General features: G+C 43.3%; 3 protein-coding genes across 8 annotated transcripts; 2 read left to right on the forward strand and 1 right to left on the reverse strand.

Moving 5' to 3' along the window:
• Positions 1-1,482: 1,482 nt before the first annotated feature.
• ARHGEF40 (Rho guanine nucleotide exchange factor 40) lies at positions 1,483-25,492 on the forward strand. Of its 5 annotated transcripts, none has more exons than XM_074294152.1 (24): positions 1,483-1,676; positions 5,486-5,683; positions 6,236-7,475; positions 7,583-7,747; positions 7,924-8,044; positions 8,432-8,528; positions 8,606-8,686; positions 8,796-8,915; positions 10,011-10,106; positions 10,263-10,378; positions 10,574-10,700; positions 15,561-15,683; positions 15,847-15,990; positions 18,263-18,873; positions 19,047-19,281; positions 19,742-19,828; positions 20,584-20,799; positions 21,861-22,031; positions 22,694-22,871; positions 23,033-23,137; positions 23,375-23,518; positions 24,041-24,183; positions 24,750-24,806; positions 24,938-25,492. In XM_074294152.1, the coding sequence occupies exons 1-23, from the start codon at positions 1,674-1,676 to the stop codon at positions 24,789-24,791; spliced, it is 4,563 nt and encodes a 1,520-aa protein (XP_074150253.1). In that variant the 5' UTR covers positions 1,483-1,673; the 3' UTR covers positions 24,792-24,806; positions 24,938-25,492. The 5 variants fall into 5 exon arrangements, with proteins under 5 accessions (XP_074150253.1, XP_074150256.1, XP_074150252.1 ...); XM_074294151.1 differs by having other exon boundaries at positions 1,484-1,676; positions 24,933-25,492; XM_074294153.1 differs by having other exon boundaries at positions 1,484-1,676; positions 24,053-24,183; positions 24,933-25,492.
• A 617-nt stretch (positions 25,493-26,109) lies between these two features.
• ZNF219 (zinc finger protein 219) lies at positions 26,110-34,077 on the reverse strand. The gene is given in 9 exon segments (XM_074294156.1): positions 26,110-27,170; positions 27,435-27,566; positions 27,767-28,166; positions 28,168-28,698; positions 28,700-28,744; positions 28,746-29,163; positions 29,165-29,202; positions 29,473-29,558; positions 33,877-34,077. Coding segments are annotated over 8 exon segments (2,184 nt in total). The 5' UTR covers positions 29,479-29,558; positions 33,877-34,077; the 3' UTR covers positions 26,110-26,556.
• TMEM253 (transmembrane protein 253) lies at positions 28,633-39,494 on the forward strand. Of its 2 annotated transcripts, XM_074294157.1 has the most exons (8): positions 28,633-28,722; positions 36,301-36,455; positions 36,676-36,797; positions 37,490-37,600; positions 37,690-37,746; positions 37,992-38,102; positions 38,233-38,379; positions 38,731-39,494. In XM_074294157.1, the coding sequence occupies exons 3-8, from the start codon at positions 36,690-36,692 to the stop codon at positions 38,800-38,802; spliced, it is 606 nt and encodes a 201-aa protein (XP_074150258.1). In that variant the 5' UTR covers positions 28,633-28,722; positions 36,301-36,455; positions 36,676-36,689; the 3' UTR covers positions 38,803-39,494. The 2 variants fall into 2 exon arrangements, 1 of the variants encoding a protein (XP_074150258.1); XR_012486911.1 differs by lacking the exons at positions 36,301-36,455; positions 36,676-36,797; positions 37,490-37,600; ... (2 more) ...; positions 38,233-38,379; positions 38,731-39,494 and adding an exon at positions 30,282-33,675.
• The last annotated feature ends 31,758 nt before the right edge of the window (positions 39,495-71,252 follow it).

Raw genomic sequence — 71,252 nt, forward strand, 5'->3', positions numbered from 1 at the left:
ACAGCTGGAGGAAGAGATCCAGGGAGTAAACAAAGGGAAGGAATCTAGAACTGGTTTCTTAGATCAGAAGAGCAGCATAACTTCCAGTCTTGGGTCTCAGTGGAGGTGGACAGTTCTCTTCCCCCAGGGAAGCCTTAAGTCTCCTTCTTCTCCCATGTCCCTCCTCCCTAAAACTTGGAACCCAGCAGAAGAATTATTCCCAGAGATCTATTCTCTTCCTAAATAAAGAAGAGGATGGTATGATCAATATTTCTCTAAATGTTTCCATCAGGCTTTCTCACCCCACCCCCACATCCTGTCCCTTACCTTATAAAGAGAATAACTGGCTGAAAGGACCAAAGGATGGTGTGGGACAGATGGGTTGGTGTCAAAACATGCTTTAGGTTTGTCCTTCCTCTGCCCCCCAAAACAAATCTGGACTACCCTTATGGATATCAGATATCTTCTGAATCCCTGATTTCCCTCCTCTCCCCCCCCCCAACACCATAAAACATTTCGTCTGGAGGAGGCCCTTCAGCCCAAGACTGAAAATCAGAAAGATGTCTAAATGAGGGGAAAATTTGGACCGCAGTAGAATTTCAAGATAGAATGTTTCCTACTTCCTGTCTTCTCTTGAAGGAAGCAAGAAGTGTTCGAGCCCTAAGAGTTCTCTGCCAGCTCCTTCTTCCCTAACATTTATTCAGTCCTAACTGGTGGCCCTTCTGGGCAAAGGACCAAAGTGGGGTGGAAGAAAGTAAGATGAAAAATGGATAGAGACAGCCATAGAAAAATTAGAAGTGACTACAGAAGAAACCTTGAACTAGAATCCGCAGCCCCCCTCAACCACAGCCCTCTATTCCAACTCTTTGGCCCTCCCTTCTTCTCCATCCACACCCACGCACCTCGTCATTCTGGGACACAGGAACCTCATTGTCCGAGCAGAGCTTCCAGAGGCCCGAGTATAGTGGGCGGGAAAGAAGGGGGGTGGAGAAGATGGAATTGTACCGACAGTGGCTGTCGAGTCCCCTGATTGCCCTCAGTCCATCACCACGAGATATTTAGTTGATGAGAAGAAGACCCTCAGACCAAATCTGGACATCAGAAATCGAGATTCAAAGGAGGGGAAAACATGGCCCAGCGTAGGGTTTCGAGATAAGTGGTCCCCAGCCCCGAGCCTTCCAGGAGGGGATATTGGGAAAGATTCACCCCAAGTCCCACAGATTCGTTTGGGGTCGGATCCCAGACAGATCCCGAGGGACCAGTCAGCGGGCAAAAGGGGAATACCTGGGAGAGTCTGGCTGTCCGATGGGTTAAGGTCCTGAGTAAATTAATTGGGATCTGGGATGCATGAGAATCTAGAATACGTGTGTAACTGTTCTGGGTAGATGGGCGGGGTGAGATTGAGGTGTCCCAGGGAGTTGTACATCTCCCGTTAGATCAAGTCACAGAGAAGGGAGTCTGGGGAACTGGGGGAGGTTAGGGGGGTGTGCTTAGGGGCGGGGCGGCCGTCTCGGTCCCCCTTGGTGGAGCCCCGCGGCCTGGGAGCTGGAGCCCGGGCTTAGCTTCTGCTACTGCCGCCGGGGCCGGAGCTGTCCCCCCCAGCCAGACCAAGTGAGAGCCGCCGGAGGAAGGGAAGCGGTACGCCCCGGCCCCGCCTGGATTCAGCCGCGAGCTGGGGCCCGGCGCCCCGAGCCATGGTGAGTCCTACACTTCAGCCTAAACCCTTCCTCGGTCCCAGCTCTCTGCTTCTGTCCCCCACCCTCTCCTCTGGGCCTCTGGATCCCAAGTCCCAACCCCAGTCCCGCTGCCTCCCCTGCCTGTCCTTGATCTCGCTTTTACTTTGATTCTAGTTCTCCACCTCGGAAAAAAACCGAACGCTCTTTCCTTCCTCCCTCCCTTTCTGTCTCCTTGTCTCTGGGTCTAGAGCTGCCTGGCTCTCCCAGTTGGTTTCTTTCCCTCCATTTAACCCCCTCACTTCTTCTCTTATTCTTTATTCTCTTATTCCTTTATCTGGACTTTGCCACCCCACCCCCATTCTTTCTTTTACGCTCAATTTTGTGCTTTCCATATCCCTTGCCTTCTCCTCTGCCTTTTCTTACTCTCGGATCTCCTTGCTTCTGATTTACTCTAACTGTACAGCGCCCTTTCCCTTTCCAGTTCCTCCTCCCTCCCCCCTCTCCCTTATCCCACCCTGGGCCCCTGGGAGCAGGTCCTGGCAATGACCCTGGAAAGGGTCGGCCAGGCCATGAGAACGGACCTGCCTGCAATCACCATTTTCCATCTCAGTCCCCGGTCCTGTGAGGGGAGGCCCACCCATCCGGTCCCAAGAGGACCAGTCACCGCTGTAGCTGGCGTAGGGGCACGGAAAAGTAAACAGGATAGGAGAAAAGGTGCAGAGGAGCTGAGACTGCGGAGAGTACTAGCCCAGGCGGCATAGTGGAGAGGGGAAGGAAAGCATCACCTGGGGAAGCTTACACAGCCCTTTGTTCCACACGTAAATGCTCTTATCATCTAATATTGTATATTTTAGTTCTCTGTGGTTATGTAAGTTTTCTCTCCAAAACTGGAAACTTCTAGAGGAGGGATTATATTTTATTTAAACTTTTTATGATTCGTAATACGTTGCGTGTGGACCTGAGCACGCTGGAGGTGATTGACAGGCTTTGGCGAGTTGAATGGCACCGGGAAGACAGCTTCGCCGCCAAAGGAGCGCACACTGCAGTGAGGAGGGTGACACTGCCCTAAGAGAAGCTGCAAGGGCTCACACTGCGGGGAGGATGAGGATATTTGGAGGACTGAGGCTGATGCGCACTACGGGGAAGCGAGGGGCTCCTAACGGACACTGCCACCTGGAGAATTCGCTGCAGACTACTTTCAGGAAATCTCACTGCTGAAAGAAAGAAGGCACTGCCAGGGGGAGCGCCTGCTGCAGGAATGGGGGAGGGGTGCTGCCAGAAGGAGAGTGGACTTCAGGGAAGAAGGGGGTACCGCCGCTAGGAAAAGTCACACTTCAGAAAGGGCATAATCTGTCAGGGAGGAAAGAGGGAGGAGTGCCAGGGGTTAGACCCAGTCCCTTAGTCTTCTCTCTCGTCCCAGCCCTGTCACTTCCCTCCCAAACCCTCCCAAACTCTCCATTCCCAGTCCCCCTCTCTTCAGACTGCTCCTCCCCCCTCCCTCTGCTGCTGCTTCCTGTGGCTGGGACTCTCACACAGCCATGAGCTCACCGCCCCTAATGGGTTGCAGCTGCCTCCTGGCTGGGCTTCAGCTCCCCCCTCCCCTCCTGGCCTCTGAGCCTATCGCCCACTTGGCCCCACCCCCACCCCATTCTCAAGTACCACCACTCCTTCCCATACACATACCTATTCATTCTGCTGGACTCTGGGGTCAGCTCTTCCACAAGCCTTCGCGTCCAAGTCTATCTAGGTGCCCCCCTTTGTCAGGTCTAGTTATTCTCCATCTGTTCCTAATCCATTTGTCAGTATGTAAATGACAAAAATCTGTGGTGCTCTATGGCTATAGGTCCCTCCGTAGATTAGGGTTATTTAAGGGTTGGAGGGGCATTTCAATCACACTGTAAACTCTTACACACACACACTCACACTCTCACACACACTCACACACACATTCACACACTCTTACTCACACACTCACACTCACACACACACTCACACACACTCTCACTCACACACTCACTCACTCACACACACTCTCACACTCACACACACTCTCACACACACATTCACACTCTCACACACTCTCACACTCACACACACATTCACACACACTCTCACTCACTCACTCACACACACTCTCACACTCACACACTCACACACACACTCTCACACACACATTCACACTCTCACACTCACACACACACTCACACACACTCTCACTCACACACACATTCACACTCACACTCTCACACACACACTCACACACTCACACACACACTCACACACACTCTCACTCACACACTCACTCACACACACTCTCACACTCACACACTCACACACACACTCTCACTCACACACACATTCACACTCACACACACTCTCACACACACACACTCACACACACACTCTCACTCACACACACATTCACACTCACACACTCTCACTCACACACACACTCACACTCTCACACACTCACACACTCACTCACACACTCACACACACTCACACTCACACACACTCACACACTCACACACACACTCTCACACTCACACACACTCTCACACTCACACACACACTCACACACACACACTCTCACTCACACACACACACACACTCACACTCACACACACACTCACACTCTCACACACACACACTCACACACTCACTCACACACTCACACACACTCACACACACATTCACGCACACTCTCACACTCACACACACACTCACACTCACACACACACTCACACTCACACACACACACAATTAAACCAACTTACTTGGAACATCAAGGAAGGGAAAGGGGACATAGTGCATATGGGAAGGATCTTGATGATGGAGATGTGAAGAGCTACTTCTGGGGTACCTGGAATCGATGTCACCGATGTGTGGGCAGAAGAGGTCGAAAAGGGGGGATGGTTCAGAGAATGAACTGTGGCTAGAAGGAGAAAGGGTTTAGCCAGCTGATGCTAAAAAGTATCCAGGCTCAACTCAGAAGTGTCCTACACACACTCATTGGAGGGAAAGTCCTTCCCTGATTTTCTTTCTCTTATCACCTTTTTGTGATCCATTCTCCCTCCAAGAAGCCCCTAAAATGTTCATTTGAATTTAATTTCACCTACCTAAAAAAATGTTTCATTTGTGGAGATAGAGAACAAAGCATAATTTGTCCTAGTTCTCAACCCTTTACTCATTATAGGTGTGTGTATGTATATTTAAGCAGAAGACACCCCAACAATATTAGGGTCCCAGGTGGGTGTCACGGGTATGGTGAAAGAATTTGAAGACTCAATTTGTCTCCAAGTTAAGAAGCAAAGATTTATTATGCTGCTGACAGTGGGCTAAGTTCCCAGGGAATTTAGCAAAGAATCTGGAGCAAGAAGGTAATTTTATAGAAATAAGAAAAAAAAAAAAAATCCAAGTTCTCCAAATGACTGATATGCTAATTTTATGGTTTAGAGGTAAATTTCAAGAGTGGTTGCACCCATTATTGAATTCTATGGCTGAGGTAGAATTGAGGAGTGGTCTTAGAGATGGAGTGGAGGAGTATTGGATTCTCAAAAACTTTATTACTGACCAACAGATTGTTATCTGACAGCAGCTCCTAAGGCCAGATAGTCATAGAGTTATTGCCACATCTCCCCCGGAGCTACACCACTTCATGTCTCTGTTTCTGTCCCCTGGCCAGCCAGAGCCAGACCAATTAATCCTTGTTCTGACCAGACCAGTCTGCTCCAGGAGAGAGACCTGTGGACAGACTGTCCACCTCCCCCTGAACCTTCTGATCTCTGGAGCTCTCCCTCTGCTGTCTTCTCTGATTTCCCTTCTCCCAGGAGCCCGAGCCAGTAGAAGACTGTGTACAGAGCACCCTGGCTGCACTGTATCCACCTTTTGAGGCAACTGCACCCACACTGCTGGGCCAGGTGTTCCAGGTGGTAGAGCGCACCTACCGAGAAGATGCACTGCGCTATGCTTTGGATTTTTTGGTGCCCGCTAAACATCTTCTAGCCCGAGTCCAACAGGAGGCCTGTGTGAGTTACTGCCTGCATGCATGTCTGCTCCCTGGGCTCTAAACCTCCTGCTTCCTTACCTCATCCCAGGGACCAGCTCTCACAAAATGAACTCCCAGAGACAGATATGCCCCAGAAAAACTGACCTCCCTTCAGAGACCGACTCCCCAGAGAGAGAACCAGCTGTCTTTCTTTGGCTATATAACCAAGAGGTTGGGCTGTCTGGTCTCGGATTCCCTCCAGGGCTAACATTCTATGATTATTATATTAGCCATTTCTGTGAACCCTCAGTACTGAGCTTACCTCTGCTTGTAATGGGACTTTCCTGATCACTGAACGGTACTCTTGCCACAGTAAGGCTCAGTCTGTATTTTTCAAAAAAAAAATTCAAAAATTTTCAAATTTTCAGTCAATTTTTCAAACCATTTTTCAAATGGCTCAAATACCAAGGACAGAACTGCCCCTATTCCACCCGTCCTTACTCTATCTGCCCCTATTCTCATGCACTTTGCCTCCACAGCCTGCTGACCAGCCTTGGGGCCCCTTGACCTCCAGCTCCCCCTCTCTCTCCAGGCCCAGTACAGCGGCTTCCTCTTTCTTCATGAGGGCTGGCCACTCTGTCTGCATGAGCAGGTGGTGGTACAGCTGGCTGCACTGCCCTGGCAGCTGCTTCGACCGGGAGACTTCTACCTGCAAGTCGTGCCCTCCGTGGCTCAAGCCCCTCACCTGGCACTCAAGTGCTTAGCTCCAGGGGGTGGACGGGTGCAGGAACTTCCAGTCCCTGCAGAAGCCTGTGCCTACCTTTTCACCCCTGAGTGGCTGCAAGGTATCAACAAAGACCGCCCTGCTGGACGCCTCACCACATGCCTCCTGGCATCACCTACTGGGGTCCAGCGGCTGCCGTGGGCTGAGCTCATCTGCCCACGCTTTGTGCACAAAGGCAGCCTCATGGTAGGACAGCGCCCGGTCTCTCTGCCCCCAGAGATTCCCCCAGCACCCCCGGGTCTCTCCAGCCCCCCACTGCCCGAGGAGGAGGCCCTGGGCACAAGAAGCCCCGGGGATGGGCATAATGCCCCTGCAGAAGCCCCCGAGGGCGAGTATGTGGAGCTGTTAGAAGTGACCCTACCATCCCGAGGGTGTCCAGGGGATGCAACAAGCTCCCCTGGCCTCTCCAGGACTCAAACTGTACCTGCCAGGAAAGGTGCAGGAGGGAAGGGACGGCACAGACGACACCGAGCGTGGCTGCACCAGAAGGGGACAGTGCCCCGGGGTCAAGATGGGGCTCGGCCTCCTGGAGAAGGGAGCAGCACTGGAGTCAATACTAGCTCTCCCCCTCGAGCTGAATCTCCTCAAGAAGAAGGAACACTCGATGCTCCCGAGCTCCCCGCGGAGGCACTGGGAGAGGAGCCTGGTCCTTTCCCTCTGAGACCAAATGAGGGTGGGGATGGGCCAGGCCAGGGGGATGAGGGACTGGCTGGGACACCCCGGAAATTAGGCAAAGGAAACAGAAGGAAGAAGCGTGGGGGAGGCAGAGGAACTGCTGGGCAGGGGGCAGAAAATGTACTGTCAAGCCCTAGGACCAAAGAAGAGATCGATCATCTGGAGGCCCTCACTCCAAATGAGAAGGCACTTTCAGGAGTCAGCCTGGTACAAGAAGAAGAACCTGAATGTGCAGGAAAGAGTAAGTCAGAGCCGGACCCTGAGCCAGAGGAAGTAAAGGAAAAAGAGCCCATTGCCTCTTCTGCCTGTGAGTCTGCAGAAGACAGAAGAGGGGAAGCTGAGCCCACCCCCCAGAGCACGGCTGCTGCAGAAGGTGAGACTGCGGTCAGTGGGGAGCAGAGGCAGGTAGAGAAAGGAACATGGTCCCGGGGAGCAGCCTCTACTCCAGAATTCAGCCCAACTCCCTTCCTATCCCTTTAGGATCTACCCACCCAGAGGAGCCCCCATCTAGCCCCCTCATGCCGCCATCTCAGGCTGGGAAGGACAAGGAAGGCAGGAGCCCCGAAGGAAATGTCCCAACTTTGGCTGGTGATGACTCCAATATGACATGGGACCTGATGGCATCTGGATTTTTTATGCTGACTGGTGAGTACTTTGAGTGAAGGAATAGGAGAAGATAACAGAAAATGGGAGGAGGGAACCAGTGAGGGGAAAGGAGGCCATGTTGTGGGGAGAGCCAAGGGATGTAAAGACTGATTGCACCTTCACGGAAATCAGCCTGTCATCTCTGACCCCTTTTCATAGCCACCTCCTGTCCACAGGTGGGGTGGACCAGAATGGCCGGGCCCTGTTGACCATCACTCCACCATGCCCTCCGATTGAGCCTCCACCCACACAAGCAGAGATGAGCATCGTTCTTTGTTACCTCTATTCGCTGCTCAGGTAAATAGGGGCCAGGTGCTGACCTCCCTGAGTCCTTAGGATGATGACTTCATGGCTTCGAGAGCAATGACAAAAATCACACACACACACCCCCCACCCATCCTCAGCCCACTGACTTTTAGCTCAATGATCCTTCTGAATTCTGAGGACCCTGGTATTATATACAGGACACTCATTAAATTTTCCATACCCTGACTCCTTCACTATAGGTACAATGAACACTGATCTCTCCAGAGCTTCAAGAAACTTAACTCCATGATTTTGAAGACATTCCCTCCTAGAGGCAAAATTTTTACCCCAGACACCGGTTATTTACATTTTGTCTCTCTGATTTTTTTCCCATGGACTAAAACCTCTATGGTGCCCTAACCTTCCCTTCCCACACAGATCTGATCTGAAGACGTTGGGGTTGTCTGTCCTTCTGGACCTTCGGTGTGCTCCCTTGCTTCCACCAGGACTTATTCCTGTTCTAAGTGACCTCCAGGTATCCAGTCTAGATCTGTAATTCCCTCCTAGATTCCCTAACTCCCAGGGTTTGACCTGTTCCACCTCTTCTCTTAGGATTCCAAAAAGCATCCTGTGATACAGCGATTGATGATTCTAACTGAGAATGAGCCCCCCACTGAGCTTAGTGATCTTCAGGTATGGTTTATTAGGACCCTACTTTGAGGGATGGCTGGGTCCCACACTGGTTTACCTTGTTGGCCATATATCTAGATCCAGAATGCACCTGATCCCAGCATTTCCACAGAGTGCTGAGTTGCTGTCAGAGAGTGACCTACTAACTGTGGCCAAGCCCGAAGAGCTACAGAAAGATCTAGGAGGTCACAGGGATGACCCTTCTCCACAGCGCTGGACAGAAACACATCAGGTAAGATTGTCTTTCCTCCTACCTCAGCCAAAGAAAGGTACTATAGGCATGAGCCCATGGCCAGGACATCCACACTGGGTACAGCCTAGAGCAGAGGGCTACATCAAAGCCACAAGACTGAATTCAATTTAACATTACTTACTGACCATTTAGCTAAGATATTTCAAGGATATCAAAAAAAAAGGGGGGGTATCAAAAGATCTTGATAAGATCCAGTATGATATAGTAGGAGAAGTGGACTTGGAGTCAGATAACCTGGATTCCGGGCTTGGTTGGAACACCACCAAGCTGAATACCCCTAAGCAAGTTACTTGATCTCCTGAAACATCCATCTTTCAACTGTAAAATTTGTATGACCTACTTTACAAATTTGTTGTGGTGAAACTGCTTTGTAAACCCTTAATGGCTACATCAGTGTATGCTGTTATCACTCAAAAAGATTGTAATATTGGGGAGAATGAGATATATGAACCTAAAACAAATAGAGAATAATGCAAGATAGTACAAAAAAGTCCAGTGTCAAGTATCAAGTTCCCAAAAAGACAAAGAATAGGAGGCAGTATGAGAGAGTACAAGGAGACTGAGTGGCTTCTAATCTCTAGGTGTCTCTAAGATGCTTCCCATGATCTAATATTTCTATAACTCAGTGGCTCTGAGTGATGCAAATGGTTAAGGAGTGACCTTTACTAACAGTTAAAAAGTGGAGTGAATCCTGCAGTTCTTGGGGAGGACCCTCCCATGGCAGCTGGAGGGTTTGATCTGTGCCTTGAAAGATGGGCGGTGAAGAGGAAGAGCATTCAGGGGAGGGACCCTGTAAGCAATGCCCTGGCCTGAGGATGTTTGGGTTTGAAACCTGATTCTGACACTAACTGGCGGTGTGACTTTGGGTAAATTATTTCACCTCTCTGAGCCTCGTTTTCCCTATATGTAAGAACAAATCTGACTAAGATTCTACAAGTTTCCCTCCAGTTCTGATATGGTGGGGACATCTCTTAGGGTTGGGCTACCCTGCCTTAGTGTCTGGGTTCTTCATCACAAGTAGCACCTGTCTGCAATGTCTCTGTCCCTTCTCTGGTGCGTGTGTGTGTTTTCCAGGAAGTAGCAAGACTGTGCCAGCTGTGCCACGATGTGCTTCGCTCCGTTCGGGAGGCCATTGAGGAGCTTGAAGGGGCCGTGGAGCCTGAGGGAGAGGTACCGAGGGAGAGGGAGGGTGAAAAGAGGAGGGGGGGGCAGGTAGGAATCCCAGGGCAGAAGAATGGAGGAACCTCAACATAGGGGAAACTTGTGGGACTGGGGTGGAAAAAAGGGGGTTGGGCTGGTGTTCTTTCAGGGGTCCTCTCTCTGCAGGTGAAAGTGGGAAGTCCAGAGCCCTTGCGGAAGGTGCTAGCAGATCCCCGGCTGGCAGAACTGCAGAGGGATGGAGGAGCCATTCTCATGAGGCTGCGCATGGCCCACAGCAGCAGGTGAGAGCGGTGGACTGAGCAGGACAAGGAGGAGGCCAGGGAGCGAAACGCAGGTTTACAAGAGGGAGAAGATGAGGAAGACAGAGGGGCTACCCCAAGGGGTCCTGAATGAATGGGCTAAGGACACAGGTCTGAGGCAGAGGTAGAGTCCTGCCAAAGACAGTCTCTTCCTCACATCCCCACTTTTACTCTCAGGTTAGAGGGCCCAGGCCCTGCCATTCTGTACCAGGAAGTGGATGAAGCCATTCACCAGCTTGTGCGACTGTCCAATCTCTACCTGCAGCGACAGGAGGACCAGCGACGTCAGCACAGGCTCCTCCAGGTGAGCCAGAGTCCTCTCTTTCCAACCATTCCTAGTTCTTGTCACTGATATAAAACATTCTGCTGATTGAAGGGTTTGCTTTTGACAAGTCCCCTGCCCGCCCCCAGGACTTTCACTTTTCCTCCTAAATCTCCTTGACAGCTGAACCTCAGCTCAAGGTGCTGAGCCTCTTGGGGCCTTAAGTGAACTTGGTTTCCTAAGCTCTGAGATCTGCCTTGCCAAAACTCTACTTTGCTCCTCTTCTTCTATTACTAACCCTGCTTGAAGACTCCTGATTCTTTCAATCAATTAGCAAAGATCATTTTTTAAAATTTTAATAGTTTTTATTTACAAGATATATGCATGGGTAATTTTACAACATTGACAATTGCCAAACTTTTTGTTCTAATTTTTCCCTTCCTTCCCCCTCCCCCAGATGGCAGGTTGACTAATACATGTCAAATATGTTAAAGTTTAAATTAAGTACAATATATGTATACATGTCCAAACAGTTGTTTTACTGTACAAAAAGAGTAGGACTTTGAAATAATGTACAATTAGCCTGTGAAGGAAATCCAAAATGTAGGCAGACAAAAATACAGGGATTAGGAATTCTAAGTAGTGGTTCGTAGTCATCTCCCAGAGTTAACAAAGATCACTTTAAGAACCTATTATGTGCCAGACATGGAGGACAGCCAGGTATTCTGGGGTTATAAAAACAAAAACGACAGCACCCCTGCCCCCGAGGAATTTACATTATAGGAGGCAACATTTATAAAAGGGAACTAGACTAGATGGTAGCTGGAGGTCCCTTCCAGTTCCAGACCTGTAATCCCATGTAGATGTAAAACTCATATGAAATGAAGACAAGGTAAACACAAAGAAATTTCCATAAGGAAGCACTAACACCCTGGAGAATCAGAAAAGACCAAATGCTCTAAGAGGTAGCCCTTGAACTGAGCTATGAACAAGTTAAGTTTGCTCAGAAGTGAAGGGGAAGGAGTACATGAAAAGCATAGGCAATTACCCATGGAAAAGCAAGCAGACTGGGGATGTGATATATTATTAGAGTCAGCAAATAGAACAATTTGAATCGACTACAGAGTACACAAAGAGGAGTCATATGTAATAAGATTGGAAAAGTAGGTTGAGATCAGATTGTGAAAGGCATTCAATGATGAACAGAAGACTTTATAATTGAACCTAAGTGGAGGTTCTTAATCTGGGATCCACTGGCTCCATACCCACCACTTAGGAAAAGTCTGACATTTAATCAAGTTAGATTAGGCATTTAAAAATTGTTGAGTAAAACGGATCCATAAAACATAAAACAGATCTGGTAGCAAATCCCAAAGTCAAAAATGGAGGTGGTTCTGGGATAGAAGGTAACATTGCCACTTAGAATCATGAAGGATCTGGCTGCCATGTCATGGGTCTTCCAGACAAAGAGGAACATGGCCTCCCTTGCTACCTGGACTCCAGGAAGACCTAAATTCAAATCTGTCCTCAGAAACTTAACTAGATGTGTGCCCCTGCCCAAGTAATTTAACCTAAGTCTCCTCATGTATAAAGGGAGGATAATAATACTTCTGAGGATTGTTGTGATGACAAAATGAGTGCTGGCACATAGTAAGTACTACATAAATTTGGCCATTTTTATGTTCTGTCCTTATTATGAAATCATGACATCTTAGATTTCAAGGTGGAAAAGGCCTGAGAGGTCATTTCAGATTACCTCAAAGAAAGAAACTGAGACCCATAAAGGACCTGAGACAAAATGTAATTATTTAGCCAGTGATTCCCTTCCCTTCACCCATAGTAAACACAACTACTATATAGACTTTTCTGATCACATCTTACATTAGAAATAATTCAGCCAGAGGCATGTCAGAGCTACCTCAGATCAGCCTGAGAATTTTTAAATTTTCAGTGTGAGCATTTATATCTCAGTAAATGATACAAAACGGAGTTCAATTTGTTTCATTAATTGTTTAGACTTAAGGCAGTAATGGAGAAATGTTTACAATTCATTTTAAATGTAAAAATGTATCCTGTGAACATTTTTTGAGATCTAGTTGTTAAACACTAACCAGCACACCACTGGAGTCATATCAATAAATGAAACAATCCCAGAATTTACAAAAAGACAAAAGAAGTGACATATAATGGCAAGAATGTCAGGTTTGGAAATGGGAAGATATAGATTCAAAATCAGCCACAAATATTTATTAGTTATGAGATTCCTGGCTAGTCACTTATTCTCTTTGAGCATCAGTTTCTTCCTCTTTAAAATGAGGGAGTTGGACTCATTCTGAGTTCCCTCCAAATTGAAATCTATGGTATCCTTTTCCTTAATAAGTAAATCTGAGGCATCTTTTCTGGAGTTCCCATGATATCCCCTCCTATACCCTAACCAGATTGTCCCTAAACTGCTCCCCCAGGCTACCCTTTCATTTCTGCATTCTAGCAGCCAACTCACAAGCCTAATCATTACTTCCCTTCCATATGGAGAAAGCTTCTCCTCCCCTGATATTGGCAGATTTTTTTCAATATTGACTTGCCTTCCAATCCCAAAGGGCTATTTTAAAAACTCCCTCTTCATCCTCTATAGGCTTCTTGGAATTAAGCTTTCTTTGAGGAATCAAGTCTTCTCTCCCTAATGTTAAATGGGAATATTAGTCCCATCACTCTCCCCTCCCACCTTTTTTCCATCTGGCTTGAATCTGAGATCTTTGAAGATCCTACGATAATAATGCTAACAGTCAGCTCATTTGTAGGCTTCTTTATTATTGACAAAGTGCCTTTCTCACAACGCTGTAGTGTGATTTTTATTATCTATATATTATTCAAGAAATATTCATGTGGAAATTAGATGATTTGTTCACAGTTCCACAGCTAGGAGAAATGGAAGAGCCAGGAATCCAATGTGACTCAAATTAAGCTCCAGTGACTATCCACTCTATCAAACTATCTTATGTGATTTGGGAGTCAGACATCCTAATAGATTTAGTAGATCTGAGAGACCCCATGTATCTTACTTATGCTGATGCCTGAAACTTCCCAGCTACCACCTTCTTCTACCCAATGTCAGCTTTAAACCTAGAAGCCATAAAAAATCGTAATACCTAAAACCCCAAAGGAAGAAAGCACAATCCAGGAGGGAAAAAGATCTTGAAAAATATTAATCCCCATTTTAAAAGGGCCACTCAGTAATGCTTTCTTCCTTCTCTGGCCATTAATCTTCTAAGGCCAAGAGCCCTGAAGAGAACTCTAGCTATTCTACGTAAGTACACCATGACTCTTAGACTTGCTTTTCATTCCATAGTCTCAGGCTCAATGACTGAATTGGCTAGACTTAACATAGGAATAACTCTCTCCAGATTAGGGAAAATCAGGGTGCTGAGGTATTTTTCATAGCTAATACCAAGAAAGTGACCCTGTGCTCCCTATGTGCCAACGTTGAAATCTAAACAGCACTTACTAACTTGGTGACATTGAGCAAATCATCTCCCATTTTCTTATTTGAAAATAATAAAAAAGAAAATAAGAATCCTCGTACTGCCAGAGTTGTCTGGTTCAAATGAGATAATTTAGGCAAAGCATTTTGTAACCATGAAGTGTTTATTATATGAATGTCAGATGTAATAAAAAATAATACATTTATATAGCACTTTAATATTTACAAGTATTTCCCTTTGCAACAATCTTATGAGATAAGAAACCTATTTTACAGAGGAGATTAAGTAACTTGCACAGGTTCTCATAATTAAGTGGATCTTGAAGCTCTATTCTCTGTCTCCAAGTCCAAAACTTATTCCATTATACTGTGCTGATATTAGATATTCTAATTTTTATTATTTAATTATATGTTTATTGTCTTCCTTACACACAGGATCCAGAGGATGATGCCGCCAAACTAGTCAAGCATCCTTCTGAGAAAGAGCCTGACAAGTGTCCATACATATATATTTTTTACGTTAAAAACACCCAAAATCCAAACTTCATTAGTCTTTTTTTATAAAACAAAGTTTTCATTGGAGCAACTAGGTAGCACAGTGGGTAGAGTCAGGCTGGAAGTCAGGAAGACCTGAATTCAAGTTTGGTTTTAGACTCTTGCTAGCTGTGTGACTCTGGGCAAGTCACTTAACCAATTTGTCTCAGTTTCCTTATTCATGAAATGAGGATAAATAATAGCATCTATCTCCAAAGTTGTTTTGAGGTTTAAATAAAATAACAATTGTAAAGCACTTGACTCAGTACTTCATATATAGTAGGTACTATATGCACATAAGCTATCAGACCTTTTTGGTCAACCTCAGCTTCTCTATATTCTTAGGATAACAATACTCAAACTACTCCTGTGCATGCTTTAACAGTGCTATCTTCCACCTTTCCTCCACCTCCCCTCATGCTCTCTTCAATTATTGAGGAATCAACTCAGTCAAGCCCCAACACCACCTTTTACATTGCTTTCTCCTGGATCATGGTACTCTAAAGATTTTCCTTCTGGTTCCCCTTATCCCCCTACCCCAACAACTACTCAGCCTGCCTCCAGATCCCAGCGGGATTCCCTTCTCTTTTTCCTATTGTCTCTCTTTGATCAATACCAAGCTTTTCTCAGCTCAGTTATGTATCCTGCCTACCCCAGGTCTTCTAAATAACCCGGAATTTTGTGTAATACTTTTCAAAATGTCCATTTGATTTTTACAGTTTCTTAAATATTCCCATTTTGCAGATGAGGAAACTTAGTGTTAGGGATCTGTCCAGAATCTCACGGCACAGTTAGAATAAATCAGAATCCAATTCTTCTGGATTCAGTATTCTTTCCATAATGTTACTCTGTTTCTTTGTGCTTTCTCTTCCCAATCTGTTTGCTCTCAGGTGTTACAGTGGCTTTCTGGTCCAGGAGAAGAGCAGCTGATGAGCTTTACTGAGCTTGGAGATTCCCTCCCTGCCCTGCAGGAGACAGAGACTCGTTTCCAAGCCTTCAGTTCTGAAGCCCAGGTAAGTAATGGAGGACCAATTGAAGCACCTAAAAATAAGGAGTGACAGAGAAGAGATCTGATGGGGAAGGAAAGAAGAAAAGATCTTAAAAAGATCAGGGCAGAGACCGTGTGCAGTGGATTCTTCCTTCCCCCCCCCCCCCGCCCCGCCCCACTTTCTCCAGGAACAGCTGTCCCGGGCTCGGGAAGCCCTGACCCAGGAGGAGGACCCTACCACCCAGCAGCCTCTGGATGACTTTGAGCAGCGACTGGAACAAGTAGAAAGTAGCCTCCATCGGGCCCTCCGGCTACACCGTTTCTTTCAACAGGTGACCTTAATCCTCTCCCTTCTTTGTTTATCTCCTCATTGTCTTTCTTCTCTTCCCATAACCCTCTCTGGAAGAAAGAGAGCTGAATTAGGGGAGTAGGTAACCTAGGTTCAGAGTAAATGTGCGGGACTTCACAATGCAGATATAAGGATAAATATTCCACAGTTCCTGCCCTCGAGGAGTTATGTTCTATAGAGAGAAAACAACATCATATACATAGATAAGTCAATACAAAATACACACCAAGAAAGAACAAAGTTAATTTCAGGAGGAGGCTTTGGGAGAGCACTAGCAACTGAAGTATCACAAAAGGCCCCTTATAGGAGATGACACTTGAGCTGAATCTTGAAAAGAAATAAAGAATCCACAAACCCAGTGTAAAGCGGCTGTGTATTATAGGCTAGAAGATAGAGACAAGAAATAGAATGTCACTCAAAAATGAATAATAGGCCAACTTGACTGAATATGATTCAGTGTTAGCAAGCATTTATTAAACACCTACTGTGTGGCAGGCACTATGAATTGGAGAGGAAAGAGACGAGAGCTGGAAGACCAATTTGAAATTACTACAATAGTTAAGAAAAGAAGCAATAAGAGCCAGGACTAGGGTAGGGGCATTTAAGTAGAGAGAAAGCAGATGGGAGAAATGTGGAGAGAGAATCAACAAAACTTGACAATTGATTGGGTATGGATGGCAGAGAAAGAATGGAGAATCTGGGATGACTTCAAGATTATGACGCTGGATAACTAGAAGGATAGTGGTGATCTCAGCAGAAAAGAGGGAAGCTTGGAAGGTGAAAGTAGCTTTGGACAGAAAAATAATGTATTTCATCTTGAGCACATTGAGTTTAAAATATCTATGGGACATCCATTCAGAGATGTTCAGTAGGGTACTTCATGATTCTACACATTAAAGCCTAGCAGAGAGATAAGGTCTGCATGTAAATATGGGAATCATCTGCACAGAGACAGTAATTTAAGTCATGGGAGCTGATGAAGTTGCCAACAGAGATCATGTAGAGAAAGAAAAGAAAGTCCAGAGTTAGAGAGGAGCAGGAGACATGGTCAGATTGGTAGGAGATCAACAATACCAAACAACTTCAAGAAGAATGAGGTCTAAGAAAAGGTCACTGGGATTTAGAAATTAGAAGATTTTTATCAAATTTGAAGAAAGTTTTAGTTGAATGATGAGATCAAAGGACAGATTGAAGGAGTTTGAGAAGGACAGCTAGGTGATGCGATAGAGCCCCAACCCCCAGGAAGACCTTAATTCAAATGCAGCCTCAGACATTTCATAGCAGAATGACTCCAGGAAAACCATTGATTGCCTAAAGAGAGAAGGGGGTGGGAGAGGAGGGGGAAGGAGAAAGGGAGAGACTGAGGTGAGAGAGAAAGTGAGGATTAATACTTATAGAGTTTTACAATTTTGACTAGTAAAGAAAGATGTAGGATGGTTGGATTGTAGGATGTAGGATGGTTGGGTGAGAAGACTTGAGTGAGTTTATAAGTAAAGAAAGATCCAAAAGGAACAGCTGAAGACTAGAGAGAAAACTGTTCATCTCCTGTCTCTGACACTCACCAGTTATATATAATGTGGAAGAGTGTCATCTCATTTAAGAAGAGATGGAGATAATAATCTTTGCATCCTTACCCTATTACTGACTGGATCAACTAAGAGAATTTTCACTCCCAATTTTATGGAGTTTTAGGGTTTGCAAAGTACTTTTCTCTGAAGCAATTAGTGTTTCCCCCACTCCCCGCCTTTCAAAACAAAAAACAAAAAACAAAAACAAAAACAAAAAACCTGAAACACAGAAAATTAAGAGATTTGCCACTGATCACTCAGATTGTCAGTGGCAGAGCAAAGATTTAAACCCAGGTCTACTAATGCCAAGACCATTGTACCCTATTTTCTTTCCACTGTCCCTACTGTGTCTCTGAAATAATTTATTCAAATCAGATGATGTAAAAACATTTTGTAAAGCCCACAATTCTAAGTCTAAATTATTAATTTTCCTTATGTTTGGTGGCCCTTACCTCAGAGGCATGAAAGAAAATCAGTGTCCTCTGATTGGCACTCTGGAACAGAGAATTCTCGGGGCATGCTTTACCTTGAGTAATATTCTTGCAAAAGCTATGGGTGGAGGTGGATGGAGGTGGATGGGCGTTAGCAAAGAAATCTACTTAAGATCCAGAGCCTAATCTCTCATCCCTGTTTTCTCTGCTTTCCATTGGTTCCTCCTCTCCCATGTGTCTTCCATTGTCCTTACAGGCCCATGAATGGGTGGATGAAGGAACAGCAAAATTAGCAGGAGCAGGACCAGGTCAGGAGGCTGTATTAGCGGCCCTGGCCCCAGTGCCTAGTGCCGGCACCTTCCAAGAAATGAGGGCTCTGGCCCTGGAACTGGGCAGCCCAGCAGCGCTCCGAGAGTGGGCCCGCTGCCATGCCCGCTGTCTGGAGCTAGAACGGAGGGTTCAGGAGTTTGTGGGGGATGAAACAAGTCCGCAAGGCCGCTGCCGGCGTCGGGCAGACAGTGCCAGCAGTGGCAAAGGCAGACAGGACCCACTCAGCCCCTCTCGAAGCCTCAGCTTGTTGCTCCTCCCCAGTAGCCCTGGCCCCCGATCAGCTCCTTCCCACTCTTCCCTGGCACCCTGTGGGGAAGACAGTGAGGAAGAAACAGCAGAACTTGCTCCTGAGGCCGCAGGGAAGCCCCGGCCTGGGACCACTCGAGCTGTCCTGATCCGAGGCCTAGAGGTCAGCAGCACTGAGGTGGTGGACAGGACCTGCTCGCCCAGGGAGCATGTCCTGCTGGGTCGAGCTGGAGTTCCCGATGGGCCCTGGGGGGTTGGCACCCCTCGGATGGAGCGCAAGAGAAGCATCAGGTGAGTCTGAGATCACCTTGGACACTGATGATCCCACCCCTGCCCACCTGTGCTCCCTTGCAGCCCCAGGATGAGGAGAGAAGGGGAGGCGCTCCCCCTGGCACCCTCTCCATACCCCTGCCCCCCTCCAGGCTCTGGGATGACACCCCTTGACCTGGGTTCTGTGTTTCCAGCGCCCAGCAGCGGTTGGTGTCAGAGTTGATCTCCTGTGAGCAAGAGTACGTAACGGTACTGGGTGAGCCGGTGCCACCGACAGGCTCCGAGCTGACAGGAGAGCTTCGGGCTGACTGGACGGCAGTCCTGGCTGCTCGGGAGCGACTCCGAAACTTCCATCGGGTGCATTTCCTTCGGGAGCTGCAAGGCTGTGCTGCCCACCCTCTTCGAGTTGGGGCTTGTTTCCTGAGGCATGTAAGTAGTCAACTAGGGTCTTTTACTTCCCTGAATGCTTTCCCCATGGCCTCTGCTTCTGAAAGCCTCCTTCCCCCTAATTTTATTTTCTCCCAAGCCCTATCCTCCTGAGCTATTTGCATAATGCCTGTTCTCTAAAATGCTCTATTCCCAAGTGCTTCTAAAGATCTCTCTCGGGTCTCCCTCAAGCTATTTCTCCATCCATTTCTGAACTACTATGTAAATGGCGTCATCTCCAGTATTAATTTACTGTATTTATATTCTGTGGGGAGTCTCTCCATAAAGTTGGTCCCTTTCTTTTGCCCAAATGTCTCTTGATGTTCCCCATTTTCCTTTTGGGGCAGCAGGAGTAAAAAGCATCTTTTCCTGCATCACCCAGTTCTTCATGGGCTACTGTTAACACCTTCCTCCTGATGCAAGGAGACCAGTTCAATCATCACTTACTTTCTTCCTAATTCAGAGGGACCAGTTCAATCTGTATGCTCAGTATTTGAAACATCGGCACAAACTAGAAGCTGGCCTGGCTGCGCTCAACACCCCAAATAAAGTAAGTTCTCCTTTTAGATCCACAACAGCAACGGGACTGAGAGAAACAGAACATACCCACCATCCCTACCTTCTATCTATGCATATGTCCCATAGTGGGAGAAAAAAATAGATTCTTTCTAGCGGCACATAGATGTGTAGGGTGTTTGTACCTTGTCTGAGTGTAGTGGAAAGGGCACTGGAACTGGGCAGCCTGGCCCCGTTTCATGGGCCCGCTGCCATGCCAGATGTCTGAAGCTAAAGAGAAAGGCTCAAGACTTTCTGAGGAATGAAACAAGTCCATAAGGTTAGTGCTAGCATTAGGCAGAGAGAAGTGAAGAAACCTGTATTCTAGCCCCACTTCTACCGCATAATTAGTTGACTATGTAAACATAAACCAGCTACTTCTCTTAGTCTGTTTCCTCATCCCAGTAAATAGGGGGGATTCCTATATTACTTATCTCATAGGACTGTAACCAAGATCAGATAAAATCATAGATGTGAAAGTACAAATGCTATAGAAATATAGTAGGTGATTATTTAATTCATTCCATTCCTCATCAGATTATGGAGGGCAAAATAATCTTCTAAATATCCTCTCTCCCTAACCTTTCTCTGAGACATTAAAAGGAGAAACCCACTCCTTAGAGGGATGGAGGGTCCTCTGGTTCTTCAGGTGGCACTCCTTGCCTCTCCAGAATACAACTGCCACAACTCATTGAATGAATGCCTCAAAACCTTCACCATGAACTTCTTTTGTCTCCTCCCCCACACAAGGGTTCCACAGAAAGCGGCCCCTACCTGTCCAGATTTGTACAGCAACCCCTGGAACAGTTAGCTCGATATGGGAAACTCTTGGAGGAGTTGCTGAAAGAGACGGGGACTGAGCTGAGCTCTGAACGTCAGGCTCTGGCAGCTGCCCTGCAGCTGCTGAGGGACCAAGAGGACAGAGGCCGGGACCTGCTGGCTGTGGAGGCTATTCGTGGCTGTGAGGTAATAGCAGCCACCAACATCCACTTGGCTCTGAGACAGATAATGGGTTCTAGTTTCAGTCCTGCTTGCTAGTTTGTTATTTGACTTTAGCCACGTCACCTCCTTAGTTCTAAGTTTCTTCAACTATAAAATGAAAGAATTAAACTTAAATCATTTTTCAGGCCTTTTCTAGCTCAAAATCCTGTGATTCTATGACTCCTTTCCTTTTCCTTCCACTTGACTTTCCAGTTCCATGCCTTTTTCCCCACCTACCTTACTAGTTAGATCCATCTCAATGCCCATTCAATTTTCCTTTTCCTTTTTCTCTTTTCTTCACCCTGAGATCAAGTTCCACCAAATTTCAACACTGCCCTCTCTTTTTGGAACAGATCCTTCTAATTCTTTATCCTCTTTCTCATAAGAACAGCTATTTAGAGTGCTAGGGTTCTCAGAATGCAATGGCATTTTTCAGCAACTATGAATTGTAGTTTGCCATGTGCCATGCCTTCCTCTACCCAAGGCTGGGATGGAGCACTGCCTGTAGAAATACAAAATGTTTGACTTTTTCAAAGCAATCTTAAATTCTAGTTGCTCTGACTTTAAGATTCCCAGTTAAAAGCTTCACTACTTCCTAGGCTCTATCTAAAGAACCCAACACTATCCACCCCCCCCAAAAAAAGTCTCCCTCAGATTCTAGTTACTCCTGTTGCTATTTCCTGGATTTTTTTTTTTGAGGCTGGGGTTCAGTGACTTGCCCAGGGTCACACAGCTAGCAAGTGTTAAGTGTCTGAGACCAGATTTGAACTTGGGTCCTCCTGAATTCAAGGCTGGTGCTCTATCCACTGCACCACCTAGCTGCCCCTCCTGTTGCTATTTCCTACAAATTGAATGTCCCTGCTTCCACCTGCAAGGTCATCTAATTTTTATCTCCAGATAGAGAAAAAGAAAAAGGAAGAGACAGATAGAATGGGCATTTGGGAAGAAACTAAGTAAAAATCAAATAGAAGGAAGGAGCCATGAAGTCATAAGATTTTAAGCTAGGACTAAGGATAGGCTAATCTTTCTCCTTTGTCTTTCATCAGTTGGATCTGAAGGAGCAGGGGCAGCTGCTACACCGAGATCCCTTCACTGTCTTCTGTGGGAGGAGGAAATGCCTGCGCCATGTCTTCCTCTTTGAGCATCTCCTTCTCTTCAGCAAACTCAAGAGCCCAGAAGGTGGACCTGAGGTTTTTGTTTACAAGCAGGCCTTTAAGGTACATCTCCATAGGAGCATACTTCTTTCCTTGGATATTTAGAGTGCTCCAGAACTTTACCCTATTCCAGAGATTTGGATAATCTAGAAATAGATCTTTTCCTGGAGTCAACCAATGACTGGTCAGGATTTCAAATGCTGAACCAAGCTCAGGAGAGCAGTACCTACCGCCAGTAAATTCAGGTATAAAATGAGAATAATAGTTTGTGATCTAGAACCTTGGGGTCAAACTCAAATGGAAAAGTATCTCTGTAAGCCACATAGTGATAAGCCACATAGTGACTTAGAAAATCACAAATCAACATTATTTATCAAACATTTCCCAATTGCATTTTAACTAGCTGCACTCAGGAGTTTTGCCAGGGGTAAGTTTGATACCTCTGATCTAGAATATACAGGCACTGCGAATACTGCTTGACCAGAGGGAATACCAAGGGAATGATGCAAAATACTCCCCTAGGTACCAGGTGCTACAGGACTACAATTTTCCACAGTCTATGGTTTTGCTCAAGACCTGGATCAATAGAATTAGAATCATTTTCTGTGCCGGCAGTTTTTATTCTAAGCTACATTCAGGCTCTGGTTTGTATGAGATGCCCCACGGGCTCAGCTGTTCACTCTGCACGCCTGCTCATTTATTCCTCTCCACTTCTCTTGTTTCAGACGGCGGACATGGGGCTGACAGAGAACATTGGGGACAGTGGGCTCTGCTTTGAGCTGTGGTTCCGAAGGCGGCGCTCCAGGGAAGCATACACCCTTCAGGCCACCTCGTCTGAGATTAAACACAAGTGGACAAGCTCCATTGCCCAGCTCCTTTGGAGACAGGCAGCCCACAACAAGGGTACCAGAAGAGAGCCTGGGAGCTCAAGCAGACTGAAGGAAGGGTGGTGGTAGAGAAGGAGCAAAAGGGGGGGGGGGGCGAGGAGGAGACAAGAGGCTGGTGGTCAAGCAGGAGCAGAGGTGAGAAGGGAGGGAGAAGTGACAGTGTCCCTGTTTTCCCAGAGCTTCGAGTGCAGCAGATGGTCTCCATGGGCATTGGAAACAAACCCTTTTTGGACATCAAAGCCCTTGGGGAGAGGACCCTGAGTGCCTTGCTCACAGGGAGAGGTGAGGGTCATGATGTGTGAAGTTTTCCTCCCTCCCTCCCTCCCTCCCTCCTTGCCCAAGAAGCTCTCAGAACCTTGAAGATGAGGAACGATCCGATGCTGGGGGTTGGTGGGTAAGAGATAAAGAGGCAAAACCTTTCTAGGAATTGTGGGACTAAGGGACATTCCATGGGACCAAGGAGCATTATGGGGAGACAACACCCAGCCCCTCCCTCCCACACACCCCCCCTTTCTGCAGCTGCTCGAACCCGGGCCTCCGTGGCTGTGTCTTCTTTCGAGCATGTCGGCCCCTCCCTACCCTGCCTCTCCCCGGGAGCCTGCTCCCTGCCGGCCCGCGTCGAGGAGGAGGCCTGGGACCTGGACATCAAGCAGATCTCCCTGGGTGAGGCACCATGAGCAGCAGTGGCCCTGCCCCCGGCGATGGCTTAACTGGATGCTCCTAACAGCTAGTTCACCTCGGCAGTGCTTAGGGTGTGCCTGTAATTGGGAGATTTTTCTTGCCTTAGCCTTGTTGCCGTGATGGGTTCGTACACCTTCCCAATCCTGAAGCACTTTCTACCTCATTGCTAGGGCGATGCTTACAGCGGACTGTTTTTTCAGGAGCGTTTCCTCTACACCCCTCTCTCTAGCTCTCCCTTGGTCGCTATGGAAACTGCCTCAGCTTCCTGTTGTGACCTCCTGATTCACCATGGCAATACTTACAGCTTCCTGTCGCTTCTTCCCTGGTTACTCTAATGATGCAGCTGACAATTTCCTGCCTTTTACTGGGGAGGAGGGTTCCCCTGCAACCGGGTTGCTATGGTGACTCACAGCTTCCTGTTGCTAGGGAGTTTTTCCTCTATGCTTCTACAGCCTGGTTGCTTAAGGTAATCTGGAGGGGTTCTATACACTGCTCTCATCCCAGCTTCCCCTCCAGCACCTGAATCACCTGACTCTTCTGGAGAAGTGTCCCCGAGAGCAAGAAGCAGCCCCAGCCTACAGCCCTCCAATCTTGGGAGCAGCACCCCTCTTCTGCCTGGCGGAGGGATCTCGGGGTTTGCCCGTCCGGTGAGTTCCTACAATGGGGCCAGGTCTGAGAATGATCTCTTTATATGTGATTTCTCCCATTCATAGTCTGTTAATCAGGAACGTCGCCCTTCACAATTTAAATCAAAATATTCCTGGATAAGGGAGAGAACTTCATGAGCAATAGAATGGCAGGGTGGAAGAAAAAAAGCAGATGATACCTAGGGTAGGGCTTAAGCTAAACTAACAAAATCCAAAAATATAGGAAGACCCCTTTGGTGCAGTAGTACAATACCAGATTCTAGTTCCAAGAACTAGTCCAGGCTAGCTTTCAGTGATGATTTGGCCTGCCTTTTGCTAGCTGTGTAACCTCAGGCAACACTTAATGCTCCTAGACTCCCATTTTCTTAATCTATAAAATGAAGCTGATAACATCTAGCTTCTTCAGCGACATTAAGAGGATCAATTGAGGTCATATATACAAAGGGTTTATGGCTATAAAGAACTACATTAAATCTCAGTTAATATTATTATAAAAAGGTACAGGTTGGTGGGGGAACAGCTAAAAAGTTATCTTTCTAGCTCACGTTAAGTTTCTCTTTTCTTAGAGCCATACTCGAGCCCCAAGTGATCCCACCACTCCTCTGTGACCCTGGAGCTCTGGGGTGAGTCATAAGATCCTTTTCCCCACCCAGCACTCCCCTCCATGTAGATGTTCTCAGCTACCCTTCCCCACTCCCCAAGTGTCAATTCTTCCTCTACTCAAATCCTTTCACTCTTCTTTCTTGCAGAGTAGGTCCAGAATGCAACAGGAGCACCACCTTTGAAGGACATGATGGATTGGGGTGGAGGCATAATATAGGCATGGAGAATGTCATGCTTCTTCCTTTCATTTTTATTTTCTGGGAAAGAGGGGTCAAGGGACCAGTGCATTATTATACTGCTCCCCCCACCCCTTGCTCTTCCTAACTTGGTGCCTTTGCCTGCAGGACCCAAGGTGACTACATCTGCTCACCACTGAAACCCTGCAATAGGAGAAATTATTCCTCTTTCCTTTCTTCCTCAATCCTAACCCATCCTCTAGAAAATATATCACTGCACATGCCCAGTACTCCTCTACCCACAACTTTTATTTCTCTTCCATCCCTTACTCCTCCCTAAAGGAAATCATCTCTTCGGGGCAAACTGGAGTATTATGGGAAATGGATCACCACAGGAGACAGAACTATGCAAACTGTTGTGGGAGGAAGGGGTTGGGGAACATGAAAGTATCTTCTATGTAATTATGTTATTATAATTACTATTGCCATATTAAATGTATTTACTGGAGTCATCTCCTGGAAACAGGAAATCTTCTTAGTCTCTTGGAATGAATGAGACAACACTTTAATTTGAACACTTCCCCAGAATTATTCCCATGGCCAGAATGGATAAAAATGAATTTTAAGTAAAAAGGCCTTTTATGTGACTTTGGACTTCTAATCTGAAAAATGCTTGACCTACAAGACCTCTACAGTCTATGACCAAAGTTTTGACCCTATAACTAACAGGCCATACAAATAAGGCCAGATAAATACAGGGAGGTTTATCACAAGAAGACTATGAGGTAACGATTTATTTTGGGGGGCAGGGTCACTGAAACTCATGAAGTACCTACTTACTAAAGCATGGAAATTATTACAATCTCCCTCTGAAGATAGTATCCACAAGGATGAAATCATAACTCTTCTGAATTATTTAAGTAAGCCAGGTGCCATCCACACTCCCATCACAAATCAAAAGCTCTTGGTGCAAGAAACCTGACTCTGAAATTTATCATAGACTGGCAGTGAGACCACCAGGACTAAGACACTGCCTCTTAAGTCCTCTTTTACCCCCCCCCCCACCTCTGTTGGTAGTCCTGGCTGCTTCCTGGGAACTGACTGACAAACAGTAGGACATAGGCCGACAGAAGGACACAGTGCCTAGTGCCTTAAGACACCTGTTTATTGGGGAAAACCGGGTCTGTGGGGATCGTACCAAAAATAGCAACGTCTACAGGACCCCTGCTAGGGACAGGAGGAGGGTGGGACGGTCCCCCTCGTACAAAAATAAACTCTCACGGCTATGGACCAGCAAGGACTGGTGGGGTGGCCCTCTCTACCGGGTCCCCTTTCCCGCCCTCGGAATCTGCTCTCTGCCCCCCACCTCCGCCACTCTAAGGCACTGTGACTCTCCCCAGGACAGGGTGGACACCGCCCTCCAACCCACACATCCCAGGCTGACTTCTCCCGGCTCTGCCCAGATGTGCCTGAGGACTGGATGTGGGTTCCGAGCTGCCCCCTGCTGGCTGCCCTACCCAACTACCTCTAGTGATTTCCCGCTCCCTCAAGGTGAGCGCTCTCTCTCTATACTACCTGCCCCTAAATGGGCTCCCTATCGTTCCTGCCCTCCCACCCCAGCCCCTGCAGCCTCCCCCTGTCGGGACAGCCCAGGGCTCCCATTCCCATCCTGTGGAGGGCTGGGGGTCAACTCCCCTGACAGGACACAAGCTGAGGAGGGAGGGGAGGGAGCAGACTGGGGTGGCCTGCGACCCCGAGCCCTGCGGCTGTGATGCACTTGCAGATGCAAAGCCATGAGCTCGGGAGCTCCAGTGGCAAAAGGGCAGAAGAGGCAGCGGTGCAGGGAGCCCCCGGCCCCGGCCTCACCTCCGGTCCCCGCCCGCAGGGACAGGTCCAGAGGCTCGGCTTCGCCACCTCGCCCATTGCGCAGGGTCCTCCCGGGGCTCACAGGTTTTCGACGGGAGGGGGCAGTGGCGCTGGAAGGGAGGCGGGAGCCCATGGCACCCTCCGCCCAGGTTGGGGGCACGGGATTAGGTTTGGCCCCTTGGGATGGAGCGGAGCCCCGCTGAGGTGGGGGTGGAGGCTCCGGAGGCGGCCCCGGCCCAGCCCCACTCCTTTGCTCTCGATGGTGGCGCTGCAGGTGATACTTGAGAGAGCCCGACTGGGTTCCGGCGTAATCGCAGTGGGGACACTTGTAGGGGCGCTCCCCTGCAGAGAGCAGAAAATTCAGTTGAGAAGAGCTGTGCTCACCAGAGCCCCTTCTCTTTGTCTTTCATAGACTTGCAGGGTGGTCCCCTCCTCAGAGCTGTAAGGCTAAAAGGATTCAGGACCGACCCCCACCCATTTCTGCAGGTCCCCCCACAATTGTGACTCCCTCATAAAATGTCTGCCTCAGGCTCCCAAAATCAAGTGCTATGCTCTTCCTTCTCAAAGCCTGCATAACTTCCAGGGCCCAAATGAGCCTCATCTCACCTGTGTGAACCCGCAGATGCACCTTGAGGTGGTGGGCAGAACGGAAGGATTTTCCACAGAAGGGACAGTCCTTGCCCGAGGCTCCCCGGCCCCCTTCCGACCGTGTTCCTCCTACTAACAGCCCGTTCTCTTCTGCAATACATGTTAAAGAGTCGAGTTAAGACTAACAAAATGCGTGCTGGGGCTCCGTAAGACGGGGAAAGGAGCATCAGGGAATGAGAGGCAGAAGTGTAGGAACAGACAGCCAGGAAATATTGGGGCAGTAAAGGGCCTGAAGTGCAGAGAGAGAGGATGCTGCACGGGGTCACACAGACCGGTTATGTATTACGTACCCTGGGAGGCAGCAGACCGGGGCTGGCCCCCCGCAGTAGGACCAGGATGGCCCGAGCCTTCCCCTGGCCGCCTATGAAGAGAAGCCAGCGCTCCAAGGGCCCTGCTCCGAGTCCAGCTGTCGTCCTCCGCTTCCACCACCACCTCCTCTTCCTCTTCATCCTGCTCCTCCAGGCGGGGACGGCGCTCCCGAGCCGGGAGTGGGCGGAACCCCCCGAAGCCCCGGCCAACCCCTGGCTCCGTGCCCTCCCCGTTAGGCCTGGCTTTTCCAGCTCTCAAGCTCAGGTAACCCAGCAGGCCCGGGGGCTCGCCTCGATCGCCCTGTGGCGGGGCCGGGGCTAACAGCAGCGCCGGGCCCAGGGGCTCGTAAGCCAATAAGCCCAGGTCAGGAGGGGGCGGGGCCCCGGGGAGGCCCCGAGCCGGGCCCCGGCGCGCGCAGTGCTCCCAGCTTGCTGGCGTGCACCTTCATGTGGTTTTTGAGGAACCAGGGCTCCTTGAAGCAGCGGCCGCAGACCGGGCACGCGTGGTCGAAGGAGGCTTTATGCTTGCGCATGTGGCCTTTGAGGAACCAGGACTGGGTGAAGCTCTGGCCGCAGACTTGACAACGGAACTCTGGGGGCGCCGGAGGTTCCTCGGGGGCGGTGGCTGGAGCCGGGGCAGGCTCCGGCTCCGCCTCCGGCTCGGGTTCGAGCTCCGGGGCCGACTCGGATTCTGGCTGGGGCAGGGACAGGGGCAGGGGAAGAGGCAGGGGGAGGGATTGAGGCCCAGCCGAGGCGGCCGCCAGGGGGCGCTCGGGAGCGCCATGAGCCGTCAGGCTGTGGCGCAGCAGCTCCTCCTCCTGGCTGGACCCGAAGCTGCACAGGTTGCATTTCCAAGGCCGGTGGAGGATGTGCAGGTGGCGTTCACGTTCCGCGGCCGTGCGGAACTTGCCCTTTGCAGAAGGGACAACGGAAGGCAGGTAGAGTTGGGACCGGGGGCCGGGGCCGGAGCCGGAGCGGGCAGCTCTGCGGAGGGCGTAGACTGCAGGAGCGCCCCGGGCGCGCTGCCCAGCCGGGCCTCCCGCAACAGGGCGCGCTCCTCCAGCTCCAACAGCAAGCGCGCGGCGGGGCTGCGCGGGCGCTCCGGCTGGTGCGTGCGCAAGTGCAAGCGCAGCAGGGCCCTCTGCGCCGTGCGGTGGCCGCAGTGCGGGCACTGGAAGGGCTGGGCGCCCGGGTGGGCCCGCAGATGCAGCGCCAGAATCGAATTGAAGCGAAAGCGCTTCCCGCACACGGGGCACGGGAAGCGCCGGCCGCCCCCTCGGCTTTCGGGCCAGCCAGCGGCTCCCATTCCTGCCGGCCCCCCGCTCACGCCCGGCCCGTTGGAGTAACGCTGGAGGTCCAGCTCGCCGTCGAAGGCTGGCAGGGCAAGGGGGGCCGCCCGGGGAGCGAGGACGTGAGCCCTGCCAAGACAGGAGCGGAGGAGTCGGGTCAAGAGAGGATACAAGGAAGAGGGAAGTGGGGAACCGGAAGATAAGAACTATGGGGGCGGGAAAAAGGGAGGATCAAGGGACAGCAGAGCCCCAAGGGGAAAAGAGAGAGCTAGGAATCAGAGAAGCCAAGTAACATTCCTCCCCTCCAAACCCGACCCACCACCGACTCCGCACGCGGCTCCGGCCCGCAGCGGGGCAGGACAAGGGATGGGCTCCGGAAGGGGCAACGGCATCACTCACCTCCATGGGCTCACTTCACATTCTTTGGTGCCGGGGACTGTAGGGAGGAGGGAAAGCCTCTGGTGGAAGCGTCTGGGGCAAGGGGGCTGGAGAGAGAGAGCCAGATTCCCAACATGAGACCAGAGGCTTCCAGGTGGAAGAGATGAAAGAGACGCTTCCAATATAGACATCCTTTCTTTTCTCCTAAACTGAAGGGGGAGGGGCACCGGGGTTTCCTCTAATTCCTCCGAAACCGAAGCCCTGGGCCTCGCAGCCCCATCGCGCAGGAAGGGAGAATTCCTAAACTCATAACTCTTCCCTTGCTGACTTTTGCCAGTTATCCTGGAGTCTGTCTCGTGCACCGATTCTTCCATTATGAAGGGGAAGGGAGTGGACTTCATAATGCCCCCATATATGCCAGGTTGGACTGGGCATTTCCCTTGGTCAAGTGGAATTACCTAGCTTCCTGGTTATCCATTCCTTCTCTTTAGCCACTGCCTATCATGCTGGCCAAGTCTACCCTTCCTATTGCCTGAACCCTGTCTTTCTGCCTTTCCCCCTCATCCCCCCCTCCCTTTGCCTGGATTCCTGCTCCATTCATTTCCATTCATTACAGAGACTCATTCATGCATGGGAGAGAAACACCTCCCAGCAGCAGTAGCAGCAAGTCTGGAGACAGACAGGGGGGGGAGGGGCATGAGGGGGGAAGACAGAAACAGAGAAGGGATGGGAAAACAGTTGGGGAAGAAGGAGAGCAAAGGGGTTCTTCTGGCCTGGGAAAAGGGATCAAAAGTGGGAAATCCTGATAAAAACCATTCCTTTGCTTTTAGCACCCTGGAGACAGCCCTGATGGTACCTCACAGCCCCTTTGTCCAGGGCTGCTCCAAGCCAGGCTTTCCTTATCTCTGCAGGGGAGAGGTTCCCCTACACAAGAGGAGGATTACACTGGCTCTGAGCTCCACAGCCCCGGAGTGTGGGGCAGAGAGGCGGGGCTAGAGCCATCTGCACAGACAAGAGGCCCAGCACATGGTCTGGAAAGGAAAGGGTTAAAGTTTTCCAGGATAAGACTTCAAGGCCTGGTCATCCTAACTGGAGTGCTCAAGGAAGCTCTTTGCACTGAAAGAAAAAGTCAGGGGGCACTCTAGCCTACAAAGGAGGTCAGTATTAGGGATCAGAAACTGAACACAGCATCTCCAAGCTGAAAGAGAACATAAAGATCACCTAGTCCAACCTCCTTATTTTACAGTTAAGGAAGCTGAGTCTCAGAGAAGTGAAGGGATTTGTCTTGAGGTCACGAAATTAAGATAAACAGAGCTGAGGTCTCTACTCCTAGGCCAAATTTCTCTCTGTTATATCATGCTGACTGATCACACCAAAATACAGCATTGCCCAAACAAGTGGAAGAGATAACCTCAAATCACCCAGTCTTTCTTCTTGCCTTTACACAGAACTGTACTTAACCTGACTTCCTTGGAGTGAGGGGTGGTTCATCTGAAATGTGTTACTAGTCAAGATGGAGCTGTGTCCTTTCCTTTGACCTTTATTAACAAGAAAGCCTATCTGAGCCAGAGCAAGATCATTCTTGCTTCGAGAGAGAGATTATAATGACCTCTGGAGAGACCCTGCATGGCCAGGGATTCTATATGGAATGTGCTGAGCCTCCATCTGTTATCTGGGATCTATGACCCTTTAGGCTGTGGGAGCTTTATTATTAGCGTAATGTAGGACAAAGGAGTCCCTGTCTGTGGGTCACTGAGCCTACAGAGAAATGTGTCTCACTCTCAACATTAACATATCTTCCCTCATCCAATTCTGGAAACATTATGGGGGGAAAATGTTTTCTTGGAATCAAAAACCTGAAAGAACCTTAAGAGACTATGGTTAGTATCTCCTGGGCCTAGAAGAACAAGCAAATCAAGTGACTGTGAGATTCAGTACCATGGAGAGTACAATGGACTACCAGAGGGCTACCTTTGGCCACCTCAGTACCACAGAAAAGAAAATGACATACATCAGAATGGTCATCTTTGTCCTCTCAACATCAAGAAAGGGCACTGGAAAACAGAAAGAGGACATCTTTCAACTATACACCAAAGAAAAAGTGAGATAGTAGAGGGGCTTTTTTGTACTTCTCAATGTCACTGAAAATTAAAAACAAAAAAAAAGTCATGGAAAATAAGTGGAACTGCATTAATTTACTAGATATGAGGAGCAATGTCCTGCCAATTACAGTTTGTACATCCTGGGATCAATAACTGAAGAATCTATTTCTTAAAGCTGTCGAATTCTGGAGTTCTCTTGGGGATTCCAAAACATCCTGGTATACAACCAATCTTGTATATTCAAAGAAACTTGAGGATTAGGGATAGGGATACTGAATATCCAGAACCATTAACTACTAGATGCTTCATGAACTTCTCTCCAATGCCTCCCAGGCCCTGAAAAGGTTCTAGAGCTCTTGTCAAGGTCCAAGAGATGCAGGACCAGAGCTCAAGAGGGCTGGGAGAAATTATCACAGAAGGTTGTCTTCAAGGTAGTGGAGAGACATAATTCCCAAGCATAATATTAAAGAGCCATTAGGCACCTAAATAAACACCTAAATGATCTAAAATTAGAATTCACTGAGGATCTTCCTAAGTAGATCAAATTCTCCTAGAAAATAGTGGCCTGGAATGAACCTTAGAAACCAACCTAGGTCCACTTTGATACCATGAGTTATCACTATACTCTGGTCCTTTGGATTTATCCCAATCTAAAATTATATTAGAGGAGTCCTAGATTCTTTGAAATAGGGCCTGAGGTCCCATTAAAGGTTCATGGATGTATCACCTAGTTATAACAAAGCAGTGTATTTTGCATAAAGTTTGAACTAGTTCAAAACTCAAAAATCATGACTGATACAATGCTGATTTAGAAAAGCAACTTTTCATTCCCACTCCCCCCACCTTTTTCAAATACACATAAATCTTTTTATTCCTCGACAATCCATAACTTTTTTCAATCATATAACTAAAGAAGGTCATATGAGACTTAAGACAGGAATCACTAGCAAATTATGTGCCATCCTACTGGCCCCCAAGTCTAATGTAGGGGGGATTAGAGATATAGAAGGACAGGGTCCTCCAACTATAAATGGGTAGAGAGGAAATGGCAGGTAGATGAGACTGACCAACTGAAGTGCCACTCAAGATTGGCCCTCATGCCATCCTGGACTATGTGGATTGCCAACCAGTGACCCCTTAGGATCAAAGTGCACAATAAAATAGTACTTTTATGGTCCAGAAACATACATCTCTAATTCTTCCATGTTAAAAACTTGAACTCTCTGTAAAGAGCCCAAATATTCCTGAAAGATATTGCTGAGACCAAACAGCTTACAATAGGACTTACAGAGAAGGTGGGGTAGAAGGAAGTATCAGTCCAAGGACCTATAGGCCACCCCAGTCCACAAGTAGTACCATGATTCTCCCTCAGATCATCTAAACCTGTGTGGCTAAAGGGACCCAATGAACCAAAGCTTTGGCACCCCTCAAGAGAGAGGTACTCAGCGTCAGTATCTCCAGATATAGAGTAAAAGCTATTTTTTCCAAATTCACTGTTCTGGGGTAGGCCCTCATTCTGGGACCTAAACAGGACAGGAGGGAGTAAGGTATACTTACTTGCCCAACCAATTTCAGGCTAATCAGTGGAAATGCCCCAGAGTCTTGGCCTACACCCAAAGCCCAACATGACCCTCTCTTGGTGGTTTCACAAGGCCACCGGATTGAGCAGGGGATGAGATTAGTGAAACCCCCAGGTTCTGTAAACAAAGTTGAACGATATCTAGGCTGGAATCCCCTAGATGGGAGCCCCAGCCCCCGGATGGAAATCTGAACGCTCTTTGGGGGGAAGAGCCTCCTTGCTGCCCTGCCAGTAATTGGACTGGCAAATTAGACTGGATTCACACAGGGATCTCCCCACCCCCGCCCCAAACCGATACGGAGGAGAAGAGGTGGGCAAAATGATTGGGGACAGACTCCTGGAGGGAGCAGCCAGGGGCTCGACTAGCCCATCTCAGGAGAACAAAAGCGGAGCTTCAGCCGCTGCCTCGGCTGCCGGCGGGCCGAGCTCTTTGTGACACTTTGTTTGGGACTCAGAGAGAAACAGTCCTTCTTCCCCCACCCCCATCTCTTCCCTCCCACCCCCACATCCCAGAGCGGAGAGGTCGGATCCTCACCCCCTCCCTAACCCCAGGCCCTACCTACCTGTGCCCCGGATCGCCCACCAACCCCCGGCTCCCCAACCCCGCCAGCCCCGCGCCCCCGGCTCCTCTCCACTCCTCTTCCCTCCCCGCCCCTCCGGGCCCCTACAAAGACGCTCGCTCCCCCTCGCCTGGCCCTTCCTCCTGGGTCCCCGCTCCCCGCGCCGCCGGGACCTGGACCCCACCTCTCTCTGGGCCCCCAGCTTCCCGGGCCTCCCCGGCCGGCCCCCGCTTTGGGAGCTCTGGGCGAAGTTTGCTCGGGGCCGAGCCGGCGCCCCTCCCCCGCCCCCGCCCCCTGCACCTGCTCCGAGCTGGGCGCGGGGAGCGCCCCCCCCCGGGCGGGGGGGGGTAAGGAAGGGGCCTGGGGCGGGAGCCGGGATGGCGGATGAGGTGGGGGGGGAGTGAGAACGGGAGGGGGGAGAGGCTACTCACGAGCCCGGGGCGGCGGCAGAGCGGGCGGGCGGGCGGCGGGCCGGCGGCGCGGGCGTCAGCGTTACGTGGGGCCGGGGGAGATGCGCTGGGCCCCGGCCCCCCCGCCCCCGGCCGGGCCCGGCCCCCGCCCCCTCCCCCTCCTTCGGTCCCCCCGCCCCCGCCCCTGGCCCGCATTGTGTGGGGCAGGAGGCGGCCCCGGCCATTAGCATGCGGGGGGCGGCGCGGCCGGGCTAGGAGCCGAGCGGGAATAAGAGCGGGGTCCCAGGGACTGGGGAAATAGGGCTAGGCACCTCGGTGTTGGGCAAAGAGAGCCAGGAGCGAACGAGATGGAGTGAGGTTGGAAGATGGGGGCGCCTTTCTGGGGAGGGACCAGGTGATAAGGCTCAGAGGATGAGGCTTTTTTTTTTAAAGGTCATCAGCTTTCTCACACACACACACACACACACACACACACACACACACACACGCACGCACGCTCACACATAGCCTCCCTCTTTACCTCCCCCCTACCTTCCCCCGCCTTGTATCCCGGCAAGACTGCCCCTTACCAGGCATTTAGTTTCTCATCATTTATCTGCATAGTGTATAAGTGAGAGAGTGTGTGTGTGTGTGTGTGCGCGCGCGCGTGTCTAATCTAGTCCCTCTAAAACTGCGTTTTAGTGGTTATATTTTGTACCCATCACCAACCTCCAACCACACCTTGGTAATCTTCAAAGTTAAAAAATATAATAGCTGGTTTACGGTTATATTTATAAAGCTATTATTAAATGTTGTAATAATGGCTGTCCTCCCGGTATTGGTCCCAGTGTGATTCTCACATATCGCAATTCTAGGCCGTTAAGGAGCTGAGCACAGCTATCGTACTTACATATTACTACCCTGCAGGCAGTTGTGCATCCTTTCTCCACCTCCCCTCGTCCCTACATCCCCATATACAACCCCACAAACAGGTGCCCAATCCCAATCATAATCTTTCCAGGATTTTGAACTATAGGGAAAACATCACACTGAAACTACAGAAGGAAGAGCCTGGGAATAAGGTGTGGTGAGGGATAGTTGTTCCAGGACTAGGGAATAGGAAAAGGAGGAAAAGGAAGGGGGGGAGGGAAGGAGAGAAGGACCTGATGGAAAAAACTGCCAATAAAGGACAGACATAGGCCATAACGTGGACATTATCTTCTGCTTGTTTTCAATCTGGAATGGTGGAATTCATCAGTGAAAATAGAAGATATGGGAGTAAAAACTAGAAGTAAAGCACCAAGAGTGGTAGTGGTGAGAAAAAACAATAGAAGCAGCTAGTTGTAGTGGAAATAAATAGCTTTGGATTAAGAGCCAAGAGTTCTGGATTCCAGTTTTTACTCTACTACTTCCTTTCTATGTGATCTTAGGAAAGTTAATTAACCCTTTTGGCCCTCAGATTTTTTATCTGCAAAATTAGAGGGGGTGGGAAGGCAGTTGAATTAGATGATCTTTAAGGTTTATTCTAGCCCTAATTATAATTTTATTATAATAAGATTTTGTAGCTGGGAGGAACTTTGAAATTTTTCTTGTAGTTGTTTTGCAGACAAACAAGCTGGGAACTCCAGAGATCAAATAATTTTTTTCAGTCATACAGGTCACAAGTAAGTGTAGTAATAATCTGAACCAAGATTTCAACTCCAAATCCAGTGCTCATTCCACTATGCAAAGAGATGAGGTTACTAACCGGAGAATCATTTCCTCTCATTTAAGCTCAAGCTATTAAATACTAGAAAAAGCAAGAACAGTAAGTACACAAATCCAAAATCTAGGTTTGAGCAGACTAGCCTGGCTCCAATATGAGGTACCTACTCAAGTCATGTTCCTGAAAGAATCTGGAGGGTGGAGAAAACAGCTTCCTTTCCTACTTATTTCAATTAGGTAGATAGAAGGACAGAAAACAGTGGGAAAGAGGGAAAGACTAAGCATAATATTTGTGAGGTGAAATTCTATCTAGTTCACGGAGAGGATAGGTGCTAATAGGTGATGACAGATCTAGAGATCTGGAAAAATGGGGATTGAGGAAATGGAGATGAGAGACTGATTAGGGAGATGAATATATAGAAAATAAAAATGGAGGCATATGAGACCTCTAGTGCCAGGGAAGTCTGTTGGAAGGCTGGTGACTTCCGAACCTTAGTTATCTCCCTTCCCTCCAGCAAGTCACAAGAACTTTTACCCTGGCCCCACCCTGCCCTTGACAATCCTTTCATGAAGGGACTGGAGTGTTCTTCAAGCTTTTCATTCCCTGGAATCCACATTATCAGAACAGCCAACTGTTTCCTGCCCATCTGAAGAAGTCACCAGAGATTCGGTATGTTTGAGTACGAGAACTTAAGCTCCCTGAGGCAATTACAGGTTGAAACTAAGTAGATGGGTGGCTGAGGCAGTAGGCTAAGGGAAGGGACAAGCAAGGTTTGTCCTTCTGTAAGCTTAACCTAGAAAAGGGGTAACTTTTCTGATCTAGATGACCCTGGGCCCAGTAGAGTGGAACAGTGTCATGTCCCTGGGCTAAAGCTGTGAGGTCCCTCTAGGTTCCAGTAAAGTCATGGAGGAGAGAGAGATCCTGCCTGCAGAAGAAAGGCAGGCAGTTCGGGAAGAAAGGTTGAGGCATTGGGCCCAATATCGAGAGAGTGGACGTCTCCTGGTATTGTCGGTAAGATTAGACTTCCCCAACTCCTTCATTCCCTCCACAATTCCTTACATAGTGTCCAGCCTCCGAGAATTACTCCACCTCTCCTTTTCCTTTCTCCAGATTCCTTCCTCACCATACGCTTCCCCCTCTTTCTACCTGCACCTCAGGAATGAGAGAAGCTGGGCTTTGGTACAGTGGAAAGAGAGCCCTAGATCAGTAGTAAGAGATGTGGATTCAAAATCTGGCTCCAACTCAGCTGTATGACACAGAGCAGGTCATTTCCCCCTGAAAGCTTCAGCTTCCTCATCTATAAAATGGAGGGGGAAAAAAAATTTCTTCCTTTTTCCTGGTTTCTTCCCCACCACATCCTTCCCCCCCTCTTTTTACCTGCACCTCAGGAATGAGAGAGGCTGGGTTTGATACAGTGAAAAGAGAGCCCTAGAACAGTAGTTAAGACATGTGGATTCAAGACCTGGCTCCAACTCAGCTGTGTGACACTGAGCAAGTCACTTCCCCTCTGAGAGTTCCTGCTTCCTCATCTATAAAATAGAGGGGGAAAAACTATTTCACAGGAATATGTAAGTAAAATATCTGGCAAACCTTAACTACTATATAAATGTGAGCTATTATTATGGAGAGCACAAAGGCAGACAAAAGTGAAAACTACCACTTGTTATAACCCCATCTGTCCTCTCCTTCCCCTCCCAAATCAGGTGAGCCAGCTCTGGATGGCAGTGGCTTCTGTATTCTTTGCTGTTTCCATTTCTTGCCTGGAATCAGACTGCCACATGAATGTAGCACTACCCCTGTGGCCAGGAGTTTCGGTGAGACCCAGGGAGTGTGAGGGGAGAGTTCGAGTTATCTCTCTACACACCAAGGCAACAACTCAACATTAACCATTCTTAACCTTCAGGGTCTCCTTACTGGGATCTTGACACTAGAACTTCGAAGAACACCCCGCCTCTGGAAGGTGAGTAGGGGTCCTGATCACAGAATTCTCCAGATACCATTGGGCTAATGACTAAACTTGGAGGAGATCCATGAAATCAGTGTTTCCACTTCTCAGTAGAGATGGCTAAGAGGAAAAAATGAGACAGATTGCTGGGGTAAAGGCTCAAGGTTAAAGATGGGGAGAAAGTGGTGGGCCATACAATCTGGGCTGGGTGATCTGCTCTTTGTCTTGGACAGGATCAGATTAAATTCACTCTCTGGCAGGTGACAGCTATGATGATACTGAATTTATTTGGAATGATCCTGGGACTTGTGGTGGTGGTGGTCCAGGGAATGAAGCTGGCCTTGGGTCCAGTACTATCAACTTCTTACCAGGTACCATGAAAGGAGAAAAGGCATGAATAAAAGTGATTAGAAGAGAGGCTGGGAGGAGTAGGGGGCAGGGAGAGTCATTCAGTGGAAAGGGGAAACTGCAAGTACCATCCCAGACTCCATCTGCCTGCAGTGGGTTGGCTTGCTGATCCTGGAACTGAGTGCAGAGGCCTTCATCCTAGGCGGAGTTCTAGCTTCTGCCTTTTCCCTCCTCCTGCTGAGCCAAAGAAAGCCTGGATGCTGTGGTACTCGGAGACTTCGCTACCAGGAGCTACAAGAGGTACGAGGTCTGAAGAAGATGATGTGGCAACTGAATGCTTTTTTTCTGCTCAGGGACATTTAAGAGGAAAGGATAGGCTCCTGGGCAGGGCTTTGATGAAGGGTAGCAAAACCCGGAGCAGGAAAAGTCTGGGCCTCCCAGTCCTAATCCATCACTGTCTAGCTATCTCGTTCCAGCCATGGTGTATCTAACTTGGGGGGAGGGGAGAGGGGAGAGGGTTGAAAGCAGCCAATATTTCTGAGTAAGAAATAGAGAAAGCAGGAGGGCTGCTCAGTCCAGGTTCTTAGTTCAGTTGTCTCCTCTTACCAACTGCTCTTATCCTGACCAAGCACCACCGTGTCTACCTTTTAGGGCCTATCAGAAATGGAAGAAGTTAAAGGTACTGAAAATATTCCTTCTACAGCTTGCGCAGCAAATGAATGAATCAGGAAAGGGAACAGAGGAGTATTTCTGGAATGCTTTTTAAGGATGGACCAAATGCTCCTTGATCACCCTGTACAGACACTGATGCCAGGGGAAGGGAGGAGGAAGGGCTCCTCTGCTTCCCCACTCCCGGGATCTTAGCTCCCCGAAATCTCCTTCAGCAGCCGATTTGGCCTGAGAGGTTGGACTCCAACCAGACTTAGGGAATGCCACCTAGGGAGGTGACCACTGCTTCCGCTTGGCTCAAGCGTGGGCATGGGCTTCTCCCTTTCCCCGACCCGGGCAGATTTGTTCTTGAAACTGCGTCTTCCTTCCTCAGGGGGATGATACCAACCGCCCCAATTCATAATCTCTCGAAAGCTCCCTTACTGCCTCCTGAATCCCCTCACACCTGTTGCTGTTTCTTTTATGTATTTATCCCTCCGCCAGCCATAGTCTGATGCATCAGTTCTCAATCTGACCCTTTTCCTCCATCCATTCCCTTCCATCCTCATCCATTCTCCAGCCAATTCCTCCCCCCGGGCTCCATTATCCCATTCATCGCATTCCGGCCTTCTACAATTCACCACCTTCCCCCACCAGCCGCAACTTGCCCAGTCCTTTGGTAAGAAAGAGGGCAAAGAACTACAAATCCCAGCAGATGTCCTTACCGCTTTGCATGCTGGGAAATAAAGGTCCTTCTCTGTGCAACTGGGGGCGATATGGATACCTTGAGTGACGCGCAGCGCTAGAGATCTGCCCATCGCGGTCCATCCACTTGGTTCGCGCACACTTCCCTAGGGTCCCGGCAACCAATAAGCCGGAAGGAGCTGGGCGAGGCGGGAGGAGGGGGGTAAGAGGTGTGGGGCTGGGAGTAGCTGACGTGGATCCGACCTGCATCTGGGCGGAGAGGTGGCTGCATCCCAAAGGGCGCTGCAGCGCGGCCGCCCGGGCGCGGGAGCACGTCTGCCCGCGAAGCGGCGGCGGGAGGAGGGGCGTCTTTGCCCCGGCCGCCGAGCTCCCCTGGAGAGTCACCCCTGCCCTACCCCTTCTTCCCACTGCAAGGCATAAAGCCTGCCCGCCCCACCCTCCACGAGATGCGGGATGGAAAGGGACTGGCGATGTCTCAAGCAGTGCACCTGGGTCAAAGTGGGGCCGCCTCAGAGCGAGGAGGAGGGATGGACGGAGCCAGACTAGGGGAGCAAGCTCATAGCTCCACATGCCTGGTAAAACAATAACACTTATGTAGCGCTTTCCTCACGCCCCGGCAGGCAGGCGCTACGGATATTTTTAATCTTCATTTCACAAGTAAAAAAACGGAGACCGTGAGGTTTCCAGCTAAGGGCTTTAGGCACTCTCGTCTAAAGCTTAACACCACCCCCATCCACTTCCAGCCTTCCCCTCCCCCTCCTGCGGAGACGAAATTATGCCTGGCTCTGGTTGGCCGCCTTAATCGACCTTTGCTCCAGACGTTCCAAGCGCCAGGCTTTTGAATCTCCTGTGCCTATCACAGTCAGAGCACACGCCGTCTCCCGCCTCCGCTTTCAGGAAGGCCGTCATCCCGCACTTCGGAATGCCCTCCCTCAGCTCCGCTCCCCAGATTCGTTATCTTCCTCTGGGCTCCTTCTCTGCCACCCTCCCAGCTTGCTTTCTTCGCCAGCCCCACCCTCGCTCTCCGCGGCTCTCCCGCTGGGACGGCCTGTGAACGCTGCTTTCCTTTTACCCCAGCGCTACTTTGTATTACTTCTACCTGTGTACATGTATCTCTTAGAGAAGGAAGTGGCCGCCTGCTCCAGCATCCCTGCCAGGGACCCCGACGGGGTCAAGCAGGGTCGGAGGCTGCAGAAATGACCGCTCTGCCCCGCCCATAAACGGCGGACCCGGGAGGCCCAGCTCAGGACCCTGAACCCAGGAGCCTGGATAGAGACTTCACACAAGGACGCGAAAGAGACGGTTTTACCGGCTGCTTCACCTCTGCACCCTCAGAGCTCCGGAGCTTCTCGGTTTGACGGGCAACTGGAACTTTCTGAATGTATTGTTTCCCCTGTTAGAATGTGAGCTCCGGAGAACGGGGACTTATTTTTCTATTTTTACCCGCTACATTCAACACATTATGTGTGCAAATAATAATTGGAATAATAATTCACATAATCCTTTGTTTTCAAAATAAATGTTACAAAAGTTATCTCATTTTCACCCTCAAAACTCTGAGCCAAGTCAGGTAACATTCTGGGTAGGGTGGCCATCAGTACAGGAATAACTGGGGAGTCATCAGCTAGAAAGGAAACATTCCAAACCTCGTCCTCAGGCAATCACAGTCACCCTCTATCGCATTTATTATCGAATGGAAGAACAGAATTATTTCAGTATCTCCTTACCAAGAAAATAGCTGAAGCCCAAGGACTGGCTGTCGTATGCTCCAGAATCCCAGACTGAGACTCCCCTTGCGTGGCACCTTGGTAACAGGAGTGGTCTCCCAGCCAAGTTTGGAACGATCTCAGTCAGTTCCATTACACAGCAAACAACCGAGGGATTTCTGTTTGCAGGTTACTTGACTAGATTGCTGGGGGCACAAAGACAAAAACAAGACCATTTCTGTCCCAAGGAGTGGGATACAGCGCATACACATCCCTTTTACAGAAAAAATAGTGAACAAGAAAAGCTGAGGAAGGGGGTGGGGGGCAGAGGGCCTGCCCTTAAGAAAATAGTTTTTGTTTTCTCAGATCTCTGGGAGTCTAGAGAGTTCATTTCTCTAAACGAAAGAAAAGAGCCGAAAAAGATAATTTCTGCAATGTTAAATGGTGGCCAAGAAAACCAAGAATGATGCCATCAAATTAGTGCAGAAAATTCTCTTAGACTAGAGCTGCAGCTCTTGATTAGGTAAAGAATTAGTAAAGCTCAGGCTCTAGCCAGGAAAACATGCCATGATCATCACAATATTGGGATGAAGTGAGTCCAAATGTACTTCAGAGAAAACAAAGAGTTAATCACTTGCTGTGAGCAGATGAGCAATTGGAGCTCATTCATTCTTATAGTTATACTCCCATCTGCTTCTACTGTGGTTTAGTTGTGGTTTAGTCACATGAACCACTGAATTAAATTTTAGAAGGGAACTTTGCTCATACCTATTAAAAGAGCACTGCTCTGGGAGTCACTTAGACATAGGTGCTCTGTTGAACATTCAAAGCCCTTCACAGTCTGGCTGCAGCTCATCTTTCTTGGCTTCTATTACACATTGCTCCTTTTCACAAACTACATTCCAGCTAAACCAGATTGCTTGCTGTTCCTCATATACAGCATTTAGCCTTCCATCTCCATGTCTTTGCACAGCTCTCTGAAGCCTTTCCTCATCCCCACAGTTGTTTGGGCCTTCCCCCAAACCCTAGGGGAAAATAACTTTAGAAGCTTTCTGTAGGGCATATTATTTCCTTCAAAGAATACAAGCTTTATAAAAGAAGGGAATCTTATTTTTGACTTTTCATTCCCATCACTTCCCAAAATACTTGGCATTGGCATAGAGTATGTACTTAATGAATGCTTTTTTTTTTTAATTAGCTGATGGAGGGACCAGTTCCAGTCAAGACTTCACCAGTGCAAATACAGTCACATGCTGTGTCTTGGTTTTCTCATATGAGAAATTTAGTCAGCAAGCATTTATTAAATATTAACTTCATATCAAGAATGGTATTAAGCACTTTTCAATTATCTCATTTGATCCTTACCCTAGGAGGCCGGTGCTCTTACTATTCTCCTATTTTACAGATTATGAAATGAGACAAACTTGCCCAGGATCACAAAACTTGACCAGATTTGAACTGGGATCTTCTTAAGAATAGGCCTAATGCTTTAACCACTGCACCACTTAGCTGAAAGGCCAAAAAATAGTCTTGCTCTCAAGGAGCTCACAATCTAGTGTAGGAGATAACATGAACAGCTAAATACCAACAAAATATGTACCCCCCCCAAAAAAATAAGAGATAGTCAAGAGGGAAGGGCATCAGGAAAGGCTTCTTGTGAAAGTTGGGATTTTAACTGAGACTTAAACAAAGCCAGAAAGGTCAGGAGGTATTGATGAAAAGGGAGAGGTTTTCAGGGACAGCCAGAGAAAATACCTGGAGTTGAGAGATTGAGTGTTTTGTAAAGGGAACAACAAAGAGGTCGTTGTTACTGGATGATAGAGCACTTGGGGGGAGTAAGATATAGAACCGGAAAGGAAGTGTGCCTGGTTATGAAGGGCTTTGAATCACAGACAGCTTCATATTTAATCCTAGAGAAAATAGGGACTCACCAGAATTGATTAAATAGCTGGATAAGGAGGTCAGAATTAGGGCAGCTAAGTATCAAAGTGCATTAGAGTGCCCTTGAGCCTGGAATCTGGAAAACCCGAGTCCAAATGTGACCTCAGACACTCACGAGTGATCCAGGCAAGTCTCTTAACCCTGTTTGCTTCAGTTTCCTCATCTGTAAAGTGAGCTGGAGAAAGAAATAGTGAACTACTCCAATGTCTTTGCCCAAAAAACTCCAAATGGGGTCATGAAGCGTCAGACTTGACAACAAAACGATCAGAATTGCACTTGAGTCAGCTCACTTTGACAAATGAGTGGAAGGTGGATCAGAAAATAGAGAGACCAAGATGGACTGAAGTGAAGAGTCCTTGAGGTGGGTAAAACAACCAGAAGGTCATTGTAATGGTCCAGGTATGAGGTGATAAGAGCTGTGCCAGGATGGTGGCAGGATCAGGGAAGAAGGTATGAACAAGAGATGCTTCGAATAAAGGACCAGTAGGACTTACCTGTAGATTGGAAAGGGTTGGGGGTAAGGTGAGGAGACCTGGGAATCAAGGATAATATCTAACTGTGATCTGGAGTGCTCTCAATCACAATAGGAAAATTGAAAAGAAGGAAGAACTTAGGGGGGAAAGATAATTGTTTCGTTTTAAACACACTGAGTTATGGTATTAATGATACTTTCCCTTTCAACCACACTGGGGTCCTGTGAAGATGAAATTGTGTGAAAATTATGTGAAAGTACTTCAAAAATTTAAATGCTATACAGTGGTACTTCAGGCACTGAAAACTACAAGGGATGTAAAAAACTGAGTACTTTTGCCTTGACAGCTTCCTGCTAGTTGCACAACTTTGTAAGTTCATCTCGACCTCTCTACTACCTTCTGAACAGTTCAGCTGTATCTCTTTTTTGTTGTTGTTGCCAGCTACCACATTGCTCCCTTTCTTCCCTAAACCAAGGCTTTCTTAAACTTTTTCCATTCTTGACCCCTTTTTGCCTGAGAAATTTTTACATGACCCTGGGTATATAGATAAATAAAATAGATATATAATTCAAGCATTTACTGATAATAAAGTGTCATTTATAATAATAATAATTAAAATATATTATATGATTATATATGTGATATATTATGTAATGATAAATTATAACATATAATTATAATAAATTATAATTTTGCCAACACACATTATGTGATCCCCATAGTCCATAGTTTAAGAAGCTTTACCCTAGAAGATCCTTGAGCTTTAAAAAATTCCTTAGTGACTTCTTTTTCATGATCCTCTACTATTTTGTTTCTTCCATCATCCAATGTAACAACCTTCTTAATGTAATAGGCTCTGTGGAGATCACTGATATTTTGTTCTATTTGCTGACCTACTGGAATCTCACAGGAAGGAATGACTATGAATTAAAGCCCTGATGATGTCATATTTATCACTATTAACTTCTTTCTCTTACTCCAACCACTGGGAAGATTTCAAAAAAAAAACCATATGATCAAGCTTAAACAAGTCCAGATTTGATCTGGATTCTATCACAATTGGTATAGTAGAACGACCTCTAGAATCAGGAGACTAAGGCTGTAGTCCCACTGTCACTAACTTCTTGTGCAAATCTGGGCAAATTACTTAAATTCTCTGGGCTTTAGTTTTCTCACATTCTCACACTGGACTAGAGAATCCCAAAGTCCTATATTTGTAGGAACTATCCCATTGATTACTATCCCCATTTATTATGAGTTCATTAATCTTTCCTGATTTTAATGAGCACATTTAAATCATGGAGAATGAGTTCTCAAAGCTTGCTTCATTGACTAAAACTTGGTCCTATTGTTTTCTGGGAAGAATTCTACTAGAAACAGCTTACTCACTCCAGAAAAGCAGTTTCTTTGCTTCCATCTCTGGGTTATGTTCTCTGCTGCCATCTTCTGGCCTCTAGGCTGTCCAGACCCAGGTGTATACAGGGTGGGAGGGGAGGCCTTTCAGTCCAGGTATAGTAGATGTTCAGTAACTCAATCTATATTATAAGTGCTGTTCCCCCTCCTGTGAGGGATTCTGGCAGGATGTTTATGACATGGCTATAATGTGGTTAGAAACCTGATACTCAAGTGGAGTTTCACACTAAATTCTAGCATCCATTTCCCAAAGTCTTCCTACCCTCTAGGCAGTTATTAATTGGCTATGTTTATATTTTAATACTTCAAAGACCCATATTGGTATGAGTAATCCCTCCTTTCCTGTAGTTCATGGTCTTCTGCTCTCTCAGTCCCTGAATTATCACCTGGAGGTCAATGTAGTGAAGAGTCTTTCTGTATTCAGCTAGACATTTCCTTAAGATGATAGAAAAATCATCCATCTACAGATCTGCACTTGAAGTTGTTCTTTGGAAAGACCTGCCAAAGTTTGCACTCCATTAATGTAGTCTGCAAGAACAAAGGGTCACCTTAATATGGAAGTAATGAAGTATTGTGATAGCTGTTTGCCCAGTCCTGCCTAAGATGTTCTCATTTCCCATGCTGCAGGATGGCTAATGCTTTCTGGGGATGTCGTGGCACTGCTCCAACTAGACCTGCTCCCCTCGGGTCTCACATGGCACAAAGTGCCCTATGCTGATGTGAGCATGGCATGAAGCATGGCTTTTTACTGGTCTTGAAAGGTGATTTCTGAAAACTACAACCTTAATGCTGGGATCACTAATAGAACTGATTCTTCCATAGTCTTCTCACATTGCTGTTGCTCAGCAGACTGGCTGCTGCCAAGTTGTGGAACCTTACTCTTTCCGGCTTCAGGTTTCTTAATTAGAGTGTTCTTAAGTAGGGTGCCATTTCTTCCTCATAGGAAGAGTGAGGGAGCTATACATGCTCTTTCTTTTAAATCTGGTTGCTTCTTTTTAGTAGTTCTTCCAAAAAAATTTTAGTAACATCCCTAACAAAGTCATCTCTTGGGGGTGGGGGAATGCTTCCTAGGGACAAAATCAAGGAAGAGTGTTTTGTTTTGTTTTGTTTTTCCCTAATGAGCAGTTTGTTTTTTTCTTCCATAATGTGGGCTTAAAAAACCCTTCCCATTTCCACAAGGAGATTCTTTGCTCTAAGTACAAAGCTCTTTAGAATAGAGAGTAGATGTTCTTCTTAGCTACTTGGTACTGGCAAGCTTAATTCTGTTTCTGAACTATATTTCATTTAATAGTGGGGGGTTTTTTATTACATGTAAAAATAATTTAAAATATTCATTTTTTTAAAAGTCTTGTGTTCCAAATTTTTTTCTCCCCTCTCCTAAGGTGATAAGCAGCTTAATTTAGGTTATATGTGTGCAATTATATAAAACATTATTAGTCATATTGTGAAAGAAAAAATAAACCAAAATATGAAAAAAATTTAAATGAAAATTGTTTGCTTCAATCTGCATTCAGTTTTCATCAGTTCTCTGTCTTAATGTGGACAGTATTTTCTGCTGGAACTCTGTCTTCCCAGAAATCAGCCGGAGTCGGGATCACCAAAAATCTTATTCTTGGTATTTTGGGGTCACTATCAGGAGATTAGATCTAACAATCTCCACACCACCTATTCTTGGGCTTTTGGGGCCGTCAGGGGATTAAATCTAGCAATCTCCACACCACCTTCCTCTCCTCTCCACCACCAGGAGAATGCCTCAATTTCCTCCTCCTACTCCACCCACACAAGTCACTTCCCCTTCTTTGTCCCACCAATCGAGCCAGCACAGAATAGTTGGGGAGAGTCATCCTTCAAACATGTTATTAGAGAATTGTCCAATTGGCAATTAGTCTCACGTGCTCCACTATCCAAGTGCATTTGCTCAGTTCTAGCCCTTTACAATTTTCTATCATGAGTCCTTCAGAATTGCCTTATATCATTCTGTTGTTGAAAAGAGCTAAGTTATTCATAGCTGAACATTAAACAATTTTGCTGTTATTGTGTACAGTGTTCTGGTTTCACTTAATTTTGTATCAGTTCATGTTAATTTTTCCAGGTTTTTCTCAAATCATCCTAATTAATTGTCTATTCTTATAACACAATAGTATTTCATTCATATTCCACATATTCTACATCATTCATATACTACAACTTATTCAATTATTCAATTAATAGAAATTTCTTCAATTTCTAATTCTTTAGTGCCACACACACATTAAAAAAAAACAGCTATAAATATTTTTGTACATGTAGGTCTTTTTCCCTTTGTTATGATCGCTTTGGAGTACACACCTAATAAGTGATATTGCAGAATCAAAGGGTATGCACAGTTTTGTAGCTCTTTGGGCAAAATTCCAAATTGTTCTTTAGAGTGATTGGATCAGTTCATAACTCTATCAATAGTGCATTAATATACCAATTTTCCCACATCCTTTCCAATAGTTATCATTTTCCTTTTTCAGTCATATTAGTCACTCTGATAGGTATGAGGTGGTACCTTAGAGTTGTGTTAATTTTCATTTCTCTAACCAATAGTGAATTACAGCATTTTTAAATATGACTGTAAAATGGCTTTGATTTCTTCATCTGAAAATTGCCTGTCATCTCCTTTGACCATCTATCAATTGGGGAATGAGTTGTATTCTTATAAATTTGACTCATTTCTCTATATAGTTGAAAAATAAGGCCTTTATCAGAGATACTTCCTGTACAAATTGTGTCTCTGCTTTCTGTTTTCCTTCCACTCTTGGTTGCATTGGTTTTGTTTTACAAAAGCTTTTTAATTTAATATAAGCAAAATTATCTATTTTACACCTCTCAGTGCTCTCTTATTTCTTATTTAGCCATAAATTCTTTCCTTCTTCAGAGATCTGACAGGTAAACTATCCGTTGCTCTCCTAATTTGCTTATGGTATCACTGTTAAAGTCATGTACCTTATCTTGGCATATAGTGTAAGTTATTGGTCTATACCTAATTTCTGTATTATTATTTTACAGTTTTCCCAATAGTTTTCATCAAAAAAGTGCATCCTTGAGCCAGAAGCTGAGGTCTTTGGATTTATCAAACACTATTACTATGATCTTTTACTACTGTGTCTTGTATAGCTAACCTATTCTACTGATCCACCATTCTATTTCTCAGCTATTGCCAGATAGTTTTGGTGATTGCTGCTTTATCATATAGTTTGATATATGATACAGCTAGGCCACCTTCCTTTGCTTTTTTTTTTCATTAATTCCCTTGATATTCTTGATCTTTTGTTTTTCCAGATGAATTTTATTTTTTTTCTAGATGTATAAAAAATTTTGGTAGTTTTATTGGTTTGGTCCTAAGTAAATCAATTTCAATAGAATTGTCATTTTTATCATTTTGGCTCAGCCTACCCATAAACAACTGATAGTTTCCAGTTGTTTAGATCTGACTTTATTTGTATGAAAAGTATTTTGTAATTGTACTGGGTTTGTTTTAACAAGTATAGTCCCACATATTTTATATGGTCTACGATTATTTTAAATGAAATTTCTCTTTCTATCTCTTGCTTCTGGAATTTGTTGGTAATGTATAGAAATGCTGGTTATTTGTGGGAGTTTATATTCTGCAGTTTGCTAAAGTTGTTGTTTCAAGTAGTTGTTTAGTTGATTCGCGGGATGCCACAATTCTTTTGTATTATTTTTATTTCTTCTTGTATTCTTTAAGCATACCATCATATTACCTGCAAAAAGTGATCATTTTCCCCCTTATTTCCTATGCTAATTCCTTCAATTTCTTTTTCTTCTCTCATTGCTATTGCTAGCATTTCTTTCTTTCTTTCTTTTTTTAATACTAATAGTTTTTATTTGTCAGATATTTGCATGGGTAATTTTACAATGTTGACAATTGCCAAAACTTTTTTTCCAATTTTTTCTCTCCTTCTCCCTGCCCCCACCTCATGGCAGGTCAACCAATACATGTTAAATATGTTAGAGTATAAATTAAATACAATATATGTATCCATGACCAAACAGTTGTTTTGCTGGACAAAAAGAATTGGACTTTGAAATAGTGTACATTTAGCCTGTGAAGAAAATCCACAATGCAGGCAGACAAAAATAGAGGGATTGGAAATTCTATGTAGTGGTTCATAGTCATCTCCCAGAGTTCTTTCGCTGGGTATGGCTGGTTCAGTTCATTACTGTTCTATTGGAACTGATTTGGTTCCTCTCATTGTTGGAGAGGGCCACGTCCATCAGAATTGATCATCATACAGTATTGTTGTTGAAGTATATAATGATCTCCTGGACCTGCTCATTTCACTCAGCAGCAGTTCATGTAAATCTCTCCAGGCCTTTCTGAAATCATCCTGTTGGTCATTTCTTACAGAGCAATAATATTCCATAACATTCATATACCACAATTTATTTAGCCAGTCTCCAATTGATGGGCATCCACGTAGTTTCCAGTTTCTGGCCACCACAAAGAGGGCTGCCACAAACATTCTTGCACATACAAGTCCCTTTCCCTTCTTTAAGATCTCTTTGGGATACAAACCCAGTTATTGCTATCATTTCTAATGCAATATTGAATAATAGGGGCGTTAATGACCATCCTTGTTTCATTCCTATTCTTACTGGGTAGGCTTCTAACTTAGTCCCATTACAGATAAGTATTAGTTATCATTTTAAAGAAAGCTCCATTTATTCCTAAGCTTTCTGGTGTTTTTTAGTAGAAATTGGTGCTATGTTATGCCAAAAAATTTTTCTGTATCTGTTGAAATAATCATATGATTTCTCTTGGTTTTGTTATTGATATGGTCAATTATGTTGATAGTTTTACTAACAATGAACCCATTCTACAATTCTGGTAAAAATCTCACCATGTCATGGTGTACAATCCTTGTGATATATTGTTGTAATCTCCTTGCTGATATTTTATTTAAAATTTTCTGCATCAATATTCATTAGGGAAATTGGTCTATAGTTTCCTTTCTCTGTGTTGGGTCTTCTGATTTAGGTTTCAGCACTATATTGTTGTCATAAAAGGAACTTTGGTAGAACTGATTTTTCACCTGTTTTCCCCAGTAGTTTATATTGTATTGGAATTAAATGTTCTTCTTAAAATGTTTGGTAGAATTCACTTGTGAATCCATCTGGCCCTGAGGATATTTTCTTATGGAGTTCATTGTTTGATTGTTCAAGTAGTCTATTTCCTCTTCTGTTAATCTTGGCAATTTATATTTTTTGCAATTATTCATTCATTTCATTTAGCAGATTTATTGGTATATAATTGAGCAAAATAGTTTAATTTCCTCTTCATTGGTAGTGAATTCAGCTTTTTCATTTTTGATACTGGTAATTTGATTTGCTTCCTTCCTTTTTTAAAAATCAAATTAACCAATGGTTTATCTATTTTATTATTTTTTTCATAAAGCTAGCTCTCAATTTTATTTATTTCTGAATTATATACTATGTCTTGATCAGAGATGATGCTCTAACTTCCAGTGGGTCTCTACTTAATTTCAGATGGTCAGACTACAACTGGCTTCCCCACCAACAAACTGCCAAGGGCCTTCAGAATTTAAAGGCCCAGATTTCCCAATTCTGAAACTCTTCTGCTCTTCTATGAACATGAGTGTGAGGTAGAAAAGCATAAAGTAAAATTAAGCCCAGGAGGTAAAGCTATCATTCCCTGCCAAGCTATGATCCTGGTCTTTCCTATGCATATGAAGCAACAAAACCTTTTGAGTGCATTCTTAACTAAGCTATCTAGATTTCTAGAGGAAAAAGTTCCCCATGTGGGAACATGTCATGTGGACATGTTTCTGTGCCTCTTCTCTTACCCACTAACTTCCAGAGTAGCATCTAAGTTCCGTGTTCCTTCTGGGGCATCTGTCGTTTTGCTCTGGGACCAAGTACTGCCTCTGGGTATGTGTGATTTAGGATGAGAAAGGTTCTCATCTTCACTGTTTGTTCTGAAACCCTACCTCAACATTCTAAGTATGAGTTCCAAGTGTCCAGAACTTTTAGAATAAGTAAATGCTGTGGAAGAACATCCTCCAGAATGAGAACACCTTTCTCCAAGTTAACTTCCCCACTCTCCTTTCTCTCTCTTTTGCTGCCAAAGCACAGAGCCTATTTATGTGTATGCACTGTTGGGAGCTGGAGAGACTGGCATCATTGGGGCATTACAAGCATGATGGAGGTCTGGAGTCAGGAAGCCCTGAGTTTAAATCTGGCCTTGGACAGTAGTTATGTGACCCTGGGAAAGTCACTTAACCCTGTTTGTCTATGAGCTGGAGAAGGAAATGATAAACTACTCCAGTGTCTTTGCCAAGAAAACCTCAAATGGGGCCATGAAGAGTTAGACACATGAAAATGACTAAACAACAAAAATCAAGGTAGGCCCAAGTAGATTAGTGGACAGGAACACAATTTTGGCTCATAAACAAGTCATTCCCAAGATCCTAGTCAATGATACCATGTTCTCAGGCCCTACCTCAAGCACTTGTATGGCACCATGTACCATACTGTTTACGGGATTTTCCTTGCAAGGATATTGGAGTGGTTTGACATTTTCTTCTGCAGTAAATTAAAGCAAACAGAGTTAAGTGATTTGCCCAGGGTCATCCAGCTAGTAAGTGTCTGACGCTGGATTTGAACTTAGGTTTTCCTGACTCCAGGCCCAGTGCTCTATTCACTGAAATACCTAGCTGCCTTACTTTTCAGGTTCTAGTAGCCAGAAAAGCTCCAGAAAAAGTATAAAAAGTCATTGAAATCAGGCCATTAGATTGCTATCAATGAAACACATGGTTTGGACTCTAGAGGTAGTGTTCCATAGGGAACTAAGCTCATAATCAGAAAGATTTGTGTTCAAGTCCCACCTCATACAGATTGTGTGATTTCTCAGTTTTTTTGATAGATCTATAAGGCTATATATTACACAACAGATACCTAATCTGCATTGGTAGAGGGAGTTTCTTCATCTGGAGTTCCCAATATCAATTAAATCACAAGTAGGGTTAAAAAAAAATGCTTTGGATTGATTTCTGGATCGTGTCACTGGATTATATAAAACCATTCTCAGTCCCCTGGTGAATTGGCCTAGGGAAAATTAGGAAACTTGTCTTTCAAGTCTTCAAATTCTCCTCTCAGTAACTGTTATGGGCCAGAACTTGAAACAAGGTATTAGTTCACACCTTTAAAGGAGTTCATACCTTAGTTCACACATTAGACTTCACACTTTTGAGAGCATATATAAGGAGGAAAGGAAAAGCCCACTCATGGACTTCCAGGAGATTCACAAGCTCACAGAAACCCACGAGCCCACTCTCTGGGAGGAGGAGTTCATACATATCCATTCATTCCAACTTCCACCTTTGTGCTGGCTGGAGACATTAGGAGGACAAGAGGCTGAAGCTGGCTGGAGGAAAAACCTTTGGATTTGGAGACATTTGGAGAGAGCTCTAGGAACCAAGGAGAGAGATAGGCCTCTAAGAAAGCTAACCGGGCCTAGGAAAAGATTCAGGATTTTGAAGGACTTTAACTCCTGGCTGCATTTGGGATTATTGAACTGAATTGAAACTAAGGCTGCCTCCAGAAGCTCCCCAAGAAATCTGCTCCCAGAGAACATTACACTTTAGAGAAGAGAACATTACACTTTAGAGAAGAGAACATTACAAGTAACCTTTTTCTCTTCTTCTTCCCCTCTTTTTAGAGGAAGCAGAAATATTATTCAACAGAATGAAGTGATTGCAAGAAAATAGATTTAGAATTGGAAGAGTAGAGTCAAACCTTTCCATTCTACACATAAAGAAATTGAGGTCCATAAAAAAGAGGTAGATTCATTTTGTTTGGTTGTGTTTATTGATCTAGTTAGGACATCTGTTATTTCTTCCAGCAGAAGGTGGCAGTCCAGCATTTTGGCGTCTAAGCCACTCAAATAGAGAACCAGATATGACTATTCTGGATTAAGAAACAATGCTAGCCAATGATAATCACCAGGCAAAATTTGAGTGCTAAGGCTTGTTATAGGCTGAAGGCTTTATTTAACTCTTTTTTTACTTTGAAAGATGAATTAGTTTAGGTACTTCCTCCTCCTATGCAAATTGAAACTTTTTACATGATTTATTATTTGCCTCAGATGAAAAATTCATTATCAGTTTTATAGTAGCTAGTCCAACCTCAAATTGGTCAATCCATCAATAGACAAATAACATTGGTTAATATTAAATGTATGTAAATATATTGGGTGTGGGGTGCATGTCCTTATTCCTACTGTTGGGGAGACTAAGATAAGTCATCACTTGACTTTAGACGTTCTAAACTTATAAAGTAGCATTAAAGCCAGTCAGTCCACACAAAGTCCAGCATAAATATGATAAACCCTTGGCTATGAAGGAGGGACCAACATTTCAGGTCAGAAATGGAGCAGATGAAAGCTTCTATGCCAGCAGCAGTGGGGTAGAGCTCATGAATGACCACTCCACTTCAAACTTTCTTGAGATAGGAAAACACAACCTCTCTCTCTCTTTTTTTTAAATTTAAAGCTTTTTATTTTTAAAATGTATGCATAATTTTCAACATTCACTCTTGCAAAATCTTGGGTTCCAAATTTTTTCCTCCCTCCCCCCACATCCTCCCCTAAACTACCAGTAATCCAATATATGTTAAACGTGTGCAATTCTTCTACACATATTTCTGGGAGACACAATCTCAAAAGAAAGAAGAGAGAAACAAATCCAAAAGAAATAAAATCAAAAGAGAGATGAGAGAGACCATGAAAGATAAGCAGAAAGAGATAAACTCAGAGAGTATATTGTAAGCAGGATACTTTGCTAGGCGCTGTGGGAGATGTGAAGTTTTGGTAAGAGATGGTTCCTGTCCTCATGGAGTTTATAATTCCATATCAGAGGTACTAGAAAACTAAAATAGACAATTGTAAAATATATTACAAGATAGATACATTATCTGTCTAATGTATCTATCTATCTACTATTTACTATCGAAGTGCTATGTGAAATTCAGTGAGAAGAGCAGAGAAAGCTTTGTAAAAAAACAAAACAAAACAAATACAAAAAAACCTAGTATTTGAGTTTAACTTTAAAACATATGTAGAAGTTTTGCTCATCCCTTCAGAGTGGAGGATGGTACCTTATTGTCACAATGTTAATTTACTTTATGAAAGATAATTTTTTAAACAAATGTATTTATTTTTAACTTAAACCTGGCCATACAGTTTTGGCTTTACCCAACAGGTGAAAGACATGGATATTAAAATAAATTGTAAGAAAAATAAATGAATGAATGAATAAAAAATATGTTGGAGTTCCATAAGAGAATATAGGACATTCAAGGAAATAAACAAGTGTGAAGGTGTAAGAAAATGGACCATGAAGTCTAGATGAGTTTGACTAGAGGACAGAGTACCCTGAGGAGCTTAATAAGATAATAATATAATAAAAGCCAGAAATTTAGGTTAGTGACAGATGGTAGAGAAACTATAAAGGCAGGCAGAAAAAATTGGATTTAAACACTGAATAAAGTGATGGTCTTCAATTTGGGAAGAATTGAATCATAATCCCATTTCACACACTTCATAATTGTGTTTCCCCAAATAGGTCACTTAACTGCTCTGTGACTCAGTTTTAGCATAAAATTAGAGGGTTGGACTCATTGGCCTTGAAGGTCTCTTCCAGCTTTAAATCTATCATTCTATTGTAAGATTGTATTGTATTGTACTTGTTAACCGAATGTATGGTGTGTGAGGTTTTTTTCCTGAGGAAAAAAAAAATGCTGATTTAAGTCTACCTTGGCAGGGGTAAACAGTGTACTTATCTGGGGATATTGGTATGCTCAGAGTGGAGGTTTCTAAGAGAAACAGTCACTCCAAGAATTCTAGTTATTGTTAATTTTGAATGTGATAAACTATACTGGACAAATATGGATACAAGGGCTGTTTATTTTATAGCATAGGATAAATGTAATTTATATGATTATAGATAGCAGAGGAGAATTTTACATCCAGTATCTGCATATTGGATACACAAACATAACCATAATGATGTAAAAACATGACAGATTCAACAGGAAAATAAACAAGGAAGGAGTTTAATGGAAGAAGTTTAAGAAGGATGATAATATTGAGAGAGGAATAGTCATAAGCAACATAAACATCTTAATCTTAAAGATAGAAGTAAAAGGAAAAAGAAAAGCAATAAATTCTGGTATATAATATGATAAAATATTATTGGTAGAAATTATGAAAGAGATAATTGCAGAGAATCTCATCTTGTACAAACTAATGCAGAAAGAGGTCAGCAGAAACAGGAAAACAATTTATTTAGGGATACCATAGTAAAGAAAAACAACTTTGAAAAACTTTTAAAAGTCGAATCAATAGAATTATGTTTCCAGAGAATCTATGATAAAATATTTTACTTTTTGACAGAGAAGTAATGAATATAAGATACAGAAATAGATATGTTTTTTGGACATTAGCCATTATGTGGTTTCATTTTGTTTGATGATGTTTATTTGTTATCAGAGTTAGGGTTGTGGCGTTTTGTTTTATTTTATCAATTTTTTTCATTGGGAAGGGATTGGAAAAAGAGAGGGAGATTAGTAATAATGATGAAAATGGGTCATTGAAGTATTTTTTAATTCATAAAAGTGAATGAAATGTTCAGAAGAAAAGTGCAGAGTAACAGAACAGTTTTGAAAATAATGTTTAAATTTATTAGGTATATACTTTCATTTTTATTCATTTTGAGCTCAAATGCAAAAGGACAAGAAAATTCTCATGTACACAGTACAACACAAAAGGAGAGCTCAGTATGAAAATATAACTCTCCATTTCACAGTTTACTTTTTAAAAAGTAATAAATACTAAACATCATTTCCAGTTACCCTACTTTTTTTTTGTGCTTCCTTCTGGGTTTTCTTTTATTTTTTGCTGTCACTTTTTTTTTAACTTTCCCTTCTCACCGCACACTAAAGAAGGCTGCCATTGAATACAAATGTGTATATGTGAGTGTGTGTGTATCTTAAATCATACTATACATCTTTCTATTAATCAGTTCTTTCTCTGGAAGTAGATAATATCTTCCTTCATAGGTCCTTTGTACTTTATTTGAATATTCAAATATTCAAAATAATAAGTCATTAACGGTTGTTCTTTGAATGATATTGCTGAATATGTGACTCTGCTCATTTCACTTCTCATTATTTTATGCAAATCTTTCCATGTTTTTTTTAATATCAACTTGCTCATCATTTCTTATACCACAGTAATACTCCATCAAAACCCTATACTACAACTTGTTTAGCCATTCCCCAAATGATAGGCATCCCTTCTATTTCTAGTTCTTTTGTCATCACAGAAAGAACTACTATAAATCTTTTAGAACACATATATTCTTTTCCTTTTTCTCTCCTCACCTTGGGAAATAGTCTTGATAAATGCTATTGCTGAATAAAAAGGTATATATAGTTTTAAAATTCTTTTGGCATAATTCCAGATTGCTCTTCAAAATGATTAGACCAGTTCACAGTTCCACCAACAGTATATTAATATCTCAATAATAGTTTTTCCATATCCTCTCCAATATTTGTCATTTCTTCCCTTCTGTCATTTTAGCCAATCTAATAAGATGTCTTAAAGTTATTTAATTCATGTTTTTCTAATCAGTAGTTATTTAGAACTTTTTGTGTAACTGTAGATAGTTTTGATTTTTCATCAAAAAACTGCGTATTTCCTTTGGTCTTTCATCAGTTGGAGAATGACTCAGTCTTATAAATTTGATTCAGTTCACTATATATTTGAGTTATGCGATCTTTATCTATAAAAATTTTCCCTAATTTTCTACTTTCCTTCCAATCTTGGCTACATTAATTTTATTTGTACAAAAACTTTCTAAATTAATTTAGTCAAAATTATCCATTGTACACTTTACAATGCTCTCTATTTCCTGTTTATTCTTGAATTCTTCTACTATCCATAAGCCCTATGATAATATGTTTCATGGTTTGTTTGTTTTTTAAATTTTCTTATGTCTCTCTTTATACCTCATTCATGAATCCATTTTGATTTTATCTTAATAAATATTGTAAAATGGTGATCTGTGCCCAATTTCTGCTAGATTGTTTTTTAATAATTTTTGCCAAATAATGAATTTTTGTCCTCAAAACATAAATCTTTACATTTGTCAAACACAAGGTTACTATAATAATTTACTTCTGTGCATCATAATTTCTATTCCTTTCCACTGAGTAGACATTGTATGTGTTCTCCTTTCTATTTCTTAGCTACTGCCAGATAGTTTTGTTAATTACTATATTATAATATAGTTTAAGATCTCGTACTGCTAAACCTCTACATTTTTTCATTATTTCCTTTGATATTCTTGATCCTTTGTTCTTCTAAATGAATTTAATTATTATTTTTAGCTCAGTAAAATAATTTTTGTAATTTAACTGGGATTCATGTGCTTTTTTAAAAAAAAGTTAACTTAAAAGATATTCACAGTTTCAACACAATCTTCTTTTTGTTCTAATTTAAATTAAAATATTTTTAAAAAGCAAATCTAGCTAAGTTTAGAAGCAGAAAATTGAATAAGTCATCCAGTGGGTAGATTAGTTTGGCTAGGATGTCATGGTAGGAGCACTTTTTAATCTCTACCCTTATGAAAGTTAGACTAGTGTTTATTTGTTAGTTTTTTTTTAAAAGTAATAAATACTAAACATCATTTTCAGTTACCCTGATTTTTTTGTGCTTCTGAGTTTTCTTTTGTTGGAGGGCCTGCTTAGAGTGATCAATGTGGGAACAGAGAGGAGGGCACAGTTACCAAAAAGTGTTATAGTAGTGAAACTATCAAAACTTGGCAACTGGCTAGATGAGATATGGAGGAGAGGTAAAAAAATAAAAGATAAAAACAATATTGTAAATATTAAAGACCAAGAGAATGTGGTGCCGCAAGTAGAAATACCGAAGTCAAAAGGAAAAGCAAATTTAGTGGGGAAAAATGTTAGTGTGGTTTGTACATGAAACACCTCTATAGAACTGGAGGCAGGCAGAAATGGATGGGGTTTAGCATCTCAGAAAACAAATCAGGAATGGAGATACAAATTTGGGAAATGACCTTTATAGAACTGGTAGTTAAAGCTAGGAGGAATCATTGAGAGTACTAAGGGATTTTGTTTGACTGTACATGTTTGTGATGAGTTTTATTTTTCTTGCTTTATCAAAGGGATAATGGGGGAGGTGATTGGGAGAGAATTAGGAGCTGAATGTTTAAAAAATGATTTTTTAAAAAAGAGTACTAAAGAAGAAAGAGAAGGATGTAGAGAGGACAGGGAAGAAATGGGAAGAATATGAGAAGGAAGGAGAGTAGGAGAGATTGGAGGGAAAAGGAGGGAACAAGAGGAAGTTGAGAGGGAAGGGGAAGAGAGAAGAGAAAAGAAAGAGTAGGTTCTGAATGTGCTAATCACAAAACCTTTCCACTCCTGAATTTGCTTCCAGGGGCAATGTGGCACATGGGTAAGTAGCTCCCTTGGTTGCAGGCTGCAGGGGCACCCCTCAGGACTGTACTGGCTCAGCTCTGGATCCCAGTTGCCTGTTCTTTGGTCACTTCCCTGACCTTCTCCATTCCACCACAGTACTAAGCCACCTAAGAAGAATCACAGAGACACAAAGGCATGATGTATTTACAGTTAGCCATGTTTAGTGCTAGTGGGGAGTGGGGGCCTCTGGAAATACAGCTCTTCCCACATGAAGATCTACCCCTAGCCAGGTTAACAAGCATTTTGTTTAGCAGCTGCTATGGGGCAGCTGGGGAGACAGCTCTCAAGGAGCTCACGTTCTCAAGGGGAAGACAAAGGGCCACAGTTGTTCTTGCCTCCAGGAAAGGGAGATTTCAACTGTTGGGATAACTTATGTGCCACTCAGTTCAGACTCAAAAAACAGTTAAACAGCTTGTCTTTACCATTTACATAGTAAGTGAATAGGAAACAATCACAGAATATGTATGCATGCTCTGGGGCAGGAGCCAGACCATTCCATTCCACATCTTCTAGCTTTGCCAGAAACAGACTCAAAAATCCCTTCCAAAGGCATAGCAACAGGTAAGCACATTGTGCATGTTCCTAGGACTGAGTAACCAATGGCCAATTAATATTGCATTGGGATGCATATGCAGCTCCCTTTGAAGAATCACACATCTTTTAACCATCCTGAGAATGTATTCCTTAACTGTCTTAAAGTATATTAAATAAAGAGTATAAGGAGAGAGAGAAAGGGAGAGAGAGACACACACAAAAACAGAAAAGAGAGAGAAAACAGAGAGAGAGAGAGACAGAGAGACAGAGAGAGACAGAGACAGAGAGAGACAGAGACAGAGAGAGACAGAGACAGAGAGAGACAGAGACAGAGAGAGACAGAGACAGAGAGAGACAGAGAGAGAGAGAGAGAGAGAGAGAGAGAGAGAGAGAGAGAGAGAGAGAGAGAAAGAGAGAGAGAGAGAAAGAGAGAGAGAGAGAGAGAGAGAAGAGAGAGGAAAGAAGAGAGAGGAAAGAGGGAGAGACAGGGAGAGGAGAGAGGAGAGAGGGGGAAAAGGGAAAGAGAGAGAGAGAACAAGAGACAGAAAGAGAATCTAAAGTGAATCAGAGTCCACAGATACAGTAGATGTTTTGAGACTTTGGAAAGCAAGGTGCCCTGCATAAGTACCCTTTTCCATTTCACTATTCATGTATACATTGTTATTCATCTATACTTACTTTCTCTTTACATGTAGGCAAGAAACTGGGTGAAGGAAGTCATCTGAACACCTCCATGCTTGTATTGACTTAGATGTGGAGACTTCCTCAAATGAAGATTTTATTTCCCTTTAATTTGTTATTTCATTGAGACTATAGATTTAAACTCAATTCAGAAAGTATTTCTGAAGTTTTTACTCCATACAAGGTAAGAAACATTCTGGCATACTGGACCAAAATCATGAAGAGCTGGGTTCAAATACTATCTCAGACATCTGTTGGCCAAAGAGTTCAATGCTCCAGGCAACTCTCTAAGACTAAAAAGTGCAAAACAGGAGCCAATTTGCATCCGAAAAGGAAGTTTCATAGCTGGTAGATGTCTAAATTCATAGGACTACACATACATATATACACATATATGCAAAAATATGTATATATAACTATATTGTGTGTGTGAGTGTGTGCGTGTGTGTATGTAAAATACTGTTAAGCATTTATGATTAAAAAAATCTAGCCCTGACTTCAAGAAACCATATCATAACCTTGATAATGGAAATAGAAAAAGCATGAAATTACAACCAAATAGAATAATTTTAACAATCATTCTCAATCCTAGAAAAAAACTTATGAAGCACAACCCACTTCAGTTTGTAGAAAGATGTGGGATACCTGGCAGTGGAAAATGCACTCGGCCTGAAATCAGCAAGACCTGAGTTCAAATCCAGCCTCAGACACCTCTTATAGCTGTGTGACCCTAAGGCAAATCATTCAGCCTCTGATTGCCAGACAAAAAGGAAAGGGAAATGGTAAACCACCCTAGTGTGTTTGCCAAGACATGGACAGTTGGTCCATAGAGTCCTGAAGACTCATGACTGAACAACAGCAAAAAAGTAGGACCGTGACTGGATTGTCCATGGTTGCTGGTTTGTTTTGCTTTGGTTAATTATTTTTTGTTTTTATTAGAGACAGATTGATGATAAAGTAGAACATTGGGTTTGGAGTCAAGAAGATCTGAGCTGTAATTCTGCATTAGACACTTAGCAGCTGGGTACGTATGGTTAAATGACTTAATCTCATCTGCCTCCAATTCCTCATCTGTAAAAGGGGATAATAATAGCAACTATCTCCTGGGGCTGTTGTGAGGATCAAATGATTATATAGAATGGATATACGTGTGTATATGTAGTGTTTTCTATGTTATATAGAGCTATATAAATGTTGAATTTTATAAATGCTAACTATTATTGTTATAAGGGAGGGTTTGATGGGAGTGGAAATATCTATCTCATTAATGCCTGGTATAAACAAAAGGTACCAGTAAACTTTAAACACTATAATTGCGGTTCATAGCCTGAGGATTTTGTACTTTTCCTCTTCCTTTTTGTTTTGATATTTATGATATATAACAAAACTAAACTACAGAATCATATTTCATTAATAGAAAGATTAGCATTCAATACAATATGTACAGGAATACCTCATATTATTGCACTTTACTTTATTGCCTTCCATAGATAATAGATTTCTTTTTTACAAATTGAAGATTTGTGGCAACCTACATTACAAAAGTATATTGGCAACATTTTTTCCCAACAGCATATGTTTCTCTGCCACATTTTTAGTAATTCTCATATTTCAAACTTTTTCATTATTATTAAATCTGTTATGGTGGTCTGTGAGCAGTGATCTTTTATGTTATTGCTGTAACTGTTTTGAAACACCACAAACCACACCCATATAAGATGGTGTCTCTCCTCAAGCCTCCCTATTCCCTGAGATACACCAATATTGAAATTAGGCTGATTAATAATTGTACAATGGCTTCCAAGTGTTCCAGTGAAATGAAGAATCGATCGATGCTGCATACTACATTGTTGTCTTATTATAAGCAATTGCCAGAGTTATCGCAATTTTTAACAACCACCACTCTGATCAGTAAGCAGCCATCAACATAATAGCAAGACTCTCTACCAGTAAAAAGGTTATAACTCACTGAAGGGTCATATGATGGTTAGCATTTTTTAGCAGTAAAGCATTTTTAGTATTATTTTATTTTATCTTCCAATTACATATAAGGACAATTTTAAAGACATTTTTGAATTCCAAATTTTCTTCCTCCTTCCCTCCCCTCTCTTTTGGTAAGCAATGGCAAGCAATTTGATAAAGCTTATATGTGTGCAATCATGTAAAACAATTTTCCATATTATGTTGTGAAAGAGGAAACAAAAAAAAAAAAGGACAAAATCATGAAAAAATAAAGTGAAAATAGAATGCTTAGATCTGCATTCAGACTCCATCAGTTATTTCTCTGGAGGTAGACAGTATTTTCCATTATGAGTCTTTTGGAATTGTCTGGGATCATTAGAACAGTAAAATATTTTTAATTAAGGTATGTACATTTTTAGACATAATACTATTGCACACTTAATATAGTATAGTATAATGTAAACATAACTTTTATATGCACTGGGAAACAAAAAGATTTGTGTGATTTGTTTTATTAAGATGATCATCTTATTACAGTGGTCTGTATCTGAACCTCCCATATCTCTGAGGTGTGCCTATAATTTGGTCAGTTAGCAGTCAACTAGCATTTGTTAAATATTTACTATGTATAATACACTAAGCTTAGTTCTGGGGAAACAAAAAAAGGCAAAAAAGCAAACTGTCCCTGCTCTCAAGGAGCTGGCAGTCTAATGGTTTAAAAATCTGAAATGGGATATCAAGTTATGTAAATTAGAACAGTTACCTACTAATTGTACAAGCTCAACACATTATGTGACATGTTTAAATTGTGTTGCTAGTTGAGAAAATATAGAGGCTTATTTGTTTAATATGTATTATGATATTTTAGAATTGGAAACTCATAGGCTTACTGATTTTAGGAGTGGAGCCAAAAAACAAAAACAAAGACATTACAAAAATATGGAAAAGAGGTTAAAGAACTGGAAAATGAAAAGGTAATTAATATTAAGATCAATCTGGGGAGACTTCTTAGTATCCTGTGCATTATTATATAGATTATTATAGATATAAATTGATAAAAACCTTCAGTCTCCAAGGCTTAAGTTAAATATCAAAAATATTGGACTAGTGGCTATACAATATATTAATGGTGTAACAAACAATGCAAAAACATGATTATTTTCAGTGTTTTAGCAGTGAGATAAATGACATTCAGAGCTATTTCTATCACCATCTATGTCTCAACTCTTGGATACAGCTTCACCATTTTGCTTTTCTCAGCACAATATTTTCTTTATGTTTCTTTACAAAATAAAAGTTAAAACAGTTTTCTCAGGGAAAAAAGTTCTCTTCATACTCTTTTTTCCATATTTCTCTCAATATCTCTTTAGCCATGATTGTTCAGAATTTCTCTAGGATAATAGTTACTATTTGTCCCTAAAGATTTTCTTTTTTTAAATTAATTTCTATTTTTAAAATTTATTCTTTTATTTTCCCCCACTTACATGTATTGTTTTTTTAAAGATACACTACTTATAATCTCAGTAAAAACAGCCTGAAGCTGGTGTTATACAAACTATTTTAGGCATTAACTAAGAAATCCTTGGGTTGCTGTAAAACAGATTAGGTGTCTCACCAGTTTAAATAATAATAGTACTTTCTCTTTTAAAGTCTGAAAAAAAAATTTTCACAACTTTATAGATGTCCACTTTACAGATGAAAGAACTGAAGCTCAAAGAGGTTCACATAGGGACAGGGTCATGGTCACAATCAGAGGCAAGATTGGAACTTGAGTCTGGGTTTCCATTTACCCCATGCCTCATTATGTCTTTCTTCTCAACCTCCCCCCAATTATGCCTTATGATGTCTTTCTCCTTCTTATAACTAACCCTTTTAGGGTGTTAAATGTCTCACTGGATTTAGCCTGCCCGGCAATGATATACTCCCTTCTCCAGGAATATTTCCCTTTTCTTGATTAATTGTGAATTCCACTAGAGAACTTGTCTTTTTCATTGCTAATTGTTAAAATTCCTTTTCTTGCTTTGTGCTTTCCCAACTTTATTTCATATTTACCATTCCTGGCGTCTATTTGTATCTCTTCATGTTGTCTGTGACCTCTTCCCCTAAATAAATCTACCTTTTACCAAAGAGAATGGCCATTGTGAATTCTTTACATGACTGAACCCCCACATTTGGTATCTACATCAGTCTCAATATTTGGTGCTAAATCCCAAATAAATCCTTTGGAACTAGGAACTGCCCTGGAAATGATGTATGGTAATGAAGACTTCTAGGTCTCCAGCTTGTTCAATAGTTGAGCTTATTTTTACCCCAGTGGTATGTTGTATAAGTATGCTTGTCCCAATTTTACAAATTCGAAACTAAGGCACAGCATGTCAAATTACAAGTAGCTAATACAGGGCATAGTCAAAATCTGGATCCCGGTCTGCCAAATCCAAATTCACTGTTGTTTCTCCCACTCCACAATAAGCAATTCCCATGAGTACTCTTCAAGAAGGCTTTTATGGAAATGTAAAGAGAGGTATCTCACTACACTGCTTGCACCTTCAGGTATACAGCTTTGTTCATCCTTCCCAGCATCTGGGCCACATAGACTCTGAATATATAAATACACACTGGCAATGTTTTCTAAATAAAACTAGGAAAAAAATAAGAACAAAGAAAGCTTAATGTTTCTTGCTGGCAACCTCTCCACTGCAGCTTTGCTAACCTTGAAAGGGAGCCTTATTCTCCTCCCCTCAAAGTTTCTGCAGGAGCTCAGTGTCTGCATTACCTGTGTCTGATGTTTAATGTGACTGTGCGTTTCTTATTCTAACAGTTTTGTTTTGCTTTTGGTTACAATCAATAAGGACAATTAGGTGGTATAGTGGACAGAATACAGCCCCTGGAGTCAGGAGGACCAGAGTCCAAATCCAGTCTCAGACATGTACTAGCTAGGTGACAAATCACTTAACCCTGTGTGCTTCAGTTTCCTCACCTGTAAAATGGGGTAGAGAAGGAAATGACAAATCACTCCAGTATCTTTGCCAAGAAAACCTCAAATGAGGCATAAAGAGTCAGACATGACTGAAATGATACAACAATCAATGAATAAGCATTGATTAAGTGTCTACTGTGGGTCAGGCTCTATGCTAAATCTACAAAGATAAAAGAAGGACTCAAGGAGTTTGTACTCTAATGGGGCAGATGATATAGGTAAATTATTTACAGAATAAGTACACATATGTATATATGTATATATATGTATGTGTGTCTCTATATGTATGTAATATGGCTTTGACGTGCATATTCCATCTAAGATGACCACATATCCTGGAGGACGTATACCTCGGATATAGGACTGGCTCTACCTGGGATATAGGAGTGGCTCTACCTGGGATATAGGACTGGCCAAAACCTGGGATATAAGACTGGCTATATTTGGGATAAAACTCTGGCTCTACTTGGGATATAGGACTAGCTATATCTGGGATATAGGCCTGGTCAAACCTAAGATATAAGATTACCCGGAATATAAGACTGGCTATATCTGGGATATAGGACTAGCTTGGCTTATCATTTTGTTAGGAGAAGCCTCTTTCCATTGGCTTATTTCAATTTTAGGTGCAGAAAATGGAGTGCTAGACTCAGAAGCTTAAGCCAAGATGTCCTTGGAGCCCAGGTCTCCAGACTAGATATTGTCACCGTCCAGGAGGGAAGTCTTGAGAAGCCAGGATTCTCAAGGGCAAAAACCCAGTGTGGCTTTGAACTTGGAACATGATAGAACTAATGCTCATACAAACTGAATTGAGCTGTAAATTTAACCATTTTCACATCCCCAGAGACTGAGGTCTTATAGGGAGAATATGCCCCTTGGGTACTGGAAGGAGGTGTTTGTATGTTTGGCTTTATTACATTTTTGAAGAAAATATTGGAATTATAATATTTAGACTCATAAAATAAGTTGGATCACAATCAATGGGAATTTTGGCTAATGATAGAAATGAGGGATTCTAAGTCCCCTTAGAATACTAGATAGCTGGGAGAGGAGAGAAATATCACACACATAGTTCTCAGCTAGTGGAGGCATGGTAGCTGCTGTTACATTAAAAAAAAATGCAGGATGTTCTGGAAGAATAAGGACTAAGCTGGGGAAATCAGGAAAGGTTTCGTATAAAAGATAAAATGAGCTAAATTTTAAAGGAAACAGGATTCCAAGAGGAAGAGGCGAGGAAGGAAAACATGGGGAAGAGCCATGGTGAACAATAACAATGAGTGAAGTGTCATGTTTGAGTGTAATGTAAACCAGCTAATAGTATAATGTCTAAATGATCTTCTTAGGCCAGATGTGTATAAGAGAAAGGAGTTATCAGCAGATGGGATGGAAACACAACAATAAAGAATCACTTTCACCCATTTCCTAAATCATGTTTCTAACAAGAAGTCAGTGCTGGAGAGAATATGGTCCCCAAGACATCTCTATACCTATTAGAGAGAGAAGAAAAAGTAAAATGATTACAGGAATGGCGATTGTATATGGATACGGAATTAATATTCAAATCTAAGAAGGTGTAAAAGAAGAATCCTTTCACTCATTGGAAAGGAGATTATTGGAAGGAAGATTATTCTATTAATATTACTCTTGTTAATGATTATATTGTGATATAAATATTCAAAACATTAAGTGTTTTAAGGATGTCGAAAATAAAGAATAACACAAGAATAGCTGCGGTCCTCAGAATAAGATCTTCTTGTTAAGAAGTGCAATCTGGGAACCTCTAGCTATCCTGTATTTACTTTTCTTTCCAGAATGGACAGTTTGAAATCCCAAACTGGGTTGCTTCAGAGAAACACAAACATATTCATTTAGAGATCTGTCATGGACTAAAGGAAAATTTTCTAGAGAGAAGAATCTAGAGTTAATTTAACACAGGGCTTCTTAAATTTTCCCCACTCGCAATCCCTTTTCACTAGAGAAATTTTTATGTGACCCTGGGTATATAGGTATATAAAACAGGTATGCAAATCAAACATTTACTGATAATAAATCATGATTTTGCAACCCCCACTTGGAGTTACAATACCATATGGGGTCATAAAATGCATTTAAGAAGCTGAGCTTCAACCATATGGTCAGAATCAAGGATAACATCTAGAAGTAATCACAAGCATGAATTGGATAAATTTGTCATTTTGTAGTGACAATAGTATAGGATAGAGAATTTCCTCTCTATTACACACACACACACACACACACACACACACACTCCCCATTTTTCTTTAGAATCCTAACCATTTTCATGTGTTGTTGACTTGGCTGCTTATAGAACAGAAAAAGACAATTTGGCTCTGGTTCCCATGGATAGTGAGCCCTCTACTGGCCTGTCTGAGGTTGTATTGGGGGAACCAGGTATCCTAAGTTATGCAGGGTATTAAAGGTGTGTACTAACAATATTTTTTGAGGGAGACCATACTTGAGAAATAAATACTGACTATACATAAAATGATGCATCTTGCTGCTATATGATGCTCTCTCTTGGGAAAGGCATGTGTGATAGCCTCATTAGCCAGTACCTGGGAATGTATAAATTAGTGGTTACTTAGATATGGATTAAACAATAAGGTTTGGTCGGAGCACCAAAAATTTACTTCATGATTGGCCAGCTGAGCATGACATTATAAAAATAGATAAATGAACTATAGAAAGGCCAATTTCAAGAGAATTAGCACATAGGCAATATTCTATGAATAAAAATGTCATTTTACTGTTGGGAAAAATGAAAAAAAAAAAAAAGGATGTTCTATGATGGCAGAGGAAATCATGGTGGGCTTAGAAAATTATCAATAAAAATTTTTTGACTTGATGTCAAGAAGATTTGAATTCAAGTCCTACCTCTGACACTTACTGTTTTTGTCAACTCAAATTTGTACATTTGTAAAGCACTTTAGCACAGTTCCTGGCACATAGTAAGTACTAAATCAATGATGGCTTTTTAAAATTTTTCAATAAGCAAATTGAAAAAAAAAGTAATGCTGTTACAATGAAAATTATTAAGAAATGAGGCAAAGAATATCAGAAGAAAGACATATGGAAGCAGCACCAATCGCTATTAGAAATCGTATAAGAAATTTCTAAAGATACAATAAAATCAGTGATAGACACACTCAAGAAATTAGAGGTAGCCATTAAATGAGCCCATAAAACCCATAAGTTTAATTAAGAAAGGAACCAAGCAAAGTTAAGGAAGCATGAAACAAGATAATCATGGAACTTAGTACTTTGTAAATGAGTATAAAAAGTATAAAAACATCAATATAGACAATTAGCAAGAGAATTACTAACACAGTGAATAAGAGAATGGCAATGGCAGAAAACAATTAAAATGGTGGGAGGGGGAAATCAGAAAGTAAGTTAAGAAGAAAAAATTGGGTAGCAATTGAACATTGGGAGTTACAAAGAAAAATAGAATATGACAACTATTTCAGAAAAAATTATACGGGAAAATTTCCCAAAAGTTTTGAAAACATATTTTACTTAAGAATAATTCATAAAACTCTAGTAAAGAAGAACCTCAAATTCAACTAAACCAGAAACATCACTGTCCCATTTCAAAATTATAATGACAAAGAAAATCATTCATAACTTCCAAAAGAAAAGCATTACTTATCAAAAATAGCATAACTTAGAATCTCAAAATATTTTTGACAAGAATACAAAAGGATAAAAGAATCTAAAATATGACTTGTGTAAAAATTTTTTAAATATGCACTTGAACCCCACAATCAGTTTCTAAACAAAAGTATACTTTCTTTTGGAGGAAAAAAGGATGGTTATTTAAATATCAAGAAAAATTCAAACAATGTTTAGAGAAAAGGCTTAATATCAGAATGGCTTTTGACTTAGATAAGAATAAACAAAGAGTCCTTGGAAAATTTGTGATGAAGTAAATCAGCTTTGAAAAAAAAAGAAAGAGGAAAAGAAAAAATATTTTCAGATTCATGAAGAGTTAAGTTCTAGGAACGATAAAAACTTCACAGATCAAATTAACTAGAGTTGGAGAACCTGGGTTCTACTATCTAGGTGAGACACTGCAACTCTTTGAATAGAACCACAAAATACACCTTATAGAAAGAAAGGTGAGGGACCATCAGGCCTCTTCCAGTGCTTAATTAATTGTTATATCAACGTAGTTGCCACAGAGTGATTAAAAATCCCATCAGTACTATAATTGTAAGTAGAAAGAATTCATAGAACTCAGCCAAGGAGGAACTCTAAATTGATTATCCATTGAATAATAAACTTGGTCCTGGAGACAGAAAACAGAATATAATAATTTAAGTATATAACTAAAAGGACATTACATTTGAAAAAGAGAGAAAAAATAAAAGATAAGTAAAAGTGGGGTAAGGAGAGGAAGAGTTGATGTAATTCCAAGGCAAAATTACTATTTTGATGAGATGGTTTTAGCAATGAAGAGAGATTCTTCAAATGGACCTGATCTCATCATTGTGGATATTCTCTTTCATGATGCACATAGCAGATCTATATATGTCTCTACTAGGCAACTCTTCTTATCTATGTCGTCTACATACACATATGTACTTATTACAAAGACACATGTATGTTACACAAATGTATTATGTGATAAAAATTTCTATTATAAATTTTGAATAGAGAGTAAATACACAAACATATACATAGTATACACCAAAAGTCTTAGTGCAATTTTAAGCTCCAGTAGTTTAAAATCAAATAAGATTTTTGGTATACCTATATACGTATACAAATATTGATAGGTAAAAGAAAGAGAGAGAGGTTCTGTAGAATGTCTTTTTGTTTTCAATTGTTTGTTTTTTGTTTTCAAGGCAATTGGGATTAAGTGATTGCCCAAAGTCACATAGCCAGTAAATATTAAGTGTCTGAGGACAGATTTGAATTTAGGTCCTCCTCATGGTCAATACTTTACCCACTGCGCCATCTAGCTTCCCCTGGTTCACTAGAATGTCCATCCAATTAGTTGTTATAACCTGGACAACATATATTTTTATCCATTTGGTCTTTCCTGTGAATATAGATCATATAGAATTAATAATATAAAATATAGGAGTTTATTTTAGTTTATTTTTATATTTGATTCAATGGAAAGAATGGTGGCTTTGAACAGACATGACCTGAATTTCAATCCTGAATTTTCCTTTATTTTCTGTGTGATTTTGAATAAGTCCTCAACTTCTTTGAATTTTTAAGTTCCTCATCTGTAAAATGGCTTTAGATGAGATGACCTAAAAGGTCCCTTCCAATTTTAAATCTATGAACTTATGAAATGAGAAAATTTTTATTTTTTCTGACAAAAATTTCTGATAAAAAATATTAAAAGAAGAAACAAAACTAATGTAACTTGTGCCAGTACTATGTCCTCTTACTTTTTAATTACTAATTACCTCTGGGGTGAAGATGATGATGATGATCAGAGAAAGAGAAGTAAATTTGAACACCTCTTTTCCCAGCTCCCAGACTCCTCTTCTCAGAAAAACATTCTCTTAATAAATAGTTATGTAGTATGAGAGGAAGAGGGGTAGACTATAAGTGCCTAGTCCTTTGTAGCATGTTCATTGTGCTTTGGGGCAGCTAGGTGGGACACAGCAACTCGAGTCCAGAGGACCTGAATTCAAATATGGCCTCTGACATTTACTAACTAGGTGACCCTGGGCAAGTCACTTAATTGTACCTCAATTTATGCCAAATCACTCCAATATCTTTGCCAAGAAAATCCCAAATGGGGTCATGAAATGATTGAACAAGCATGCTCTGTCTAATGCAATAACCTACAAGGTAAACCTTCACAAATTTATGTTGATTTGCAATTTTTCACACTCATGTCTTCATGGGGTATTGCATCAGGCAGAGAATTGCACATTTTTCTAACAACTGGGCTTTCATGGGCTGATCCTGCCATTAAACAGAAAACCAAACAATGCAATGAAGTGCTGGGGTATGAGATCAGTACAACAAGTACATGGGGGAAGGATAATCTTCTTGCATTAAAAATAAGTGTATAAAATACTTGGAAGTTTATCTACCAAGACACAAAGGAATTATAAGAATAGAATCACAAAATACATCTTATAGAAAGAAAGATTGAGCTAAATTGGAAAAATATTATTTGCCTATGGGCTGGCTGTGTCAATGTCATGCAAGTGACAATATTGTATAAATTAATTTAATCAGTGCATAAAAGAATATTAAAATCTTTTTTAAATCTCAATTGAAAATATTTTAAAATATTTCTATGGTCTAAAACTCTTTCTAGACTTTTCCCATTAGGACAGCATATAGGAGGTCAAGGATAAAAATGCCTTCAGTGGGATTAACGGCAGAAACCAAATTTAACTCTTATCTAATTAAGATCATTACCTTTTCTACCCTCTAAAGTTATCTGGTATAAATCTTAGATACATCTAAGGGCAATGTACTCTTCCATTCAAAGATTAAGATAATGATTACAGAGAGGAAGTTCTTTCAATCCTTGATGTAGTTGTCTAAGGAAGATATTGAACAGTT

Source organism: Sminthopsis crassicaudata, chromosome 2 (genome assembly GCF_048593235.1).
Source record: "Sminthopsis crassicaudata isolate SCR6 chromosome 2, ASM4859323v1, whole genome shotgun sequence".
NCBI lineage: Eukaryota > Metazoa > Chordata > Mammalia > Dasyuromorphia > Dasyuridae > Sminthopsis > Sminthopsis crassicaudata.

Coding starts and splice junctions, on each gene's coding strand:
- ARHGEF40 (XM_074294152.1), top strand. Junction 10,107..10,262: donor CCGTGGAGCCTGAGGGAGAG/GTACCGAGGGAG, acceptor CTCTCTCTGCAG/GTGAAAGTGGGAAGTCCAGA. Junction 24,184..24,749: donor TCTCGGGGTTTGCCCGTCCG/GTGAGTTCCTAC, acceptor CTCTTTTCTTAG/AGCCATACTCGAGCCCCAAG.
- TMEM253 (XM_074294157.1), top strand. CDS start 36,690: ATGGAGGAGAGAGAGATCCTGCCTGCAGAAGAAAGGCAGGCAGTTCGG. Junction 36,798..37,489: donor GACGTCTCCTGGTATTGTCG/GTAAGATTAGAC, acceptor CTCCCAAATCAG/GTGAGCCAGCTCTGGATGGC. Junction 38,103..38,232: donor TACTATCAACTTCTTACCAG/GTACCATGAAAG, acceptor ATCTGCCTGCAG/TGGGTTGGCTTGCTGATCCT.